This window comes from Aspergillus uvarum (assembly GCF_003184745.1).
Source record: "Aspergillus uvarum CBS 121591 unplaced genomic scaffold BO82scaffold_55, whole genome shotgun sequence".
NCBI lineage: Eukaryota > Fungi > Ascomycota > Eurotiomycetes > Eurotiales > Aspergillaceae > Aspergillus > Aspergillus uvarum.
Genome location: NW_020291352.1, coordinates 1 through 64,294, shown reverse-complemented (window position 1 = coordinate 64,294; position 64,294 = coordinate 1). Strand labels below are relative to the sequence as shown.

At 52.8% G+C, this 64,294-nt stretch overlaps 17 protein-coding genes across 17 annotated transcripts in view; 4 read left to right on the top strand and 13 right to left on the bottom strand.

Annotated features, from left to right (window-relative positions):
* The window catches only part of BO82DRAFT_434917 (cysteine proteinase), a gene marked incomplete at its 5' end in the record, with an annotated part of 3,715 nt that extends 1,086 nt beyond the window's left edge, over positions 1–2,629 (bottom strand). The window contains 5 exons of the mRNA XM_025640988.1: positions 1–860; positions 910–978; positions 1,034–1,414; positions 1,471–2,556; positions 2,610–2,629. The exon at positions 1–860 is cut by the window's left edge and continues 1,086 nt beyond it. Coding sequence (XP_025488692.1) covers positions 1–860; positions 910–978; positions 1,034–1,414; positions 1,471–2,556; positions 2,610–2,629 — 2,416 coding nt within the window. The remainder of the gene's footprint in view (positions 861–909; positions 979–1,033; positions 1,415–1,470; positions 2,557–2,609) is intronic.
* Positions 2,630–4,770: 2,141 nt separating this feature from the next.
* BO82DRAFT_290962 (eukaryotic translation initiation factor 4E) lies at positions 4,771–5,983 on the bottom strand (the record flags this gene model as incomplete). Its single annotated transcript, XM_025631709.1, has 3 exons — positions 4,771–5,053; positions 5,107–5,856; positions 5,949–5,983. The coding sequence occupies 3 exons, from the start codon at positions 5,981–5,983 to the stop codon at positions 4,771–4,773; spliced, it is 1,068 nt and encodes a 355-aa protein (XP_025488691.1).
* A 1,557-nt stretch (positions 5,984–7,540) lies between these two features.
* Positions 7,541–11,411, bottom strand: BO82DRAFT_317101 (putative protein kinase). Its single transcript, XM_025632599.1, has 3 exons — positions 10,034–11,411; positions 8,057–9,973; positions 7,541–8,000 (listed from the first exon to the last, which is right to left on the bottom strand). Exons 1-3 carry the CDS (start codon positions 11,227–11,229, stop codon positions 7,796–7,798), a joined length of 3,318 nt encoding a protein of 1,105 aa, XP_025488690.1. The 5' UTR covers positions 11,230–11,411; the 3' UTR covers positions 7,541–7,795.
* A 3,386-nt stretch (positions 11,412–14,797) lies between these two features.
* On the top strand, positions 14,798–16,411 carry BO82DRAFT_434913 (tannase and feruloyl esterase; the record flags this gene model as incomplete). The annotated part of the gene is made up of 1 exon (XM_025640987.1): positions 14,798–16,411. One exon carries the CDS (start codon positions 14,798–14,800, stop codon positions 16,409–16,411), a length of 1,614 nt encoding a protein of 537 aa, XP_025488689.1.
* A 382-nt stretch (positions 16,412–16,793) lies between these two features.
* On the bottom strand, positions 16,794–19,408 carry BO82DRAFT_434912 (uncharacterized protein; the record flags this gene model as incomplete). Its single annotated transcript, XM_025640986.1, has 1 exon — positions 16,794–19,408. The coding sequence occupies one exon, from the start codon at positions 19,406–19,408 to the stop codon at positions 16,802–16,804; it is 2,607 nt and encodes an 868-aa protein (XP_025488688.1). The 3' UTR covers positions 16,794–16,801.
* A 1,480-nt stretch (positions 19,409–20,888) lies between these two features.
* On the bottom strand, positions 20,889–22,057 carry BO82DRAFT_405140 (GTP cyclohydrolase I; the record flags this gene model as incomplete). The annotated part of the gene is made up of 4 exons (XM_025639469.1): positions 20,889–21,191; positions 21,252–21,556; positions 21,612–21,745; positions 21,798–22,057. The coding sequence occupies 4 exons, from the start codon at positions 22,055–22,057 to the stop codon at positions 20,889–20,891; spliced, it is 1,002 nt and encodes a 333-aa protein (XP_025488687.1).
* A 924-nt stretch (positions 22,058–22,981) lies between these two features.
* Positions 22,982–24,955, bottom strand: BO82DRAFT_342337 (WD repeat RBAP46/RBAP48/MSI1 family protein). The gene is made up of 6 exons (XM_025633579.1): positions 24,784–24,955; positions 24,660–24,722; positions 24,491–24,596; positions 23,979–24,440; positions 23,438–23,923; positions 22,982–23,376 (listed from the first exon to the last, which is right to left on the bottom strand). The coding sequence occupies exons 1-6, from the start codon at positions 24,800–24,802 to the stop codon at positions 23,202–23,204; spliced, it is 1,311 nt and encodes a 436-aa protein (XP_025488686.1). The 5' UTR covers positions 24,803–24,955; the 3' UTR covers positions 22,982–23,201.
* A 5,401-nt stretch (positions 24,956–30,356) lies between these two features.
* Positions 30,357–32,426, bottom strand: BO82DRAFT_434908 (cytochrome P450; the record flags this gene model as incomplete). The annotated part of the gene is made up of 6 exons (XM_025640985.1): positions 30,357–30,880; positions 30,969–31,610; positions 31,719–31,787; positions 31,852–31,936; positions 32,000–32,125; positions 32,190–32,426. 6 exons carry the CDS (start codon positions 32,424–32,426, stop codon positions 30,357–30,359), a joined length of 1,683 nt encoding a protein of 560 aa, XP_025488685.1.
* A 133-nt stretch (positions 32,427–32,559) lies between these two features.
* BO82DRAFT_357205 (snoRNA-binding rRNA-processing protein PWP2) lies at positions 32,560–35,763 on the bottom strand. Its single transcript, XM_025635956.1, has 5 exons — positions 35,704–35,763; positions 35,501–35,613; positions 34,943–35,438; positions 34,646–34,893; positions 32,560–34,596 (listed from the first exon to the last, which is right to left on the bottom strand). The coding sequence occupies exons 1-5, from the start codon at positions 35,719–35,721 to the stop codon at positions 32,763–32,765; spliced, it is 2,709 nt and encodes a 902-aa protein (XP_025488684.1). The 5' UTR covers positions 35,722–35,763; the 3' UTR covers positions 32,560–32,762.
* Positions 35,764–36,198: 435 nt separating this feature from the next.
* On the top strand, positions 36,199–38,116 carry aspC (septin CDC12). The gene is made up of 7 exons (XM_025630193.1): positions 36,199–36,364; positions 36,438–36,451; positions 36,505–36,547; positions 36,607–36,769; positions 36,830–37,140; positions 37,199–37,707; positions 37,760–38,116. Exons 1-7 carry the CDS (start codon positions 36,323–36,325, stop codon positions 37,827–37,829), a joined length of 1,152 nt encoding a protein of 383 aa, XP_025488683.1. The 5' UTR covers positions 36,199–36,322; the 3' UTR covers positions 37,830–38,116.
* Positions 37,940–39,642, top strand: BO82DRAFT_421574 (WD40 repeat domain-containing protein; the record flags this gene model as incomplete). Its single annotated transcript, XM_025640177.1, has 4 exons — positions 37,940–38,392; positions 38,445–38,783; positions 38,839–39,495; positions 39,620–39,642. Exons 1-4 carry the CDS (start codon positions 38,338–38,340, stop codon positions 39,640–39,642), a joined length of 1,074 nt encoding a protein of 357 aa, XP_025488682.1. The 5' UTR covers positions 37,940–38,337.
* A 2,592-nt stretch (positions 39,643–42,234) lies between these two features.
* On the bottom strand, positions 42,235–43,835 carry BO82DRAFT_291175 (ACT domain-containing protein; the record flags this gene model as incomplete). Its single annotated transcript, XM_025631716.1, has 3 exons — positions 42,235–43,213; positions 43,268–43,659; positions 43,791–43,835. The coding sequence occupies 3 exons, from the start codon at positions 43,833–43,835 to the stop codon at positions 42,235–42,237; spliced, it is 1,416 nt and encodes a 471-aa protein (XP_025488681.1).
* Positions 43,836–47,856: 4,021 nt separating this feature from the next.
* Positions 47,857–48,355, top strand: BO82DRAFT_154085 (uncharacterized protein). Its single transcript, XM_025630192.1, has one exon. The coding sequence runs from the start codon at positions 47,895–47,897 to the stop codon at positions 48,150–48,152; it is 258 nt and encodes an 85-aa protein (XP_025488680.1). The 5' UTR covers positions 47,857–47,894; the 3' UTR covers positions 48,153–48,355.
* Positions 48,356–49,144: 789 nt separating this feature from the next.
* On the bottom strand, positions 49,145–51,033 carry BO82DRAFT_357200 (SKIP/SNW domain-containing protein). The gene is made up of 2 exons (XM_025635955.1): positions 50,835–51,033; positions 49,145–50,744 (listed from the first exon to the last, which is right to left on the bottom strand). The coding sequence occupies exons 1-2, from the start codon at positions 50,979–50,981 to the stop codon at positions 49,170–49,172; spliced, it is 1,722 nt and encodes a 573-aa protein (XP_025488679.1). The 5' UTR covers positions 50,982–51,033; the 3' UTR covers positions 49,145–49,169.
* A 522-nt stretch (positions 51,034–51,555) lies between these two features.
* BO82DRAFT_291015 (J domain-containing protein) lies at positions 51,556–54,089 on the bottom strand (the record flags this gene model as incomplete). The annotated part of the gene is made up of 3 exons (XM_025631710.1): positions 51,556–53,028; positions 53,104–53,460; positions 53,568–54,089. 3 exons carry the CDS (start codon positions 54,087–54,089, stop codon positions 51,556–51,558), a joined length of 2,352 nt encoding a protein of 783 aa, XP_025488678.1.
* Positions 54,090–54,976: 887 nt separating this feature from the next.
* BO82DRAFT_434901 (Zn(II)2Cys6 transcription factor) lies at positions 54,977–58,200 on the bottom strand (the record flags this gene model as incomplete). The annotated part of the gene is made up of 4 exons (XM_025640984.1): positions 54,977–56,215; positions 56,281–57,199; positions 57,269–58,121; positions 58,170–58,200. 4 exons carry the CDS (start codon positions 58,198–58,200, stop codon positions 55,178–55,180), a joined length of 2,841 nt encoding a protein of 946 aa, XP_025488677.1. The 3' UTR covers positions 54,977–55,177.
* Positions 58,201–61,075: 2,875 nt separating this feature from the next.
* Positions 61,076–61,515, bottom strand: BO82DRAFT_357198 (uncharacterized protein). The gene has a single exon (XM_025635954.1). The coding sequence runs from the start codon at positions 61,502–61,504 to the stop codon at positions 61,325–61,327; it is 180 nt and encodes a 59-aa protein (XP_025488676.1). The 5' UTR covers positions 61,505–61,515; the 3' UTR covers positions 61,076–61,324.
* Positions 61,516–64,294: the final 2,779 nt, after the last annotated feature.

Genomic DNA, 64,294 nt, shown 5'->3' with positions numbered 1-64,294 from the left:
CGTACAGGTACTCGCGCAGGATCCGGGAGGTAGGACTGCGGGTAATGCCTAGCGAGTCGAAGGTGATGATGGTAGGCTGGGTGACGTCGACTTTGCTCGTCCGCTTCGTCGCCTGTTTTCGCGGTGCCTTGGCAGAATCCGAGGTCTTAACGGCGTCCTGCAAACAAGCTGTCTGCGACGACGGCTGCTCCGCCTGAGCTTGGGAGAAGGCTGGCACAGGAATAGAGGAAACCTCCTCGCGGTCGGGCCACTCCTCCGCCGGCGTCCCCTCCCTGGAAGCATTCTTGAGAGGCTCATCGGCTAAGCTCATTGAAGCCAACGAATGGCGTGTCTGTTCTTCCTTCGCAGGCTCTGCATCGCGAGCTGTCGAAGCCTTTTCTTCAGTGCGAGGAGCCTCAGGCGGAGGGGTTTCCGGTATCTCTTGGACCTGACTGTCCAACCGAGCCGACGACTGCACCTGGCTGGACAGTGGCTCATCGAAAACCTGCGGCTCGGCAAGGTCCTGCAGTTTCGGTAAATTGCATATGATGGCAACATACCAATGTGCATGTTCGTTGATGGGCACGACGACGAAATCGTGGTTGAAGATGTCAACGTTCCTGGTCCATTTCTGCACGCCGTCGTAGTTGATGCCTTTCTTCCCCCGCGGCACATTCATGAGAGTGTCGTAGAAAAAGGAATTGAAGAAATATACTCTCTTGGCCACCTCTTCATTCGTCCGACTGAGGTGTTCCTGCAGAAAGCGGATGTAGAACTCGATGAGATTGTCGTTCAGGAACTCATCGTTTTTGCGGAGTCGGTCACGGTCTTGCATGTTGACCTCGGCCTTTTTCTTCCCGAATCGTGGGTAAACAAGGGGTCTAATGAGGAGTCAGAATCACCTCGTGGCGACAGCAGAAGATCACATACTTATGCCACTTTTTCACAGGCCCATCAGAATGCGACTGGGTTGACTGGTCCGCTTCGTCCTCGTCATCACTACAGCTAGTCAGTGGACCGCTTGCCTAAACAACAGGGACGGAGTAAGGCTCACCTCAGGATAGTGGTCGATGGAAGGTGACGTAACATGGCTCTAGTCTGGCGATTTGACGTTGAAAGTGTAGGAGAAGTATAGGTCGTTATGGGGATCTGCACACTCAAGGCGAAGGATAGCTTGGATGCACGAGGACTGACATCCGGTGAAGACGGGGAGGACTTGGCTGCAGAATTGGAGGGGGCGGGAAGCTCCCGCGGGGCGGTGACTGTGGGGTTTCCTCTTTCGTCTTGCAGGGAGTCTGAGAGTCGCATTCTTTTGACCGGCGACGCAGGCTTCTCAGTGCTTTTCTGCGGACCTGCAGGCAACGGTCTTTTGAGTCCATTAGGGTGTTGTTTTAGTTCCTTATCGTGAGTGCGAAAAAGCTTCTCCATCCACTCCCTTAATGCAGTTAGCATTGTGCGTAGGGCCCAACCGAGGGGTGACAATATACATACTCTTCCTGCAGCAACGGCTCGATATTCCAACCCCTTAGGCCAGCGGAGAATCGTTCTTTCTCTTCGGCTGAAGATAGCTCCAGGTCTAACTTCTGATCGAGCCCTTCCATCTTAGACAATGAGAGTCTGATCTTGCCACTCGGAGGAAGCCCCCCTGTAGCCTTGGTGACTTTACTCAAAGGTAGCTCAAAGCATTCTGCCGGGTCATTTTGGTTATGCAACAAGATAGCCCCTCGCTCCAGGTCCAAGAGAAGCTCAACACCCTTTTTTTGATCAGCATGCTGCTCGATAGGCCCAAAGCGGGCATAAACAACCCCAAAGGACTTTGAGTTGGAGGCTACTTTGTTAGTAGTGCGTTTCTGCTTCTTCCCCTTCAATCCGCGCTTAGTTTTGGAAGGAGTAAAGACGGTGTGTTGGATATCGGCCGGTGACGATTGTCGGTGCTCTTTCCCCAGGGCTACCTGGTTTTCATTCTCGCCCTTTCCCGTAACTTTCTTACCCCGGCGCACCTCGACTGTGACTTGCAACTCGTCGTCACTGCCCTGTGACTCATATTGGCCTCTTGACCTCGTAGGCGAAGCCAGGCCGTTTCGACCGGGTGAACGAGCCAGTGCACTTTTACCAGGATTGCGATTCTGTGATGGTGAAACCTCCAGACCCCGGAACACCTCATGCTTGGGCGCACGCTTCGAGCCGTCGGCCATGGAGAGGCCGCCATCATCCGAGGAAGCTCGACAACGCCTCTCCGCCGCGGCATTCTCCGTAAAGCGTTCCTCGCGGGCATCGTGGGGCCGAGTCAGGGCGGGATGTTTCTTGCCGTGCTTAGCATTCCCTTTCCTGTGCTGCTGCGGGGGTTTGACGTTCTCCTCGACACCGCGAAACTCTTTCAGGGTAAATAAGTTATTCCGCGTCTTCCTCAACTTGGCTGATCGCTGGCTCGAGGTGGGAGACATACGTGACGGGTGTGGGGTAGTGGGAGATGTGTCCAGCGCGGGGTGCGCATCGGTCTCCTTGTCGACGAGGCTGAGAATGCTTCCAGACCGTGACGGCTCCGGGCCGGCGCGATGACGGGGTCGTTTGGTCGGCCTTTCATATGGATGAGCATCGTGGGGACGGGCTTCCTTCTTGCTGGCACGGACTGGTCCACTTTGTCGGGCATTCCCTGAAATCCGATCCACGATCGTGAAAGGGGAACCCTTCACGTCCGAGGGAACACCAAAGTCAGCAGAGTGAAATCAACGATGCGACCCATACCGTCAAGGAGAAGCAAACTCACCCCTATCTTTTTTCTCTTCGTCATAGTTTGTCCGGGGATTATGGGCACTCCATTGGGATCATCTGATCTAGATGGCAAGCATGTATAAGCCCTATACCAATCCACACATTGACCATCGAGCCTGCGCGTACCGTGAGTTGCCGGGGAAGAGTCTTAGTTCGTCTGGTAAAGTTGCTTGGTTGTTGTGGTGGGGACGAATGGGCTTGTCATCGGGTCTGGATGTATCTTGCGACATTAGCCAGTTGTTCCGCATGTGCGGATATACCGAGAACATGTGGGCTGCTGCTTGTACTTACGAACGAACCATCCTCCCCGGAAAAGTAAAAAAAAAAAACAAAAAAAAAAACCGGGTCTTTGGTTGCTATAAATGCAAAACGCACGGTCGAAGCCTTCCCAAGACTCAAGCCCCGCAGAAAAAATCACAATGATGCAACGGACGTCTTAGTCCGTCAATTGGAGCGGAAAGTCGCATCGGATAGCGGAGGGCAGATTGGAGGCAGACCGAAAAGAACAGCACCGGATACGAGGTTCGGCTGTCAGTGGGCAAGGCGGCGGGGGATTAAATAAAACTGAGATTTCAAAGTAGCAAGACACCTTCCCAGCGATGGTCATTGCACGACCGAGAGGTTACAAAGAGCTTTCATAACTCTGTTTTTAAAACTGCAGCAGCAGCAGGACGAAGAGGGGAGTTTGAATTGACTGACAAGAAATGCATCATAATGGGGGAAGGAAAGGCGGTGGGGGGGAGGGAGGGAGTTTCTGCCCACCGACCGCTTTGTGGAACTGCGAAACTGGGGCACCGTTTCTTTTCTTTTTTTTTTTTTTTTTTTTTTTTTTTTTTTTTTTTTTTTTTTTCTTTTGTTCCTTAATTAATCTTCTTTCCTCGCTTTATCTCCCCTACTATCCACTCCCGCCGGAAGGATGCAGCACTGCATTACTGCACCACAGGGCACGGAGCCACTGGCAGTCTGGCACTAATACTATCAACATTAACCCGGTCATCCTGTCGTGCACTAATAACTTAGTTGAATGCATCTTCACTGCGCTAGCCTGAGCTCCCAGTTACTTCCTATCTATCTATACAAAGAATGCATCTCAGCCCTAAGTTTCATGTTTCGGCTTTGGAGGCTATAATAATAATAAATTGTCCAACTATCCCTAAGAATAGTATACAGAACCAACAAACCTACCAAACCCTCAATCTGACAGCTCACATCCACGTACTTAGACTTAGTACTTACTCCGTAGCTCTGCCACTAACCCTAAACCGCTTGGATGCATGCATCCATAGCTTTTTTTTGGGGAGATCTATCTTATCGCAGATCTTGACCGAATTTACTGGACTAAGATCCGCTCCATAAATCGAACCAGTAGCGAGAAGTAGTTAAGGCATCGGATATATGATGAATTGGGGTTTCAATGGACCGGTCCGTATCTTCTTAATTCGTTATGGCTCTGGCTTGAAAGGAGCGCCGAGGAAATTCTCCGCGACGAAGAGTTGGCCGACGCTGCAGAGGAGCAAGCAGGATATAGTACAGGGATTCCCCAAAATGTTGATCTCATAGCGTCATAGCCTGCAGGGCCTAATTAAGTCTGGTGTAAATACTTCAATCTATTCGTACGGGAGACTCAAATCATCAGTAATACCAGTAGTTACTAACGCATATCTTCATCCCATCACATTTGAACAACCATATCCCACAGCCCACAACCCACAAACCCAAATCCCAGATCATAACATCAGATGGCATAGCATAGCGTAGCATCTCGCATGACATTCGAAACTAGTGAGAATAGAAGAGAAACAATGCGACACGAACACCCTCCGGACAATAAAAAGGTAAGATAGAAAATCAGATCAGACGCAATGTTCGCCCCAAATGCCCCCGATCCCAATTCGTCCCAATGAGTTTTGCGTGGAAAGAAAAAAAAGGTTTCCTTTTTTTACTATACAGGACCCATATGACCCAGGCTGGCTGAAAAGAGAGAAAAGAGAAAAGAGAGAGAAGAATAAAGCATGGCGATCAAGACAAAGCCGCCTTGCTCTTGTAGTCGGACTCCTCGCTAGCCGTCGTCGGGGCTCGTCGTCGATCTCCACCCAGCTGCTGGTGCTGCTGCTGATGGTGGTGTTGTTGTTGGGTGTTGTTGTGGTTATTGTGGTGGTGGTGATGGTGGTGCCCGGTGCTACCAGCGGCCTTATCCTGGCGAGCCTGATCGATCGCCGAGCGTTGAGCGATGCTGTCGTCGTGACTCTTCCAGACGATGTTGGTGTCGGTGGGGAAGTTGAGTAGACGCTTGATGGTTTCGCTGCAGTCGATCGAGTCAGTCGAAGAATCTTGGGAATTTCAGAACGAACATACCGAATCTTGATATTCCGTCCCCCATCGATCCGAGTCCACACATTCAGCACATCCTCCCCACTGCGCACACTCAAGACAGCTCCGCACACCTCATCACCCGCTTCCGCAAACTGATCTCCAACCATAGCCAGAAGCAGATCCTCCCAATACCGGTCCGCCACGCCTTTCTTCAACCGGACCACCCACTTGCCACCCTTCTTGTTGGCATCGTCCTCCCAGACGGGACGGATGCCCTTCTTGAAGATGTGGTAATCGGAGACGGTAGGAAGGAGCGACGGTCTCTTGAGGTGCGAGTAGACCGACCAGAAGCTCTCCACCGAGGATATCGCTGCGAGGGGGACGGTGGACTTTTCGTAATCGGAGTACTTAGGTGTCGGCGGGCGGTACCAAATGATCCATGTGGACTTGAGCGGATGTTCTTTGATCGCGAATGCGGCCTTGGCTTTGACGCTTTCCGCCGCCAGTTCCTGGTCGACAGGGTTTTCCCGTTTCTCGAACCCAGGAGTCTTGACGTCGGAAGCTCCGGGAGTCTTGGGGGCTCCGAATGACGCGAAGGCACCAGAGCCCAGGCCGAACGCAGAGGAGGCGTTTGTCGACGGGGAAGAGACGCCGCCAGATAGAGGCGACAGGGCGTTGAAAGGGTTGGATCGACCACCGTGAGAGCTATCTGGGCCAAACCGTTTCGAGGCGCGGGGAAGTTCAACTCTAGCGCCGTCCGACCCTGTCATCGACAGAGACAACTTGGAAGCGCTGCATGAGAACAATGAGTTAGTTCCAATCCAATTTATCTCGACCTCGCCAAGCGGCCGAGGTATATCACTAAGCGCGAAGTCGGGACATACTTAGATCTGCGGGTCCAGAGGTTTGCGTTATCCATGGATGTACTAGCTACTGAGACAGCTCAGAAAAAAACGAGCGGTCACCGGCGGAGGAAGACAGGATCGGGCGGGGTGACGAAATAGTACAGAAGAATAGGAACCCGAGAACACGAAGAGGAGGATCGGACAATGAGGCCAGTATCGACGGAGAAGGGTGTAGGCAGGGTTTAGAAATTAGGTTCAATTAGGTTCAAACTGGGGCGAACGGAGCGGCAAGAGGGGAAGAACTTCGGTCCAAACGAGAGAAGAGGAAGAGAAGTCAAGGAAGAATAATCGTGATCGTGATCGTGATCGTGAACGTGACGAATGGGAGAATGCGGGGGGTGAGGGATGTGATCTGTAGGATTTAGTCTGTTGTATGGGGAGAAGGAAGATCGGAGGCGAGGGGTGGGAGGAATGGTGTGGGAAGATCGGAGAAGTGGAAGTGGAAGTGGAAGTGGTGGTGGTGATGGTGGTGGTAGTGGTGGTGGTGGAAGTTGGAAGTGGAAGTGGAGTGGAAGAAATGCGGAATTGGGAATTAAACCTGCTGGAGAGGAAGAGAGAGAGAGAGAGAGAGAGAGCAAAGGCAGAAAGAGAGTGAACCTGTGAAGAACCAGAACGGAAGAGAACACCGACTGGAACCCAAGTCAGTTTTCTGCCGTCAAGCTTCTTCCTCTTCCTCCTAACCAATCAACTCTCTGCCCCGCTGCTTTTCCGCCTCCGTGGTTTTTCCAGCTCCGTCCCTTCTTTCCGTCCATATAAAATCCTCGACTTCTTCCCGCTCTTCTTCTTTCTTTTTTTTTTTCCATAACAAACCCAAGACCACCAACTCAAATCATCGCTGGTTGCACAATTGTTTGATTCTGTCGAATTTATCTACTGCACTGGCGACTCCGATGAGTGTGTCGAGAACGAGCATCAAGACCCCGCATCTAAAACCATCATCACGAGGGCTCTTCTCAGGGCTCCATGATGCGGTGATGACCTGATTGACGGGACATTCCTTTTACTTTGTTCAAGTCCGGACTGGAACTGTGGTGGATTCGGTAGTATTCGTAGTCCACTCCGCTCTATAATGCAAGAGCATCGTAGTTTTTCGAGGATCCGGTGCGTCAGTCACTTTTCCTTCTGCTCTCAGACCTTAGGGTATCTCCCATGATGAAGCTCTTATATCACATACTCTGGTAATCCGAGGTGCTCAACCGCGCGAACTGGCCTGCCATGGCCATGCGCTGGTAGAGTGTGAGGTGAAAAGGCATTTCTGATTGTCGTAATCATCCGTCCCGAGCAATGGTTGACGCTTGCAGCAAAGTCATGCGGTCGCTTGGTTACTGACGAGCCCGATCATAGTGACCCTCTAAGCATGGGTGGGAGCCGACTGTTTGATGCCTCGCACTCTACAACAATCTACAACGCTTTGATCTATGTATTAACTCGACCAGTACTCTGCCATCGAATTTGGGATACTTGGTTGAATATTTTCTATAAATGAAACAATGAAATTCGCAGGGGGAATCGAGCAGCAACCGGAGATGACTGAACGAACACAAAACTAGAACGCCTCCCCCCCCCCCAATCCCCTGGAAGAATCGATAACAAATGCATGCACGCAGTGTGGTCCAATCGTGTCGCACAAATATGATAAAAGAAATAATAAATGCTACCTTGGGATTATTGGACGAGTCAACTGGCCCAACCTCTGAATCGTGAGTAGGCCTGGAAATTTGAAGGACATTCATAAGTACAAGAATATCGAAGTCATGTCATCAGCAAAGGGTCAAAGTACTTCGTAGCTACCCGGACCCAGCAAATCGTTAACTAGATGCAGCAACCTAGTACTGGGCATGCTGTGCGGAGTCTGACTGACGTTCGGAGCCAGCCTTGATGCGCTTGGCGTCCCTGTCACTTTGAGGTGCCAGAGGAGCCACCTTGCGCTTCTCTTTATCCCTCTGGTACTCTGCACGGCGTTCTTTGTCCTTCTCTCTGCGGAGGGCCTTAGACTCAAACTCGTGCCAATCACCCTCAATGTTCTCGAGCCTAGAGACTATCAGTTAGGTTTCAATATTCAATAAAGCCAAGGCACGAAGACCTACTCGATAGCTTGCTGAGGCCGTGGCTCCTCCGAGGTGAAGTATGGGTGCGCCAATATCTGACCAGTGGTTGGTCGTTTCACAGGATCATATTGGAAGACCTGAGATATAAGATCGAGAGCTGCTGGCGAGAGGACTTCACCGTAGACCTCCTCGAAAATCCTCTTCTTCCGCTCCGTGGGGCGCATTAGCTCGAACCAAGGCATCTCAATCAAATCTGGCCATTCGGCGCGGTTCGGGGTGCCAAGGCAGTTGTAGAGCTTGTCGAGTTGACTTATCTCTCCTCCTTCACCCGGGAAAACAGCCTTCTTCGTGAACATTTCAACATATACGCAAGCCGCACTCCAGACATCAACAGCTGGGCCGTACCGAGTCTCGCCAAGTAGAAGCTCCGGTGGTCGGTACCAGATGGTGATGACACGGTTTGTATAATCTAGCTGGCGACTTTTGGAGAAGAACCGTGCTAGACCGAAATCGGCATACTTCAGCTGCCCTCTGTTGCTGATCAAAATGTTGGCAGCCTTGATATCACGATGCATGACACCTCGGTGGTGGAGGTAATCTAAGCCTTCAAACATCTGCTTTGCCAGGTCTTTCTTGTGGGCTTCAGTTAGAGTGAAGGTCGGGTGGTTAATCAAACCAGTCAAGTCGTGCGAGAGATACTCAAACACCATGAAACACTCATTTCTCTCCACCATGACTTCTAATAAGCTGACGACGTTGTGATTGCGAAGATGTTGAAGCAGCTTGATTTCTCGAACGGCGGTCACCGGGAAGCCATCCTTCTCACCCTCCATTCTGATCTTTTTGAGCGCGACTTTACGCTGGGTATAGACATGAATTGCCTTGAAAACCTTGCCGTAAGTGCCTGCACCAATGACTGATTCATTGCCTGGTTTTCGGTAGTATACAGAATCTGAGTTTGCGAATTCCTCAGAAAGAGCGGGGCGTGGTTTTATGCGGGTCATAATCTTGATTTGCTTTCTCGGCTCCGGAGAGTGCTCGGGACGACGATCAGGACGGAAATCCTGTCTCCGATCTCCTCGAGGTCTTTCCGTGCGAGGAGAGTCGAATCGGCGGTCGTCCCGTCTACCCTCACGCATACTTCGGGGCTCTCGGGGCCCACGAGGTTCTCGCGTGTCGCGATAACTGCGGGAATCCCGGAAGTCTCTTCTGTCATTTCGTGCACGCTCTCGCTCACGCTCACGCCGGTCACGTTCGCGTTCGCGGTCACGCTCGCGGTCGCGGTCGCGGTCGCGGCGATCAAAGCGAGGTTCAGATTTGAACTTCGGCGGTGGGCCAACCGGCATCCTATTGCGTGAAGGTGGCTCGGCGGCACGCTGAGGTGGCTCTCGAGCTAGCATTCTCTGGGCTAGGTCGGGAACCGGCTTGGGGGCTGGGGCAGGAGCAGTTTTGGCCTTGAAGGCGAAACTTATTTTGCCTCCCTTATTTGGAGTAGCAGAAGCAGCAGATGGTTTCATACCAGGGGGCGGATTTCTTTGAGAATCACCATCACCATGGTCAGGATCTGCTCTAGACCTCTCGATATCTGCTCGTGATTCCTGTCGTGAACGTCCATATTGATCACCATCGTCGTTGGCACCTGATCTTGCCCGATCACCTGCTGGCGGGGGTGAGGGACTACGCGACGGCCCATACAGTTCGTTAGGGTTTGACGGGTCCCCTTGACCCCGCGAACCCGGTGTATTCCAGTGGGACTTGTTGAAATTACCTCTTTCCCGAGGAGAAAACCCACTCATGTTGGTTTGATGATTACCCCGATATATCAAGTTCCCATCGCGAAAAGTTGGGCCTGAGGATGGTGATGGACCACGACTGTGTGAAGAATGGTGGGGTTGCTGGTACTGATTCTGCGAATCTCCCGTGGGGTAATTATCTTGTCGTTGCGGTGGAGAGCGGCTGGGTAGATACCGGGGTTAGATTTGCATTGTAGAGGATACGATTCAAAGATCGACTTACCCATGTGGATTCTGGTACGATGACTGTTGTCCGGTCCACTCGCTCCGGTCCTTCGAGTAAGGAGATGTGGACTCAGCATGGGGTTTGGGAGACGCCGCATGATATGATGATCTTGAGGCATGGGATTCACCTGCTGATGGCCGGAAATTTCTCGAATGCTGGTCATTAGAAGCATCAGACACACGTCTTTCCCGAGTTGAACTGTGCGTGGCATCTCCCTTAGACGACCCCCCGGCGGTATGAACATCAAAAATTGACGGCTCTCGGCGAGGAGAGGAAGATTTGTGCGAATCGCCTCCCGAAGGTCGAGTCGGTCTCGTCGAATCCATCATAGGCTCACCTATTGAGTTCCGACGTGAGTCTCTGGAGTATCTCGAAGCCACAGATTGAGCAGAATGACGGGATGCTGAGCGGTAGCGGCGTCCGTCCTGGTGCTCGTCTTCGAAGGACGGGCTATGTGGGCGTCGAGGAGGATGTGAGTATGGCTTTCCTCCGCGGACTGGCGACCTCGAGCGCCTCGAGAGTGGGGACACAGGGCGGCCTCCCCCGGCTTTGCGGCGTTCCCTTCCTCGTCGTGACCCGGGAGAAGGCCTCCGGCCACCTCTACCGCGTCCTGAAAAACGGCCTCGCCTGTTCGGTGGATATCCACGGTCCGGCTCGTCGTTGGGGTTGAAGGAAGGTCGACGATGTCCTGGCCGGTTGGAGTGTGAATGAAACCCCCCAGGAGACGGGCTCCGTGTTCTCTTACGTTTCGAGGGTGGTGGTGCAGATGGAGAGTCGTTTCGTCGAAGGTCTTTGCCGACAGGTCTATCCGTATCTACCGACCGGTGCGCCTGCGAGTCAGGACGATTCGCAGGGTTGGGTGAGCGATGACGATCTGACTTTTGGCAAGGGTAAGCGTCAGGGGGGGGAAGACCGGATGAGCCACGGCGAGAGATAGGAGGTGAAAACTCGCGGTGCGGACGTGAATCGTGGTCGTAAGGAAGATGGGAACGCGGAGGCGGCGACCGTAGCGAATAATCAGGTCTGCCCTCCTTAGGGCGGCGGCGAGGCTCCCGATCGCGAAATTTATCCCTACCCCGATCACGATAGGAACCTCGAGGACGGTGATTCCGTTCCCGATCTCTCAAGTCTCCAGTATCGTTGGAGGCTTTCCACTCGTCTCTCAACACCGGACTCCTGCGGGACCCAGCCATGTAAGCTGCTTCAGCTGCATCTAGTTCCAAGCAGAGGAGAAGGGAAAGAGGCGGCAGGGATCAAGACGACCGACCCGCTAGAGAAAGAGACGGTTCGCATGTAGATGTCAGCGCGAGAGGAAGTCCGGTGGAGCCTAGTTAGTGTACTGTATCTTGTCTAGGCGATTCAAGTTTGGATTGGGTTGGGGGGGGGGGGGGTGGGGGGGGGTGTGCCGGCCGCGTTTCTCAGAAAGGGATTCCTTCAGTGTCGGGGATTGGGTGGTGCGGAAGACTGGTTTTTCCGGGGGGATCGATAGACTCGATGGCGGTGGATGTTGGGGATCAGATGAAAAGCAAAAAGCGAACTGTCAAGGAAAAGAGAAGAAAAGTTAGTAGCCGAGGAAACAATACTTTCAATAGTGAAGAAAGCAATAGAAAGGGTTTCATCAACTCAAAAGAAGGGAAGGGAAGGGAAGGGAAGGGATAGACGTACCTTTCCGTTCCTGTTCTGTATGCTATCCGCTTGAATAGAGTGAATTCACAACGAAAGAATAAGAGGGGGGTGGTGTGGAATTCCTCTCTAAGGCGGGCTACCAATACGAAGAACACCACCCGTTGATGGAAGTGTGGTGTTGGGTGGATGGAGTTCTACTTATCGGCGGGCAGTGACTGGCAAATAACTGGCAAACGACTGGCAAACGACTGGCAAATAACTAGACTTCTCTTCTTTAATTGTGAAGAGTCAGTCAGTCAGTCGACCGAGTCAATGCGGGTGACTTTCTTGGGCGAGCCAGAATCCCATGTTCCGCCAGTCCCAGCATTGCTGCGTGGCTCTTACTACGATAGTGAGTCGCTCTCATGAGAAGAAGGGCACTTCACCCACCACATGATGAGCGGGCAAGCAGAGAATTGCTCCCGGAGCAGTCAAAACTTGATCTCCAGTACCTCGCACCGGGACTGGGACCGACTTGCGATGTCGAAATGCCCCCAAGTCGGATTGCCGAATGGGAAGCGCTATAAGGCAGCCTGGCAGAGCCCCCGACTTCTTCCATGGCGATCTTGCCTGGGTGCTGTGCTTGATGCGATTATGCAATCAAGACTTGTTTTTTCTTTTGCACTTGTCGTGATGCATATAGAGCTGGCCTTGGGTCGCTGATTCGATCCTTCTCCTGTGACTTCAGTTTGAGCTGCGGCTCATTGTCGGTCGTTCTGCTGCCAATCCCTTATGTCTTTCCCCGCCTCTTCACCCGAGCTCGTCGCTTCTCTCTAGCTTTTCCACGCGTCACCTGTTGTGCGGAGCACATTCCCTCGGTGTCAGAAAAAAAGGAACCTATCTACAAGAACCATATATACCCAAACGCAAATGATGTGGAGCAATAGAGTAAGCAATCCGACCGAGATGAGCCATTGCAGCACTGCACAGGGTCGAGTTCCTGCAATACTCAGTCGCTAGATCAACCAGTTCGACTTAGCAAGGCAGCAATCGATGAATGTGAGGGGAGCGGTCCGGTATAACCACCACGGTTTGAGTTAACGAAGATTTTTGGCCGTCTCAATCATCCGCTGTTATACTTGGTCGGTTGGTTGTCCCGGGGAAGCCGCCGGCGTATACAACCGTTCAGCGGCGAATAGAAATAGCGCGATCCCAGCTTGGAAGAGTCCGAGCCATCTTCGAGCAAAAGGGCACGGCTATGATAGATCAAAGGACAAGCTCCCCGATAATTACTCGAAGATTCACCCATGTGCCATATGTGAGACTGAGCTTCGCATGAAGCGAGCATCAGCTAAGGGCGGGAAACAAACGACTGAAATCTACCGAATCACACGTAGAATCCAGGAATCGGACGATAGGCAGGTATTCGTCTAGCCTTGGGATGGCTGGGCCTATCTGAAATCCAAGGCCATACGTACCTAGACACCCATGCTAGGATGGGGTGACATCGGAACAACCCAGTCCCTCAACTTAAGGGATCAACACTTTCCAGTCTTTCACACTGTTGGCTGGCAACGCGCAGGAAGTCTATAGCGCACACAAGTTTAGAGTGAATGTTTGCTATACTAAGCTGGTCGTAGAGATCAACAAAGAATCTTGAATCTGCAGAGAGTCGAGATGTGGTCGGCCATGATGGGCAAGTGGGCGGTCGGGATGCGGAAGAACATTGGGTTCCAGCTCAGGCAGGTTCACTGTCAAGGAGCGGATGAACATGGCGGAGATCGACTCGAGAGATCCCATAGAGCACTTGGGGAATTGCAAAAGACAGGATCAACATCTAAATACCCCGTCTTGACTCCTCCGTAGCTGAATCGTTGACGAGAGGCTGGTCTGTTGGAGGGCAGACTGTTGTGCCTTGTTGACTTGATAACAGGTCAAGGGTTGTCGTAAGCCGGAAACAACGGGGGTCTTTAGAAGTTCAACCCGCTCGACAGTCACGTGCACGGGGCTCGGTAGCCGGATTTAGTGAGGTCCGTGTTTGACATGTTTGTCTGGATGCCCACCAAGTTCACTAGTTAGACTAGTGTCTCTTTCCCTGCAGTGCTTCTTCGAGATATCTACTTCGCTACAACTCTATATGGTTGTTGGAAGTGCAGACCTTACAGTGTGTTTCTGTTCAAATACAAGGTCTTTTGATCAACAATGATACAACATGATCGATTACGGCAAGCTGCTACTACTAATTTACCAATGATCTCGTTCGCCGTAGCTAAACCCACACATTGATACCAAACCCTCCTGCAACAAATATGGATTGGCGAGTGCCATCAAGATTCTCGCAAGACTATTCCCGTGTATAATGCCAACCCCGTTTCTTGCCTGCCTCCCTATGCTGGTTACGCGGCTTTCCCATTCAAGGATATGACAGCACACTATACAGAAGACAATTCCGGCCATAAACAAACGGAGATAAGCCCGCTCCTGAGAGTATATTTTAAACCTCGGAGAGATGTACACATACATAGCACCTATCGGACATCGGAGCAGACTTAAGCTATTCTTTAGCAGCTACTCGGTGACTAACGAGAGATGCCTGACAAGGCCACCTATGTTTCATGTTGAAGAAACAGCAGCGCCCTGCGATGGAAAGTCGTCGTCATCTTACCCACTCCCTGTTTCTAGTCGCGCAGAAGCGGAGGTGGGGCATCCAAACCAAGCAGAACGGTAATTAAGCTTACCTCCAGCTCCAATGATGTCCCTTGGCGAACCAGATAAGATGGAACGGTTCCTGGCTCCCGTTTTGCTGCTGCGGAGACTTTCCTCTTCCCAGCGACTTTTTGCAGATCAGCTTCGAGAAGCCCGGCCCGGCCGTCAGACAATGTGGTGGATAAAGCACTAACATAAGGTTGTTGAATGTTGATACACCATGATGGGTCCTCTTCGAGTGCGTGCAACATCGACACGGACTAATGCGTCGTCGTGATGTGGATCTATTCCAGAAGCACACTTTATTTGGTTCATCCTTCCTTAAGGAGTCATATGGCTTCATCTGAGGTATAAAGTGTGCCATCTTTCTGTTCCTACCAGCATGAACACACACATTCCATTCTTTGTCTCTAGACATTCCTTCGTTCTTCATCAGATCTCATTGCAGCAATGAAGTCTGCTGCTCCTCTCCTTACCGTGGCCACGCTGGCAGCGGCCAAAAGGAACTGCAGTGTCGAGAGCATTGCCCCGTTCTTGCCCAAAAACTCTACTGTTTATTATGCGGATCATTATGCCAAAGGAGCCAATTTCACCCCTCCCATCGAGCTCAACTACGGGTTGACTTCTATTCCCACGGGAAACAACCCCTACGAGGTCTCTGTCGATAGCTGTGTTGCCCAGGCCAATATCACCTTGCCCAACAACACTCAGCACAGCGTCGGTATCGTGCTCCCTGATGACTGGAACGGTCGGTTCATGGCCGTTGGTAACGGTGAATTTTCGGGATCGGTTGGTTGGTCTTCCATTATGAACACCGCCTGGTATGGCTTCGCCAGTATCTCCACCGATACTGGTCACGAAGGCAACAACGGCAGCTTCGGGTACCACAATGAAGCTGCTCTTACCAATTGGGGCTACCGTGCCCTTCACGACGCGGTTGTCAACGGAAAGAAAGTGACGGAGGGATACTACGGTCACAACATCTCCTACAGCTACTACCGTGGATGCTCCGCCGGTGGCAAGCAGGGTATGAAGGAGGTCCAGATGTTCCCCGATGACTTCGATGGTGTCATTGCAGGAGCGCCAGCCTGGTGGACCGACCACCAACAGCTGTGGAACGTGCTCACTGCCATCTGGAATCTTCCCGAGACGGCCGACTACCACGTCACCGATGCACAGATGGAGGCGGTGCAGGCTGAGATGCTGAAGCAGTGTGACCCTCAGGATGGGCTGAAGGACAGCATCCTCCAGAACCCCTTCGGCTGTGTCTTCGATCCTGTCCCGGTGATGTGCAATGCCACCTCCTCCAATGACACCTGTGTGACGCCCGCCCAACTCACCACCGTCAACAAACTGTTCAACCCCTGGGTCGAAGCCAACGACACCTTCATCTTCCCTGGATATACTCTGGGTACCGAGGTTGGCGCCCCTACTCTGGACGACGACTTCGTCACCTACATCCAGTACATGCTCCAGATCGGCGGCGACTGGACCTGGGAAGACTGGAACCCCGATCTCATCGCTCTCTCCGAGAAGCTGAACCCGGGTAATGCCACCGCCGACGACTTCGACATTTCTCCTTTCTACAAGAGGGGTGGCAAGCTCCTTCATTACCACGGCTACTCCGACCCGTCGATCGCTTCCAAGTCCTCCCTGTACCTCTACAATCATTACCAGGAGGCTCTCCGGCCCCAGGGCATTCCCGTCGATGATTTCTACCGTTTCTTCTTCGTGCCCGGCATGGAGCACTGCACCAGCACCCCCACAGACCAAGACGCCCCCTACTACATGAACGGAGACAGCCAGGCTGGCTCCCTGTCCGGCACCATCTTCGGTGTGCCCGGCTTCAACGACAGCAAGCATGATCTTATCCTCGCTATGGTGGACTGGGTGGAGAACGACAACGCTCCCGATTACTTGATCCCCACCAAGTACAAGAACGACGTGGTTGCCGACGGTGTCGACAAGCAGCGCCCGATCTGCCCCTGGCCCAGCCTGGCCAAGTACAAGGGCCAGGGCGATGTCGACAAGGCCGAGAACTGGGAGTGCGGTACTCTGTACTAAGCCTAGGTGTCTGCCTCGTCATGTGCAGTACTCTTTAGTCCATGTATACTAGTGTTTAGACTTGTGTTATGATGTATCAATAGCATACCTGCAGGCCCCCTTTTCAGGACGGTCCTCAGTGAGCGAAAGATATCAAAGTGGATTAGTTTTTTCATTTCAGATTTCTGTTGAAATCTCTTATGAGCAGCTGTATCTTACAGTCCCAGTTTCTTCGAGTATCACCGCATCAATAAATGTCCCATGCATGTCCTCATCCAACATGCCATTCCTTGAATCCATCCCACTATCCATTTCACCAAATCAATTCCACCTCCCATCATAAACCCCACGACCCATCTACACCAGAACCCGTTATCGAAAAAAAATCCCATCATGGAAAATTCCAGGCTTTCACCGATCCAACCTCACAACCTCCATCCAATCCACCTGGCTCCTCAGCGTCGCCATCCGCATCTGCTCATCCCAGGTGACCCTCTGCCCCGCGATGCCGGGGGTCTCGAACTGTTCGCGTCCGCCATCCCCAAACACCAGCTTGTACATTTTCTGCAGATCCAGCCCGCGGTGCAGGAGCTCGCGCATGATCCACTGGTCGGGGCGCAGCAGTTTGATTTTTGTGGGGGTGTTCTTCCTTCCGTAGTATTCGTATTGCAGGGGTTCGAGGTCTTCTTCGGTGGGTGTGGTGCTGGGTGTGGATGAGGATGGGGTGGTTGTAATGGGTACTGGGTTGGTGGGTTCAGTGGGTTCAGGATCTCCAGGGACTGCAGGTCCAGCACGCCCTTCGTTTCCGTCCTTCACCTCGAGCATATCACCATCCTTACCCGCACCCCCATCCGTCCCCTTCACCTCACTATCTTCCTCTTCTTGACCAGTAGCAGCACCACCAGGTCCAAAGGTCCCCCCCCTCTTCCACCTCCCCACTTCCAGATAATCCGCCAAAACAACCAACGACGGCTGCGCAAGACACAACTGCCGCATAACCGTAAACCTCGTCACGCCCTTCACCTCCTCCAGAAACGCATCGACCTGGACCAGGAAAAACACACCCAGAAACAGATCCAGATCCGACCACAGATTGCGGTTGCGGACTGTCCACTCGCGGCGGTGGTTGTCGGGGACGTCCATCAGGAACCAGAGCTTACGGAGGATGAGGGCCGTGCCTGCGGGGAGGAAGATGTTGGCTGCGAGCAAGGTGGTGAGGATGCGGTTGATGGTGGTGGTGCGAGTGGTGAGCATTAGGAGGTAGCCTAGTTTAGCGCGTGGCTGGGGGTGGGGGTTTGAGGGGTTAGTGGTGTAGAGGCTTGGGTAGCAGATCAGGGGGAAGGTGTCGGATATGTTGGTGGGGTGGTTGGTGTTGAGGTGTTGGAGGTGGTGGGTTATGATTGTGGGGAGGTTGTGGTGGAGGGATTGGTGGAGGGGGCGCGAGAGGGAGAGTAGGGTTAGGATGTCCTCGGGGTGGAGGAGGTCGGTGACCATCACGGTGAGTTCGGGGTGGGCGGAGAGGGCGGAGAGGAGGTCGAAATTGTTGTGCGGGATTGTGATGGTAATGGTGGAAGGTTGACGGGGTTCTTCCTCTGGGATCTCTTCTTGGGCCCAGAGTATGTTGATGTTATTGTTGTTGTTGTCTGGGGCTGGTGTGTTGGGCAGGAGACGGGGTGGATGAGCGGCTGGGTCGGTGTCGGGTTCGGATTTGACCACCGCTGATGCTGGTGCTTGGGAGTCAGGCGTAGAGGTGTGCAGGCTGTTCTGGTCCCGGGTGCGCCGTGTGACAGAGCGTGTGAGATAGCGAGAACTTGCTGGACGCTGCGGGGTCTGAGGTTGAGGTTTGTTGTCGGTAGCCGCTGGCTTGTCGTCTTCAGACTTAGGTTCGGGGTCCTGATTCACAGGATGGCTGTGTAGTGCAGTGTCCCTGGTGACTGGCCCGTTGATGAACCCAGGAGCTCCGCATGGCACGATCCGAAGAGGCCGAAGTGGTCCGCTGAACTGCGCAGGTGGGATTCTAGGCACGGCAACAGCGTCGGTTCTGATCTGCAATACAACCGGAGCCGAAGGCCTGTTCACCATCCCCTGAGGACGGATGGGTGCGATCTCCTCTGGCTGTACGCCCGCGATCATCTGCTGCCGGATTAGATACTTCTGCAGCGACATACCAGGATGGGAGTCTGCGGTGCTTTGCTCCCGATGAGAAGAGGATGCAGCTGAGCCGTTGACACCGGTGGTTGAATTGGCGGTTCTACCCGAGGCATCGTAAGCGGCGGTGTTGGTCTGTGGGTTGTGCTGAGTTGATCCAGTGTGTCCCGGATTCTGGTTGCCCGACGATACATGGCGCGGACCAGCGGGTCGGGAGTTTCTCGCAGGCAAGAAGCGTGGAGGCAATCGATTCGTGTGGCCTTGTGCAGCACCTGGGATTCGACCGAGCCGAGATGTCTGCTCGCGATACAGGCGGCCGCCACGCGGTGGGAAGCGCTGCATGATGTTCTGCCGCGCAGCTTCGGCTCTTCCGGGTGGTCTGTTGTTCATCACATGGCGCAGAATCATCAAGCGTGTGATCTGACGCTGCTCCTGGTCTTGAGCATACTGCGGAGAGCCCTCTTCATGGAACGGGGGGATGTTTGCTCGCAACCCAGGGAAGCTGTTCTGTGAGGCAGTACGAGCTGTGATGAGATGAGGGTGTTGCGGAAAGAGGCCCACAGCGATAGGAGGCTGGATCACTCGACTATGAGAGATACTGCCTGGCTCATGTCTATGAGCAGCGCTCAAATGAGGATGAGGCCGAATCTGGGGAGGAGAGGGTGGCAGCATATCCACATCGTGGCCGCGGGAAGTCTGCATATCGTCATGCTGCTGACTGTGCTCGGTATCCTCATGGCTATTTATCTCGTGACTATTGCTCACAGCTCCCTGGACGTCGCGTGGGGTGGCTGTGGCGCTTCGGCTCGCCCACAGAAGAAGCAAGCCTTCGGCGGCTGCCAGCTCGTCGGGTGTATACGACCTTGCCATGATGACAGCGGGGTTCTTTCTCCGGTGCTGTCAGCAGGAAGGCCGTAGAACGCCTTATGTCTACTTGTAAACAAAGTTAGTGTTGTGCCAACGGTTCTTGGAGGAAGGATATAGTTCTTACTCAACGAGACACTTACCTCGCTTCAAATCGAGTCAGGACAGATGGAAGAGTACTATCAAGCAGCTGGCGGATAGAGGCAGATGTGCGTTGAGGCTTTTCACGCTTGCTTGGATGATAATTGTGGAAAGTGTGGATAAAGAGTGGGAAGAGGAAGATGAGTTGTTCATGGGTGGTGAGAGATGGAGGAGAAACGAACACCATAGCGACTGATATACCCCACCCAGGCCAGGCTGTTGACGCAAAATTCACTACAGTCAGTCATTCACTGCGAGACCTAGAATAAAAACCAGAATGTAAGCCAAGGCACACACCAATCCAGCACGTCCATTCACTAATAAAGATGCTCCACAACACGGAGCATTCATGGTAGTTTCCTTGCGTTTCAATTTTCTCAGTTGTTCAGTATCTATATAGTTTGGATCTCGGATCTTGATTAGATATAGAAACTTTGTGTTACTTCTACAGGTTGTCCCGAACAAGGACAAGGATAAGCTGATACCGCAAAGGTATTTGTTGTAATTATCGAAATGTATATATTTACTTGTGCCGATTCCCGAGCACTCAAGAGCGGGCTGGTCAGGGAGCTTGACCATGAGATATTCTCACAGGATCGGACAGCATGTGGTTTTTACAAGGGAGACAACGATAAAAGGCAACTAGCTAGCCAGCAAAAGTTATGTCTACAGAACCCGAGCATGTTCATAGAGAAGACAAACACCCTTGAAGTCAAGCCAAGGGTGCTTGAGGCCCAACAAGAGGTCACTTGAAGCCTGTAAAAATTTCATAAGATGCCCGTTTCATGAAGTAACCAGAAGGCACTATCCAGATCGACCATTTCAAGATGAAAACATGTGATCAGATGCATTCGACTTTCAATGTACATGAAGATCTTCGATCGTTCGTTCGCCGTTCTCCGAAATTGACCACCCCAGCCGTACCGTAATGTCCTGATATCAGGTTGAGAAGATATTAGTAAAATATGTTGAATCATCCAAATTACACCCCAAAGATGTCCTCCGCGCTGCAGAATGTTGAGGGCGCAGCGTGTAATCTTGTTGTTTGTGGATCAAATGTTTTGCACAAATCCCCAGAAGCGATGACGAGAGCGATGGGAGAAATGTGGCTTCTTCCTGGTCAGTCTTCGTGACGATGCCAAGAATCTATGCAAAAGTGAAGGGCAACATGCGACTCTTCCGTGCCACAATTACCAAAAGAAAGAATGCCAACATGGAAACCCAATGAATGACCTGTTGAAAGGTATAAACCGCCGTAACTCCTTAAATCATGAAACCATCCAGTGTTAAAACGAGAGGGGTAACAAGTGCGTCGTAAAGGAAAGCTGAGTGGGCATAAGGGACATTATCTTCGGTTCAAGAGGTTGAGGAACTCCTCGCGAGTCTTGGCGCTGGAACGCATGCAGCCTAACATGCAGCTAGTGGTCGTGGTGCTGCTAGTCTTCTGCACGCCACGCATGACCATGCAAAGATGGGCGGATTCCATGACGACACCAACACCGCGGGGCTTCAGAACCTCGGAGATCGCGAGGGCAACCTGTTTCGTCAGACGTTCTTGCACTTGTAGACGACGGGAGAACATCTCTGCCAGGCGAGCCAGCTTGGAGAGACCAAGCACGCGGCGGTCAGGGATGTAGCCAATGTGCATCTGTTCGGAATCCTAGTCAGCAATTCGACCCTTGTACGCTGTTGTAGTCAGTCATCTTACTTTGCCCATGAAGGGAACCATGTGGTGCTCGCACAGCGAGAACACCTCGATATCCTTGACGATAACCAGCTCATCGTGATCTTCATGGAAAACAGCACCGTTGACGAGGTCCCGAACGTTCTCCTCGTATCCCTTTGTGAAGTAAAGCATAGCCTTGGCGTATCTCTCGGGCGTCTCCCGCAGTCCTTCTCTTTCCGGATCTTCTCCGACGCATTCCAAAATAGTTCTCACAGCACCGGCCAACTTCTTGATGCGCTCTTCGTTCTCCTCGGGAGTTGACTCCAGGCGCGCCCGGGTACCAGGGCCTGCAGGAGAAGTGGATTAGAAAGACTCCTCTCCGATGGATACATCAATACTCACAAGGCCAGCTCAATCCGTCAAAATCAATGGGAGGGAAAAGGGTGTAAGGGCTGGCTGGTCGGCTTTCGTTGGCAGGCGGGGTCAAGGCACCGGCTTCATCTCTGGCATCACGAGCAGGATCCCTCAGGGTAGGTCTGCGGCTTATCAGTATGAGAATAGTTGCAAGCGAGAAAATAGATGACCTACCTGGCGATGAGAGAACCAGAAGGAGCATCGTCCTGGTACTGACTGGAATCTCCGGCAGGACGGATGTTTTCAGGCAGGTCGGCAAATTCCACAGGAACGCGGGGAGTGAAGGACGAACGAATAGAGGAGTTGAGACTTTCGCGCTCACGAGCATCCCGGGTGCCCAGAGACAGATGAAGGGGAGAACCGCCGTTCAGCATGTGGGAGGGGATGGCGGACTTGGGCTTGGGGCCGTGGGGAGGGGAGGTTCCGGAGGCCATGACTCAAACCAGAGGGGAGGGAGAAGTGGTGGGAGTGGGATGGATGTATGTATGAGGGGGTAATGGAGGTATATGTGTGGAGGAGCTTAGCTGTGGGCAACACGTCCCTGGTCGATGGTGATGAAAATCGCAAGCGAAGTTCACCAGTTTCAATACACAGCAAGACAAACTGACACTTAATGAGCTTCTTGTATTTTTTTTTTTCCTCCGATGAAGGATGAGAAAAGGAAAAAATTAAAGCTCGCCGCGCTGAACGGCGTTACCTTTTCGGAGCGAAATGGCCCCTCTCCGATCGCAGGTGTCCGCTCTCACCGCTCGCACTACTGACCAATCACTCAGCTCAATGCACGGGCTGACACGAGGGGGACTCGCCGCTAGGGGCCCGGGTGTTGATTAGCTCATTCCAGACTGATTTCACCATTCACCATTCTCCGATGCCCCGAACTCCGGACTGCGACAGGACTACTACCTACCTAACTTCCTAATATAAAACAGGTGATGTCCGCAGTGAAGAGGACTTTCTACCGACAAGACAAGAGAATAAATAGTCGCAATTCTTGTAGCATATCTCCTCATCAAAAGTGCCTGGATCTCAAGAGGGTGGCCCGCCGACAATTGCTTGGCAGCTGCACGCCCCCTACCCCGCATGATCTGCACCAGCATCTTCGGCGCATTATTAGCACTCGTAAGTTGTAACACTGCTGCGCACGACCTGCCCTGGCTTATCGGTGCTAACGGTCGGAATGCCGCCGGCGTGCTTATCATGAGGACAACACGGCGAGATTACCTGCAATGCCCTTAATAACATAGGTTTAATAGGTTGTTTATAGAAGCCAGCACTGTATCCTTACAACTATCAATGCCAAGTAGGATGCTTCCCTCTACACTCTGGTCATCGGAATCGATTACGGACGGGCCCAAGATGTCCTTTTCATGCAATGGTTTGTCATTTTTACATAAGGCATCAGAGTAAAATGTTTAGGCACACCAGCGACAGGGTCATCTACTACAAGGGCGTTCCCTGGTTTGCAACTCCGCATGGTTGTATCCGTGAGACGCGTGTAGCAATACAAGAAGCAAGACAACCGCTCAAGGTAGGTATCAATAATGTAGACGTCCGGTTTTTGTTTTAAGCGAAGCCGACTCATGGCTCCAGTTCTTCAGTCGGTACGTCCTCCAGGTCCTTGCCCACAATTGCATCGGCCACCTTCCACACCTGCAGAAGATTGTCCTCCGCAGCAGAGCAGAGCACCCAAGGATCGTTGAGGTTCCAGCTGAAATCGGAGATGCGGTTGGTGTGGCCACCGTGCATAAAGAGACTGAAGCGTTTCCGGTTAGCAGGCGTATTTCACCCCATGATTTGGGCGACGTTAAACTTACAGCTCTGGCGGTCCATCCTGTGCATCCTCGGGGGTCTGCTCCTCTCCAGCCCGGCTGAGATCCCAGAACATGATCTTACGGTCATAGCTTGCACTGGCCAGGACAGATTCTTCGAAGGGGTGCCAAGAGAGGGAGGTCACCGAGTCATTGTGGCATTCCAGGGCGTGCAACTTGGTTTTCAAGTTACGCAGATCCCACAGTCCGATGGACTTATCAGCCGATCCAGTCGCCAGGACGGTCTCGGCAGCAGGGTTGAATGCAATAGCGTTGATGGCATCGCGGTGCTGACCCTCGGCGGAAGCGGCCGCGCGGTTCGTCTCGGCTTCACGAATATCGATGATTTGGAGGGTAATATCGTCGGATACCGTTCCGATCAGGGAAGAGTGCAGAGGGTGATATTGCACGTCATTGACGATAGAAGAGTGGTGCGTGTAGGTCCGCACCGGCTTCAGAGCCTTATTGCCCTTTTGGTATGTCGTCAGATCCCTGACACCGCGATTAGTAGCCGAACACTAATAGGGAGTCAGTGTGTCGATCTTACCAAAGACGAACAGTCTTGTCCTCACTACCTGTGACAAGGTGACCGGCAGTGTGGGGGCTCCAGCTAAGCCCGAAACCTTCTCGCGTATGGCCGAGCAGCTCCATCTGAGGGTTAACCGTTCCGGTGGGTAGACTAGGGTGCTTCGAGCGATCCCAGATCATCACCCGTCCGTCCGTACACATTGTTGCAATGATGTTCGGATTCTGCGGTTGGTAGCGAGCTTTGTTGACTTCACCCTTGTGGTCAATCTTTTGCACGATATTGAATTTGATCTCCATGGGCGCTTTCTTGGAGCTGCCGCCGTACCCGCCAATCTCGCCCCGATCCTCATCGTAGTCATCTGGGTTGGGTGCAGTAGGATTAGGGAGTTGTACATGGGCAATTTGCAAGTAGTTTTGCGCATCGCTCGACGTGTGAGTGCCGATGAGTAAACGGTGAGTAGAATATGGCTTATCAGGAACCCTAACATGTGTTAGAATTGGTTGAAGTCCGACACGGGCGTATGCGCATACTCTTGCTTATCAGGTAGCCATTGCGTTGTGAGTGTAGGCCATTCCAGTGCCGTGCTGAGGATCATGTCGTAGAGAAATGGGGCGTTCTTCTTCCATGTCTTGTACTCTGATGTGGCACTTAGTCTTCCGATTGCTTGCCGTTCCAGCCAAAGCTAAATGTGTTTCATACCTTCATTGATGATCTTCTCCTCAGTGCGCTCCTCCTCTTGTTCCTCCTGCTCCTCAACGAAAGCTATAGTGGGTCAAAGTCAGAAACGTTGCTCGCGCAACACATCTCGCGGAGGGCTTCCTACTTTCGTCGTAAGGCTCCATGGCTTTTGTCCACCGGTGATTATATGGATGTATAGGTGCGAATTGCAAAAGCTATATTGCGAGTAGTGTAAGACGAATGCAAGATGGATACCCAGTTGGAGAGTTGGGACTCGGAGAGGGTGAAGTGTCAAGCAGCAGCAGGGCGGAGCAGAGCAGAGCAAAGAGCGAGCTTCCTGTTCGCACTGGACGAAACGCGACTTTGCCGTTGACGGCGCGTTAATGACCGCCCGAGGGAGCTAACCCTAATTGGGACAAGAAGGGGCTTGGCAGGCTCACATGATGCCAAGGATGGCTGCCTGAGGCGAAACACATCCGAGCTGTAGTTCGAGTCATTCATCATCGGCCTTGCCCACCTTGTCTCTTCTCTTCATTCACTACACATCATTCTTCCCCTCTTGCCAATTAGGCGCCTTCGCCGCCCCTCCGTCTCGTTACTTTGCCTCTTTTCCATTTTCTCCCCCTTTCTGTGTCGAAATTCTTCTGTCAATATATTTCTTTGAGGATACCCAGTCGTTTCCGTTTCTCTGCGACCGCCCATTACGCTGTGCGCTGGATGATTCGCCTCCGAGCTTGGAGCTTCATTGATTATTGACGACCACCGCCACTTCCACCACTCCTGCGACGATCTACGACTCAACGGCAATTTTTGTCTCCTTGATAATTCTCGTCTCTAGAGCCTACACCTCCTTTTACGCTAGATTCTATTTACATAATTCACCATGGGTGTGCCCAAGTTCTTCCGTTGGCTGAGCGAGCGGTATCCCGCCATCTCACTGCTGATTGCAGAGAATCGGATTCCCGAGTTCGACAATCTGTACCTGGACATGAACGGTATCATCCACAACTGTACCCACAAGGACAGTGACTCGCCTACATTCCGCATGACCGAAGATAAGATGTTCATCGCTATTTTCAACTACATCGAGCATTTGTACGGCAAGATTAAGCCGAAGAAGCTATTTTTTATGGCCGTTGATGGCGTGGCTCCCCGTGCCAAGATGAACCAACAGCGTGCGCGACGTTTCCGCACAGCCCTGGACGCTGAGGTAGCCAAGGACAAGGCGATTGCTCAAGGCATCGAGATGCCCAAGGAAGATCCTTTTGACAGCAATTGCATTACTCCAGGAACCGAGTTCATGGCGAAACTGACTGAACAATTGAAATACTTTATCAGCAAGAAGATTTCGGAGGACAAGGATTGGCAGGGAGTTGACATTGTGCTTTCCGGCCACGAGACTCCTGGTGAGGGTGAGCACAAAATCATGGAATACATCCGGCATGCGAAAGCACAGCCTGATTACAACCCCAATGTTCGCCACTGTCTCTACGGTCTTGATGCCGATCTGATCATGTTGGGTCTGCTGAGTCACGACCCTCATTTCTGCCTTCTCCGTGAGGAGGTCACTTTTGGCCGCCAGGTCTCGAAGAAGCCTAAGGAACTTGAGCATCAAAACTTCTATCTTTTGCATCTGTCTATGGTCAGAGAATATCTGGAACTGGAGTTTCAGGAGTTAGAGCAGGAGGGCATTCTGGACTTTCCTTTCGATATGGAGAGGGTCATTGACGACTTCATCTTGATGGCATTTTTCGTTGGAAACGATTTCTTGCCCAATTTACCCAATTTGCATATCAACGAGGGCGCTTTAGCGTTGATGTTCAAGACCTACAAGGAGATTTTGCCTAAGATGGGTGGCTACATCAATGAACAAGGCGTCATCCACATGGAGCGGCTAGGCATGCTCTTGGACGCTTTGAGCAGCGTCGAGTATCGCTTCTTTGAAGCCGAGTTCTCCGATGCACGCTGGCTTCAAGCAAAGAAGACTGGCGCCACCGAGGCACCTGAGAAGCCGAAAGGACTCACGATAACTCCTGCCCAGAAGGAGCTCCTCAAAGAAGTGAAGAAATACGTGTTGAACCGACCTGGGAAGGCGTCGGAGACGAAGCCTCTTGACTTCAGTTCTACGCTGCCCGCTCGCGATCGCAAGTTTGTGGAGCAGCTGGCGAGCGATCTTCACCTGCCTTGGACCACCGTCGCTGATGAGCAGGGCGACCGCTTCATTCGTGTTCAGCTACCTGCTAATGAGAATGACGATAGTGAAGAGGAGGATGATGAAGAGGCCACTTTGGCTGTACAGAGGATTATTCGGAAGTACGAGAACGCGAAGGTCCAGGAGCTGTCGGCTGAAGAAGCTCAAGAAGCAGCCGAGAAGAAGTACGAAGAGAAGTTCCAAGAATGGAAGAACCAGTACTACGTTGGCAAATTTAGTTGGGGGCTGGATAGTCACGAGGAGATGAAGGAGTTGACTGAGAACTACGTCCAAGGTCTCCAATGGGTTCTGTACTACTATTACAGAGGCATTGCGTCTTGGCCTTGGTTCTTCAAATATCACTATGCCCCGATGATTTCTGGTAAGTATTACATGTGCCTACTTGATTACCGACCACTAATTTGGTGCAGATGTGAAGAAGGGTTTGAAGGCCGACACGAACTTCCGACTTGGCAAGCCTTTTAGGCCTTATGAGCAGCTGATGGGAGTCTTGCCTGATCGAAGCAAGAAGACCGTGCCTACTGCGTATCATGAATTGATGACTTCACCTGACTCGCCGATCATTGATTTTTATCCCCGCGACTTTGAATTGGACATGAATGGAAAGAAGATGGAGTGGGAGGCAGTTGTGAAGATCCCATTCATCGACGAAAAGCGCTTGTTGGCTGCTTTGGCCACGAAGGAACATCTACTGACCCCAGAAGAAAAAGCAAGAAACGGTTTTGGTGCCAGTTTGAAGTTCACCTACTCGCCGGACGTGCAGTTCACTTACCCCTCATCTCTTCCTGGCATTTTCCCTGACATCCCTAATTGTCACTGTATCGAAAATGTTTTTGATTTGCCTACCATGGACGGACTTGAGCCGTACATCGGCCTGATGGAGGGAGCACACCTTGGAGCGTCAGCTTTGGCTGGTTTCCCTAGTCTAAAGACCCTGCCCCATGTGGGTCAGCTGGGATTCCATGGAGTCTGTGTGTTCCAGCAGGAAAGCCGCAATGAGAGCATGGTCATCACTGTGCTTGATCCTGGAAGCAGGTCGAGTGCGGAGCTAGCCAAACAGAAGCTCGGAAAGCGGGTTCATGTTGGTTATCCATTCCTGCAAGAAGCGCTTGTCATTCGTGTGTCGGATGAGCTTTTTGATTATCTTCTCCCAGATGGCGAGCAGCACGTGGTCGCTATTCCTCACACCCCAGCTCAGATCGAGCAATGGAAGAAGAAGGCCGACAAGATTGAAGGAACGTATAGCAAGAGACTTGGTACTATCATCGGCCCGGTTGAGTCCATGGTACACGTGCAGCTACTGAAGGGCTTGATCAAGACCGATCAAGGTGCTACGGTTAAAGAGTTCGGCGAGATCAGTGGACAGGAAACCGACTACGCCTTGCAATTAATTGTGGACGATGTGATCAACCCCGACGAACGGTTCATCGAGAGAGACGCTCTGCCCATTGAGAAGGAATTCCCTGAGGGTTCTCGGGCATTCTTCCTAGGAGAATTCAACTACGGACGTCCGGTACATGTCACTGGACACGAAGACGGCAAAGTCAGCGGCATGATCGCCGCGGTAAAAGGTCGGGACCCCGAGTTCGGACGCGATCGTGCCAAAAATGCCGAGCGACTCTGCCCTTACATGCCATCTTATGCCATCGCTCGCAGCCTGCGCTTGAACCCCCTCGTTTTGGCTAAGATCACATCTTCGTTCTCCGTCGATATTGAGGGTCAGCGAGTCAACCTGGGTCTGAACCTTAAATTTGAGGCGCGCAAGCAGAAGGTACTTGGTTATTCTCGCCGTGGCGAATCGGGATGGGAGTTCAGCCAGAAAACTGTCGACTTGCTGGTACAGTATATGACCAATTTTCCCGAGTTCATCGCAGGGATCCAAAGGAATCCTCAAAATGATCGGTACACGCCCACCGATTTCTACCCCGAAGAGGTCGCTTTGCTTAAGATGCAAGAGATCCGGGACTGGCTCAAATCGATCGAAGCCAAAAATTTTGAGCGCGTTCCCCTGGAGGCTGAACAGCTGGATTCCGATGTTGTCAAGTTGATCGAGCAGGATGCTGATCAGCTTGTCCGAAGTCAACCGCAGATGCAGCCCAAGAAGATCCGCGGCGTCCCTCGAAGCGCCCTTCTGCGGCCATCCGACGTCGAGCAGCGACTCCAAAATCAAACATTCAAGCTTGGCGATCGGGTAGTCTATGCACAGGATTCGGGCAAGGTGCCTATCGCTACTCGAGGAACCGTTGTGGGTCTCACCCGGACCTCCCGGGCCGTCTTGCTGGATGTTGTCTTCGACGTCTCGTTCATGAGCGGCACGACACTGGGAGACCGCTGCTCCCCTTTCCGCGGCCAGACCGTGCTCGCATCATCCGTCCTTAATGTCTCCTACCGACAGCTCCTCGCCACGACTCGTGCAGGCGACGCACAACAACAACAAACCCAGTCGACTCCATTGACTGTTGGTGCCTACGGTGCCCCTACTGGTCCCGCCGGACAGGGCCAGCTGAGAGAAGCTGCCGCCCCCGCGCCGCTGGGCAACTCGTATCGTGGCGCACTGACGGGGTTGGCTGGTCGCGGCCGGGGCGGCCGGGGCGCATCCAACGGCGTGGGCGCTCAGACGACCCTGCCTTTCCGCCCTCAGCCCAACGGCAATCAGACCGCCGATGGCGCACTTCGCGGTGGTCGGGGCCGAGGGGGAGGCCGTGGCGGTGCCGGTCGCGGAGGAGCGGGCCGCACCCGTGGCGGATATCATACGGTCGACAACAGTGACCCCGAAGCCGGAGTTATGAAGACCAACCCGAACTTCCGGCCCAAGAACTACTCCCAGGTTCCGCCGCCGCAAACGCTGAATCAGCGTGGCCGTGGCCGTGGAGGTGCCCGTGGTGGTAGTGGTGGAGACCGAGGTGGTAATGGATTCCGGGGTCGTGGTCGTGGGCGAGGAGCCCCGACTGTTGTTGAGGGGAATTAGATCCGGTGGGTGGCTTGTAAACTTTTGAGGGGAAGGCAAAGGAGTCTTGTAAGCGATAGGGATATCCCACTCTTGTATATTTGGGACATGTATTCTTAGTACAGATACTATGTTTCGCGGCCAGCAGTTGGGTCTCCCAATGATACATAGCTTCGCATTCCCCGAATGTGCTGTATTTGAATACGTAGTCCTATCTGCTAGGTGTAAATCTTGCTGAAATAGTAAAATGCGTTGTTGTGGCGCCTTCTTGCAAATATTCTCGAGTAGAGTACAACTTGCTTCCAAGCATGAACAACGTAGACATCGACTTGCCCATGCCCAGCCGAATTTCAACACTGACCACATCCCACCCACCCCTCTTGATTCGATGATACAATCTCCCTTCACCTCAACACACCCACTCCATCACAAACCACCACCACGACAATGTGCACCAAGCCTCCCGCCTCCCCAACCCCCCTATTGCCCTCCCTGCTCCTCCTTAAAACCCACGATTGTCTCTAGCACCCCTCAAACGCCGCCTCACAACACAACCCCCTCATCCACCCCTCTCCCTCTCCCTAACCAACACCCTCACCCCCGGATTAGGAAAAACCAACTCCCCCGCCCCCAAATTCCCAGGCCTACGTCTCTTCTCCCCCGGAAACAGCCGCAGATCGTACTGTACAAGCAGCCGGCCCAGCACCACGGCCGCCAGGCGCGCCGCGAGGTGTCGACCGGGACACACCGCTCCGCGACCTCCTCCTCCCCACCCGAAGTGCAAATTGACCGGGCTGGTGTCCGCCAAGCCGGTGTCGAAGGCGACGGCCTTGCGGAGGCGCGGGTCGATCGTGTCGGGTCGTAAGAGCGGGAGGACTTCTAGCGGGTCGCGGGTCCAGCGGAAGGCGTCGAAGCGCTCCGCGTGCGGGATTATGGTGGCGTCTCGGGAGAGCGGGCCCGCTGGGAAGGTTATTTGGGTGGCGGCGGGGAGGGTTAGGGGTAAGGATTGTTGGGTTTTGGTGGTGGTGGTGGTGGTGAAGGTAGTGAAGGTATGGGTTTTTAGGAGGGTGTAGCGGGGGTTCACTGTGTTTGAAGGGGGATGGGAGGTTAGTCGGTTGGTTTGGGGGGTATTGGGGTGAGGTGTGGGTTTGGTGCAGGGGTGTGGACTTACGTTCGCTCAGCGGATTCCATCGCAGGACCTCGCGCAGGAAACTGTCCATGAGGCCTTGGTAGGGACGGGTGATCAGACCGAATTCGTCGTCGTGCTCGATGAGGGATAGGATTTCTTCGGTCTCTATCCGCAGCGGACCGATTGTCTGGCCCTGGCCCTGACCCTGGCCCTGGGTGAGAGCGTCGTAGACGGCGTGCGTGACGAGGTTGGTGATCGGGTGGACGATTGAGAGTGTGATGGTCGACATCAGCGCTTTGGCGATGTTGGCGGGCTCCCGGTCGAAGTTGGTGGTCGCTGTGTCCAGCATCCTCTGCATGAGGTCCTGGGGCTTTTGGTATGCGCCGTCGTGAACTTCCTTGTGTTGGCGCGACTGGATTGTGGGCATGAGCAGCTCGGTCTGGGCCCAGCGGGCTCTTGCGCGGGCCCGGCGTAGGCTGGGGAGAAAGCGTGCGACGAGGGGCCGTAGGACCTGGGGCACGGGACGCAGGAGTATGATGGTTGTCAGGATGTCGCTGGTATAGCTGGGGACTGTTTCGAGCCAGAGCTCGTTCAGGTAGAGCTCCTCGCCGACGGTGAAGCGGGCGGTGGTGCGGCTGATGAGCTTGAGGACTAGTTTGTAGAGGTTGACGGGCGTCCATTTGTCTGGGCTGGTGTGTTAGTTTAGTTTAAGGCTGTGATGGAGGGGAGTGAGGTAGAGGTGTTTGTAATGGAGGTAAGGTGACACTGGATGGGAGGCTCGGGCATACGTACACTGACATCTTGGGACTTCGACGTAGAGCGCCTTGTGAAACTCATCGTTGAATTGCATAGTAATGTGCTCTGTCATGCAAGTAAGATTGCCAGTCAACCTCCGGTGTTGATATAGAAAATCGAGTAGACGTACGAAGATTCTGTTGGCTCATCTCGGCGACTGCACGAGATACATTTGTACTCCCTCTGACTACGTCAGTGTACTCGCTGAGGAGATTCTGAAGACAGAGGGATATGATCAGCAGTCAAATCATCACGAACTCTCGTATGGTTCAGCTCACCTTATGCCGTGCTCTGGCAGCGCTCAGCGTGGTTATGGGCAACTGTTCGATCTCCCATAGATACTGAAGCGGCAAAACAACCAAGTCACCGTCCGTGGTAAGGAGCCGGAATGCACGATCCTTGTACTTGAGGAAATCAAAAGATGTCAGTGTGGATTGTTGAGTTTATGATGACGGCAACGTGGAGTACCTTTCTGTAACCTTGAGCGATTTGATCGCATCCGTAAAAGTAGAACGCGAGCCGGTTGAGGACATCGGGGAGGAACCATCTGTATCGGACCGTGGGCAGTCTTGCGAGTTCATTATACAAAGGAGCGATGACAAACCGATGGAAGAAGAAGCAGACAATGAGCGTGGTTGGCAAGACAGGGAAGGTCTTCAACGCAGCCAGGTAGAGATAGATGTAAAGGTCACCCAGAAAAGACATGGTGGATGAAGTACGGCCTTTGGTGGATGGAAGAATACCAGGAAGTGAAAAGGTGGAGGAAGAAAGAAATGCAAAGAGCAACTAAATGCTCATCTGAAGCACGCCGGATAATTTCACTGCAAACGCCCCAAAATAATTTTGAAAGTTTATTATTCGGTGTATATGTACTACATATCCTATAAACACAGCATCAAGACTCCTGAACTTTTTGCTGCCCCCTTTCTCTTCCCAAGTATACCACAGATTCAACGCCAGGAGCACATGCGAAGCCAAACAGATGACCGGAGGGGAACAAGAACGACAGGAGTATCAAGGTACAAAAACAGTGACATGCAATCATTCAAGGCCCATCCATTCCCCATCAGCCTCCTCCGCTGCTTCTTCCATGGCCTCGTCCTCGCCATTGGTAGCCTCAGCATCACCATTAAGGGCAGCGAGAACAAGACTGGGTTGCTTCTTGCCTGCAAGCACAGGTTTTGCCAGGAGGAAGTTGAGATCATAGATGTTCTTGTCCGTCAGTCTCTTCAGGCTGTTATGAATCTCATCGATGACACGTTGCACAGCACGAAGCTCTGGTGCGAATGTGCCCGCATTCTCCTTGAAGTAGCGGCCATGGGCACTGAAAAGAGACTCAATCCACAGCAGATTGAACTCCAAGTGTGGAGTTTCTTCGGCAGCATGGGCGACAAAGCGAAGGAGGCGAGGGAGATAGACTGTTGGCACAGCACGCACAACATGGGGGATATCGCCTGGAGGGATGGCCTCATGAACTGCCCGGATGAGCTTCTTCTCGTTCAGACGGAATGCCATGATGAACGCCTTAAGGAATGTGTTGTCATCATCCGTTTGGCCGGTTGCTGCGGCCTGCTTGGCGGCCTGAAGGGTCTCCAAAATGCTAGACGGGGTGATCGAGATATCAAGATCATAAGGATCGAACACCACATCGGTATCCAAACTATAGATAAGGAGACCTTCCGTGGAGGCTGCACAGAATGAACGGCCAGCCGGTGAAAAGTCGACTCCTGTGACTCGGACCTCCGGTCTGACTTTCCGAGATCCGGGGTCACCACGCTTCGCACCGGGGAGGCTGCGATCGATGCGGTCCTCAACATCTGAAGCCTCACCTGCCTCATCGATAAGTTCGCGAGGGCCAGCCTCCGTCATATTGCGGCTATTGAGGATTTCCTGAGTGCCCTCGAGCGAGGTGTTGACCGACACAGTATATTTCTTCACCATCGAGCCTGTTGCTACATCATACAAACAGATGTACTTGCTGTTTCCGGCGGCCAGAATACAACTGCCGTCCGCGCTGTACTTGATGCAGCGGAAGGACTTAGTTCCTGCGGCGTTTGCGGCAGTCTGTCGGTCACTGGTCTTCCGTCCTCCTGAGACATCACGACGGCCATCAACACCGCCAATCTGTACAGCATCATTGACAGACCAGAATGTCAACTGGCCATCCAAACTGGACGCAGCAACCTGCTTGCCATCGGGTCTGAAAGCGACATCCAACACATCAGCCTGTAGTTGCAAGGGCTCACTCGTCTGCGTCCGGCCGAAAATGCTCCAGATGCGGACAGTGTGATCCCAACTACCACTCACCAAGTGGTTACCGTCAGCTGCAAATGAGAGGGCCGAAACAGGGCCCTCGTGGCCGGCAAGTTGATCGAGCAGTTGTCCCGTTTGCACGGACCAGACATGAATATCGAATGAGTCCGGAGAGCCAGCGCAAACAACCTCACCACTTGGGTCAACTGCGAGTGAGGAGAAAGACAACCGAGTCGGAGCAGTAAATGTCCGGAAGTTTCGGTAGCGGATAAGATCCCAAGCTCTGATAGAGCCGTCCAATGACGCTGTAAACAGAACATTTCCCTTCTTGGAAAACTCGCATGCCGTAACTCCGCTTGTGTGTTCCGTGAAGGTCACAATGCAGAAACCAGATTTGACATCCCAGACTTTGATCTTTCCGTCATCTGCTGCAGTCACAACTCTTTGACCGTCGGGAGAATATGTCAGAGTGTTCATAGAGTCGAGGTGGCCTTGTTGCTTCAAGATGTACGATTCAGATTGCCATTCCCACACCAACAGTTGTCCATGCTTGGAGGAGCCAAATGCCAACCACTCGCCCGATTTGTTGATTGTCACGCAGTCGATGTTGCTTTGAGAAACACTGCACTGACGTTAGTCTTGTCCGATAGAGTTTAGGCGCATATGCATACCTCAATTGGTGAATTTGATTGAACTCCGGCATGTCATAAAGCCCGAACAACCCGTTAGAGAACCCAACAACCAAGAGATTCGTGGGCGCATGGAAAGCAGCACAGTTGACCTTAGCGTCATTCTGCATGAAGAAATCCTTCTTGACAATCCTCCACCGGGCATCCGCAATATCTTCCATAGTCTCCGGATCCTTCTTTGTAACATATTCCCATCGGAAGACAGCACCGTCGGAACTGATAGTGTAAATCTACCCATGCTTAGTGCACATTCAAGGGCAAGATGATTCCCAGACTTACCGATTCTTGGTCGGCAGAGAAATAGGCGGCTTTCACTCCCTGACGATGGCCAGCCAGCGTTGTGGGCTCAAAGCCCTCTTCCGGATCCAAGCTCCATATCCGCGCGGTCAAATCCTTGGAGGCTGTGATAAGGAAGCGGGAGTCGCTCGACCACTCGAGATGTTGGACCACATCGAAATGCCCGGCGAGATCGCGGTGCAGGACAAAAGGCGCAAACTCAATCTCTCCATTGTTGTCGGTACCAGGCGTAGTCGGGGTGTTCCAGAACTGCAGCCGTCTTCCTACACCCACAGCGAAAAAGCGACCGGATGGGGCGAACTTAAGGGCGGAGACACGGCCTTTGAAAGAGAAGTGGTGGATGACAATTCGGCGCAAGAAGTTGGTCAGGATGGCGCGGCCATTCTCGTCAATAGTCAAGAGGAGTTTTCCATTCGGGGAGAGCGCCAGATGATCGATGTTGGTGCGATGCGCGAAGGGAAGTGTATAAGAAGTGTTGCTTCGCAAGGAAGATAGTATTAGTATAAAATGCCGACATTCTCAACGGGCGGAAGCACATACTGTACTAAGTCGAAGACCGAGACCTGGTTTCCCACCGGAGAGAGCAGAGAGTTGCCATCGGGTGTGAAGAGCAGATTACCTTTGCGATAAACCGTCCCCAGTAGGTTGGAAAACTAGATATAGCTGTCAGTTTCAATGCTCCTGCTTTCTTTGCTGCTTTTTGTCTTCGGAGGAATAAGAGTCGCAAAGAGCAGTGAGCTCACCTTAAAATCCGTCTTCATTGTCGCCGACCGGATCCGTTCGCACCGCAGCAAGCCTTCCTCTAGTCTTTAATTCATCGGTCGATCTTCAAAAAAATCGGCCTGCCCAAAACGGACGATAAGGAACGGATCGACTGTTCTTCCGACCCCGACCGCATTAGTCTTCAATAGTGCTAGCGCCATCCGGGGCCTTAGTCTGACCGGCTAGTCCCAATGAGGTATTTTGCAGCCTGAGGCTTGCACCTTTCCCCTTCTTCCCCCTCAATCACTGCAGTCACGCTCGCTTGTTTGCATTCTGTTTGCTCGGGGGGCGGATTCAGGGGCAGCAACCAGTCGAAGAAGGCACGACTTCCCGATCTATCATCCCATTCCATCCCCAAAGTCTCCCTCGCTCTCTCTTTCTTCCTCTAACTCATTCCCCCCCCCCCGACGGTCATTGTCTCATCCTATTTCTACTCCGCTTCTCGTCGTCTGTCCTCTCGTTTAATTCTTCTCTCTCTTCTACCCCGTTGGCCCCATCGCCCCATTCGTCCTAGGCCAGCGCTGTCCTTCTCCCGCCATCCTCTATTTACTTCGTCTCGTACCGCTTCTTCAATAAGTTCCAGCTCAACCCCTTACCATCATGTCTTCTACCGAAACCGCCTCCCCCATTGGCATTGCCAACGTATGTATTACGATAAGCAAACATTGTCTCTTGATCTGAAAAGAACATGAAACTGACAATTCGATATGAATAGCTTCCCAACCAGCGGTATGCCATGCGAAACAATGCCAGCCACGACCGGTACTAACGAAGATGTCCAGACACAAGATCGTTGCTAAGCGTGGTGCTGCTTTCACGATTATGGTTGGTTAACCATGAACCCAAAATCCCATAGCAGGACCAAGCTCATTAGATGAATATAGGTTGCTGGAGAATCTGGCTTGGGAAAGACCACCTTTATCAACACTTTGTTCTCCACAACTATCAAGAACTACGCCGATCACAAGCGCCGTCATCAGAAGCAGGTCGACCGAACTGTTGAGATTGAGATCACCAAGGCGGAGCTTGAGGAGAAGTTCTTTAAAGGTTATTAGCGAATATTCCTGGCACTCCGAACAATGGCTAATGCTCCGGTTGTCGCTGTAGTTCGCCTGACTGTTATCGATACCCCCGGCTTTGGAGACTATGTCAACAACCGCGACTCCTGGCAACCAATCATTGAATTCCTCGACGACCAGCATGAATCCTACATGCTGCAAGAGCAGCAGCCCCGCCGCTCCGATAAGATCGATATGCGTGTGCACGCTTGCTTGTACTTCATCCGCCCTACTGGACACACCCTGAAGCCTTTGGACATTGAGGTCATGAAGCGCCTCAGCTCCCGTGTCAACCTCATCCCCGTCATCGCCAAGGCCGATACCCTGAGCCCTACCGACTTGGCCCGTTATAAGCAGAGAGTGAGCAATCCGCATGAAGTCCACTAAGTACAAGCATTGACGTTTGTGACTTTCATAGATCCGTGCCGTCATCGAGGCCCAGGGCATCAAGATTTACACTCCCCCAATCGAGGAAGACGACGAGCACGCCGCTACCCATGCGCGCAGCCTCATGGCCGCCATGCCCTTCGCAGTTATCGGATCGGAGAAGGACGTCAAGACCAGCGACAACCGGGTTGTGAAGGGTCGCCAATACGCTTGGGGTGTTGCCGAAGTTGAGAATGAGGATCACTGCGATTTCAAGAAGCTGCGCTCGATCCTAATCCGCACTCACATGCTGGACCTTATCCACACCACCGAAGAACAACACTACGAAGCGTACCGTGCGCAACAGATGGAAACTCGCAAGTTCGGCGAGGCTCGCCCCAGGAAGCTCGACAACCCCAAGTTCAAGGAAGAGGAAGAGAACCTGCGCAAGCGTTTCACCGAGCAGGTCAAGGTTGAGGAACAGCGATTCCGCCAGTGGGAGCAGAAGCTTATTTCGGAGAGAGACCGTCTCAACAAGGACCTGGAGGCTACACACGCTGCGTATGTCTTGCACACCTCACATTCAGAGTCTCATTATGCTGACCGATCGCAGTATCAAATCTCTCGAGCAGGAGATCGAGTCACTGCAGGGCTCTTCCACTCGGAGCCACGGACGTCGTTGAGATACTTCAGGACTGGCTTCGACTGTGTATCGGGCGGAAGGAAAAGCAGACGAACTGTGATTTCTACGCGACTAATATCTTTACATCTGACTACCCCTTCAACTTTCTTCTTTTCATGTTGATTTTCGGATTTTTTTTGTGCTCAGGGGGACTATACGTCTCGAGCCGTGACGCCCAACACGGACCGGTTTGTTCGTTCTTCTGATTTTCCTTCTGGCAACTAGCGATGGTTCTGACTACATCTTCGATAATAACCCACTTGTACTTCGTAGCATGTCAATACAGATTTAATTAGTGCATGGGAGTTTTGGTGGACCGAATAGAATGTTGCAGCGGCCGGAAATGCGGAGTAAGGCCGTGGTCCGCCGGCGGTGAGCCGCAGCTCCATCTTTCCCCAATCTTTATGCCGCCCGGTTTCTTTTCCCTGCATCCCCGCACATAGCGCGATCTCTTGAGCAATTAGACTAGGTTGAAAGTCGTCTGGTAATTCTTCAATCTCGTTTCTCCAATGTCGAGCAAACGGTTTCCCACGCAGTTAGTCCACACACTCAAGACGCACAATGGTGAGGCTTGTCCTGCATCGCGACAGCCTCGAACCGCCTCTGACGTATACAGGACCCGTCAACGCGGTGACATTTTCTAGCTATCCCGGAACTTACGTGCTCACCGGGTCGAGCGATCGTGCTGTGCACCTCTCGCGGGCGGTCCCTACTAGCAACAATGGCACCGTGATCGAAACGACCTCTCCGATCCAGCGATACGAAGCGCACGGATACTCGGTGCTCGACGTTGCCGTCGCCGCCGATAATGCGCGGTTCGCAAGCGTCGGCGGAGACAGACAAGTGTTCTTGTGGGATGTCGAGCAAGGAGGGACCATCCGACGCTGGGGTGGACACAATGCGCGAGTGGAAGCGGTTCAGTTCGCTGGCGACGGCGATTCGGTCGTGGTGTCTGGTATGTTTTTTTCTTTCTTTTAGGAGCCGCGATCGACTAAGACAGCCCACCATAGGTAGCGCGGACACGACGATCAACCTGTGGGATTGCAAGTCCAACTCGCACAAGCCGATCCAGACGCTGCCGGAAGCGCGTGATACCGTTTCCTCGCTGCACGTGCACATGCCGACCTACTCCATTGCCAGCGGCAGCTACGACGGCCGCATGCGCGTCTACGATATCCGCATGGGGCGGACCACGGTCGATGTCCTGGCGCATCCGGTCACGAGCGTGCGCTGCTCGGCGGACGGGCACGCCGTGCTGGCGTCGACGCTGGACGGGCGGATCCGCATGCTCGATCGCAGTGACGGGAAACTCCTGCAGGCATTCGGTGGCGGGGGCGAGAAGGAGAATGCTAGAAGGGAAGGGGAGGAGAGGAGTAGTTTCACGCTGGGGCAGCCGGGTTCCCTCGTTTACCGGAACCGCGAGCTGCGGATTCGATCCGTCTTCGCCAAGGCGGATGCTGTTGTTCTGAGCGGTGGGGAAGCTGAGACGGTGAGCGGTAATAGCGCCGCGGCCGCGGGGGCGGCTGGTGGTCAGGCAGCCGTGTTCGCTTGGGATGTGCTCAGCGGAGAGGTTCTTGCTGCTGTTCCTGCTGGTCAGGGGGTGAAGGCTGTTAGTGCCGTGGCGTGGAATGAGAAGGGTGGTTGTTGGGCCGGGGGGTGCTCGGATGGTATGTTTTTCTGTTCTCCCTCAATTCTTCTTCTGTCGGCTACTTTGAGCCGCCTATCTCGTGCCTTTCGACCAACACCCGGGCAAATTCTTTGGGATCTCTTCCTCACTAATCCGGGTCACAGGCACCGTCAAAGTCTATCGCTAGCCCCGGAAAAAATAAAACGGCGGTGGGTGAGATTCGAGCTGAGCTGAGAGGTCATGGCATAAAACCCAGCCATCGGGACCAATCAATCTTTCCAGTCCATCTCCAACTGCTTCTGCGCTTTGACAACTTGGCTGCTTACGCTTGTTCGTATTTCACTCTAACCACGAGAACCGACTGGCTACCGTGCCTTGGGATTTGGCTCAACGCCACCAGACGCCCACGTGTGCGTTTTTTTTTTTTTTTTTCGAGGGTCTTATCGAGATTTGAGAACGACACTAAAGTGTCAGCCTCATATACCCTTGCCTAGCCTGATTCAATGCCGCGGACAGCCGACAGTGACGTGACGAGAACAAAAGCACACAGCCACCTGCTGCTTCAGCTGAAAACTCTGGGGTCATACTCGAAAGAATCACACCTCAATCACGCAACATACTTGCCTACCTACTATATCACCTTCTCTAATCACAGCAACCCGAAGCTCGCCGCCGGGTGGCCTTACTTATCCGCTCGAGGCCGAGGGGGGCTATTGCCCAGTTGGGTACTTGGTCATGGTCACTGCACCTCCTTACCACCTAAGTACCTTAGGACAGGACCACTTACCACCAACACCCACAGCATCCTCATGATTTCCCAAATTTGAGAGCAGCACAACCTTCACCGAAGATATCCGAACCAACCCACCTCTACATTTCGTCCCCCCTCCAACCGCCGTCCAATCGGCCACCCCTAGAGGCCATTATCCGCCATCCCACGCCTCTGCCGATCCACTTGCTCAGAAGGAGGAAGATGGGCCCTTAATCGTTGCTCTTATATAGAAAGCGTTAGAAGCGAAGCCGCATCATCCAGTGGATGGAACCGTGAACTTACCGATCCCGCGGGCTCAGACCTAGCAGACCTAGGCAATGGGTCTGGTTTGGCACGGACTTAGCATATTTCCTCCTGTAACTTACACTACACTAGTTATTATGGCTTACTCTACACGACGGAGAATACTACAGCACAGCACAGTACAATAGAGTTCATATCAAACTATCTTATGATACACTACACTACACTATCTATCTACAGAGTCTAGGAGTTCTGGGCTTTCAATAATCGCCCCCACCCACCATTGATACCGAACCTGGAATCAATATTCCATTCCGCGCACGGGGGTGTACTGTACAGTATACGGTACTGTAGACACCGTGTAGTAACGAATGTACTGTATGAGGGTATTGTGATATCACATCTCGACTTACTAACTTACTCACCCTCGTCCAGTTCCCGGGTCCGGGTCCAGTCCTGCCAGGCGGTTGGATATCATATCCGCATATGATCGGTCCAATACCTCCAGAGTTCATCTGGGGGAGGGAAAAAGGGGGAGGGGGGGCAGAAAGTGGAACATCGTCTCGAGATGGTTATGCAGGGGCGCTGCGTTGCTTGCAATTTGACTTACCGGTATGTGATGAAGTTACCAGTAGGCAACTCAGCTGCGAACCTACTGTACTTTCTGTCTGGGTAGACTATCAAATATGTTCAGTGTTGGTGGCCTACAGTACAGGATGTAGTAGTCTACGGTCGAGTATGGAGTACAGGATGTTATACATTACCGTGAACACGTACGAAGTGAAACGGGCATAGAATGGTGAAGCAGGTTTGCTCCGTAGTGGGTTCTGAGCTTGTTACGATGAAGGTAGGTAGGTAGGTAGGTAGGTTGGTAATGAGGCGTCCGGTCGACGGTGGGCAAGCCACCACCATTACACTGCTAGGAGGAGGCAGACGGGCAAGGAGGCAACGTCTCAGGTGGCGAGCGGGCTTGTTGCCTCTTCTTGCCCCTGAGACTTGATTGTACACTTGGGATATACAATACACGGGATGTGGCAACGGACATTGTCCCGCGGGCATGGCAGTGTTGCCTAGATACCAGTCACCTATTGAGTACACCCCGGCAAGAGAAGGAAAGGTTCTGGACAGAAATTCAGTTCAATCTGAAACAAATGGTATTTCGCCATAGTTATCGGCTACTCCGTGATCTCACGGCCAGTCAATCCTTCCTATGCATGCACGGATCACGGTATCAACATGAATCACCTCAGCGATGCCACCGACTAGCCACATGCTTGCTTAGTCTGCTATATCGCCGTCAAGTACTGTCACAATAACAATAAAAAAAGATTATGGACAATCCGAATCCTCTACCAGCCCAAAAAGATCCCACGAAAATGTCCCACAATGACAGTAAACTAAATTCAAATGGCCGACGTAAATGCAATAATCCTGGAAGATTTTGTTTTCAAGCACAAGAAACAATCAAACAACTTTTCGGGAGAGGTCATGCAGCGTAAACAACGTTTCCTAAACACCCAATTTCGCTTTGCCTGGCGTGGAGTAATTTTGTGAAAGAAGAAGAAGAAAGGGGAGAAAAAATGATATGGGAGTATGCAAATAGCGCCAGGAACACACAATGCAAGAAACGGCGAGGTCAATGCAACAATTTGGTATCTGGACGCAAAGCAACAAAAACTTTGTAGTAGAAACACAACAACAGAATTTTTAGGGGGGGGGGAGAGAATGTGTGAGCCTTTTCGTGTAAGGCAGCGAACGGCAAAGCTAAATCTCGAGAGCCTCAATTGCGGCTTCGGGCTCGTGACTTTCCGCTTCCAAGGCATCCACGGCACGGTGCAACTCATGCTCACCAACCAGAATGGTGCCCGCGCGGGCGGTGCTGAGGAAACTAATCTCCACGGCATCCATCGACAGGTCCATGTCGGGTTGCAAACGATGGGTTGCCACGTTGGCGTCGAGGCCAAGAGGTCGCACTGGTCCACCGGATCCCCAGCTGGAGGAGAGGAAAGGTTTGAAGGCGCTGTCCAGAGAGGTGCCCGAACCATTGTAGGAACGAGACAAGAAAGTGGATACATCGGGGTCCTCATCGTCGCGGGCATGAGTAGCATCGGCGAGTCGACTGGCAACGCCACAAACGATACCTGTCGCCTCAAGGGGCAGTTTGCGCAGATCCAGCATGATGGGAACTAATATCTCCTCCTTCGACCCGAGTAGAAGACTGGACTCCTCATCTTCGTCCGCAGTTGTGGAGTTTCCATGGGAGAACCGCGGAAGAAGCCGTTTTTCCAGAAGAAGAGATGCCGCGGGATCAGCAGCGGTCAAGGTAAGTGACAGAAACCGTGGTTTATCGACAATCAATGTAGTGGTGAGTGCCTCCCGGAGAATCTCAATGGAGCTGGTGTTGCTGCTGAATTGATGGTGGGCCGCGCAATGCACTAGACGAAGCGAGCGATCGACAGATGGGATAATGTGGTTCTTGCGTAGTGACGAGAAGGTGCGCACTTGTAGCTCATCTAAAGATGAAGGAGGAGGAGTAGCCGGAGGGGAACTCAAACTACTTGCCGAACGAGAGGAAACAGGGCTGAAGCAGCTACCGTACTGGGCCTGATTGTTGTTGATGAACGCCTCCGTTGACAGTTCAAACTGGAAGCCACGCTTCTCCAGCGTTTCGATCACTTGAGTCTTGCTGCGCAGGGGGACAATGATGTAATCCGAGAAGTAGGTCGAGATGAAGAAGATGGAACTACATCATTCCAGTCAGTGGGCTGCTCAAAATCTCGAACCGATCGGTACGTACATTCCTGCCATAGCCAGTGGCCGGGTGAGTTCCAGGACCCGCTGGCCAGCTTCCAGACCCTCGCCGTACACCTGCATGGCAATGAAATCATCGTGGCTGATCGATAGGCGACTCTGGCTGGACGAATTGCTGCGAAGGAACTTATCGACCAATGGCGCGAAGTACTGATTGGCAAGCTGTCTTGGACACATGATTGAGCATTCCACCGGGGTGATAGAGAGGTTCAAGAATGCGGGCTGCGTATGTTTGAGCATTTCGGCACGGCCGAAATCCTGGCCTTCCGTTCGAGCCTCAGTGATCGGAGACACCTCATGAAAGAGCACCTGCAGGATCGGGTTGAGGAAGAACGGGTAGAGATCCAGTGGAATATGCACCAGGGCCAGTCGATCTTCCTGTATTATTTCCACGGTGGTGGTTAGTGAGACGAGCTTGAGCGGAGTAGATGCCATGATGTGTTGTCTGGATGGAAAAGGACATGGCAAGCAGGGTGTTCGATTGATGTGGAGGATAAGTCAAGGCTCACCATGAACTGGACCTGGGCAGAGATTAGAGACAGTGATTGCTCCATCTTGCTAGAATCTGTGGGCAGAGAAGGGCCGCAAAAGGCGTTAATTCACTGTAGTGACAGCCGATGACCCGGCAAAGTAGACAGTTAAATCAGGTCAAGGTAGTGTCGGCACGATCTAATACCAGTTAGAGGTAAGAAGCGCAAATAAATAGTGTGGAGACTCACAGTATAGATCAAGATCGATCAGTAGAGAAAAGGAAAGAGATAGGAGTAGAAAGGAGCAAAAGGATCGATGAGATTTCAGTGATAAAAGAGTAGACGGCCCAGTAATAAAGTATGTATGGAGCCACCAGGCTGCGGCTGTACAGTGCAGTGCAGTGCAGTGCAGTGCAGTGTAGTGTAGTGCAGGCAAGGCAGATCAATCGCCCGGGCGATCACTTTAATCTGGGGGATTATGACGCCAGACGGAAGGTTGAGTCAGGATCCTTGGTTTGCTTTTTCTTTCTGTGCTTGAAAGACCTGAATAGTTCGTAGCCTCGATTGCTCATTGTTCTCCCACCCCTGGTTACGCCATTGTTTGAGCAGATGATATCAATTCAAGTGTAGCACGGAAGACGGGATTCAGTAGATCATCGATGCAGAAGGCAATTGAGGAGATTACGGCATGTAGGAGGAATTTGCGTCACCGTCGATTGGGTGGAGAGGGAGGGTGATTGTGGTCTTGTGAGAGGATAGAGGAGATTGAAGGTTAATTGAGGGTGAAGAAAAGAGGCAGAAGTCGAAGAAGAGGCAGATGAGGGGAAGCACCAAAAGAGGATTTGAGTTAATAGTTCAGTTGTTGCAGGAGGCAGAAGAGGAGAAGAGCTTAGTTGAGAGGTGGAAAGCAGGTGACTCGACCACCACCACGACCACCACCTCGTGGCTGATGATGCGATGCAATTCGTCTGTTCCCTCCAACCACACTCACTTACTCACTCACTCTCTTTTCTCTTTTCTCTCTTCTACTACGACACTGACTCAACTGACTCAATGTAATGGATGGATGGGTGGAGTCTGGACCAGTTCCTGTCCGGCTTCGAAAATGTGACCCTGCGACCTGACCGTTTCAGCGACAGTTCCACAGCGGATATTCGGCTGGTTGTGACCAGAGTATGAAGTAGTAATCCAGATTCTGTCAGTTACTGTTTGAGACAGCCAGAAAAGAAAACGAAAAAGAAAAAAAGAAAAGGAAGAAAAGTTTAGTTCACTGCTGATTATGACTGGCTGCAGGACAAGATAGAAACCCGACAAGAGACACACAGACACACTCGCGTTTCTTCTACCAGTCCTGTACTGTATCAGTGTACCTCGTGCGATTCCTTCCCAAGCCAAGAACGAATCGAAAAAGAGATCTGAGAATGAGTGCAGACTGACCGAACGATCTCTAGTTCTTATCCTTCTTTTTTTTTTTTTTTTTTTTCTCTTGCGCTCACACAACCTCGACAACCACAAACCTTTTTACCTAATACTTCGAATCGAGTCATTCCAACGCCCTTTTTCCGGCCTTTATCTCTGTCTCCAGCTGCCAGGCTCCACCGGGACCCAGACTGCTTATCAGTAGAACCAGCAAATCCCTTTGGATGGCGCCCCCGCGCTAGGCGCTGGTCCCGACCGAAGTGTTGCCCTGTGCTCAACTGCTCGGATGGATGATCGCTGGTTTTAGAGGGTTAAGTTTGCTGCTCTCTTTTTTTTCTCTCTGGTTGATGCCCATCAATCAGAGCGCGCGCGCGCACGGATCGATAAGCGGACGCCTCTGGTTTGGCCGCCAACGCCAGCCCTCTTCTCACGGCGCAATCACTCTCTCTCCCTCCCATCCTGCGCAAACCTTAGACAGCACCACCTCCTTACCTTCTCGGCTCCCCCGCACTTTCCAGGGGCAAGGATGTTCTTGTGTGATGAACGTGTGGGAGGAAAAAAAACAAGAAGCTGCTGGCTTACTAGTCAGGCACCACGGTCGCGCAAATCAGCCATTGATCCAGTCACACAGGGTCATCCTGCAGTGGAAATGTGGAGGAGTGGCGATTGCCAGGACAGTAGATTAGGACGCAGAGATTTTTTTTTTCTCGTCGCCTTCAAGCCTCAGGTAATTTGTCGGCTTGTGGATTGCAGCTAGAAGTGAGGGGGTGGCACTGTAGAGACTACAGAAAGGGCCGCTGAGGGAGCAAATCGAAGGAATTGTGGCACACACTGGCGTGTTAGTCTCGAGACAAGAGGAGCAAAGCGGACAATTAGTATCTGGACTGTTGAGCGGATTGTGGAGCAGTAGCGTAGCTGTCGACGGAGTACTTCTCTGGACTTTGGACTTTGGACATTGACTTGCCTCTGAGCGATATACGCCAGCCAGTCAGAGATCCAATCAGACAGCATTCAACTGTGAAATGTTTGACCTGACCACTGCATCGCAAGTTGAACACAGTCAGTCCCAAACATCGTCGCGTTTGCCTTCCGCTCCCGCTTAGAACACTTGCACATGTCATGCAAGAAACTACATACATCCTCAAACTCAGTGATTTTCACAATCCCGGACCCGAGCGACAGGCCGTATGTTCTACTCCGTACTGTGCCCAATTATATCCCAGATAGCCGTCAAAGTTTCATGTCAGGACGGAGTACAGTCGAGCGGACCAACTTTGATCCAATTTACCCGACCAATTCTCTCCATGCCCTTAACAGTCCTGGTATGCCTCCGCTTTCCGATATCCATCCTTAACCCTGCGCTTGAAGCGCAGAGTCTAAATACTCTCTCTACCTTCCGCAACCCGGATAGAGATCAAGGCAAATGCCACCCCCATGACCAGAGCAGGAGACAAACGACAACGATCTCCGCCGGCACAGCAGTATCTGGCTCCGGTTGTGGTTGGTCGTCTGAACCTTCCATCACCCACCCACCAGTCATTTTTCCTCCTCGACTACGTATGGAATAATACTAGCCTGAGGGAGATAAGTAGCGAACCCTATCTCTCCCTCCCCCCCTTCCCTAGGTAAGATATACCGGCCCATCCGGTAAGTTGTACTACAGTATGTAAGTGATACCCAATGATCACCGAGTGATCGACCCGAGCAGAAAACAGAACAATGGCCTGATATCTATCTGCCCCTCGTGCATGGATGCATGCAGATTTGTGTACTGCAGTCGCTGGACTTTGGTTCCTTAAGTTACAGATCCAGTACCGTAGTTACTAATGCACTGACTAGCTCAGCTAAGCAGGAAGTAAATAACCCCGCCACAAGCCACAAGCCACACTCCCACTTCCTTCCGCTCAGCTACCCCGTATCCTCACATCACCTCGCATCGCACCGCATCACATCCACCACAACAGCCGAATACGAGACCACCACGCAAAGAAATCAAAGTAAGTAAGCCAAAGCTGGGGAGACAGGGAAAAGGAAAAAAAAAAAAAGAAAGAAAAGGCAACCTGCCCGCAGCACAGCAGTTCATGCGATCCTTCCACGCCACGCCTTTGTTCCCACCAACCAGATCAACCAGATATCAAGCCACGATGAGGGAGGGAGAGGGGGTGGGGGAGGGATGTAAGGGTGGTGTGGTGTAGTGTGGTGTGGTGTGGCTTAGCTATAGCTGGAGCTGTAGCGTAGCTGTAGCACAGTCTGTAGCTTACAAGTTAGCAGAGCACATATCCCAAGTAGGAAGTAAGTATAACATCCCGGGGGATAATAGTACTTCGCGACGGACGTCCTGTCTGCCTGTTTCCGTTTGTCCCCTCTGGACAAGGGAGGGGAAGGTAAGAAGTACCGTGCAGATAGCTCTGCACTAGGCATCTAAATACATCCACCTACCTACATACAGCATGATTACTGGATTATCGCCACTGACTACCTCTGAGTACTGAGTACTGAGTACTGTACCTAGACACCGGCGTGGGTCCCTTGTAACTGACAGATAAGAATAGCAAGATCATCGGCTTCATTACTCAATCCCACAGATACAGTAGCTAGCCCGGGATGTCACTCGTCACCGACATAAGAATAGCAAGATCATCACTGCCACTACCACCACCCAGAACCAGTAAATAGCCTCCAGCAAGCATCATACAGCTGAACCATTCAAAGCACAAGTATCTCATGATACCTCCCGAGAGATCGTGTGCACAACAAACCCAGTTTTTAGTACCCAACCCACAGTACAATACATTGCTGGCAAGCCATCTAGCTCCCTCCAAAAAAGTCACAAGTACAAGTACAAACCCCCCCCTCCCCACTCACACTCATCCTACAATATCAACATGGGCAACCCACCATAGAACCAAAGCAAATAACAAGACACCAAAAATCACTTGCCCACACACAACCAACCACACCCTTCCTTATACAAAGCTCTAAAATCACGAATAATCATGCAAGTATAAAGAAAACGAACCTACCATTACAGCTACCGGCTAGTAGTCGCAGTATCACCACAAACCCAACCCGCCCTTATCAGCTCTCCCGAACCGGAACACATAGAACTATAACCATACGCAAAACCAACGAATCCTGTTTTCTAGCCATGATAGAGATCGGGTGACGTTTTCTGCTTCTTGCGGGTTGCTAAAGCAGAATGGGCATTGCGTTTACACCATATTATCATACATACCAAGGCAGAAAGAAAAGTATCGATGAGGCGGGCGGGCTTGAGGCCGGTCTACTGGATCGACGGATGGATAGTATGCGGATGTCTAGATTCAGGGTGTTGAGGGAGGGATGAGGAAGGCCCATGTCAACTTGAAACAGCTATCGCAGCAGTACAATGTATAAGCGGAGTCGGGATGGCATGGATATGGGTGTATCAGGGATACTACTCGATGCTAGGATATGCTATACCCTGGTTCATGACTGCAGCACGGATCCTAGGGTGAAGAGTGAAGAGGGGAAGGGGGAGGGGGAGGGGGCAAGGCAGGTTTCCGATTGAATGCATGCATGGCGTAGCCTACTTCCAGTGTCCACGGTACGTACATGCGTTGACCAACCACAGAAAAGTCAGACAGAGTACGTAGGCAGAGAGGAATCACCAGGGTGGTGCAGTGTACAGTACTGTATGTATTCTTTTGGTCTCAATCTTTTAAAAATAGCACCCGCAATACTGGCATACCTACCTAGCACGCAAACCTTTCCTACCTGGAACAAAAACAGCTCAACGCCCGCAATGCATAGCACAAATTCCGAAAGCCATAAGGTACGGTACAGTCACAACCACCACCAAAAAAAAAAAAGAGAAAAAAAAGCAAGGTATCGTATTCCCACTGCACCATTAATCGTCATCCACCCGGGGACGTTTCGAGCCACGCTCGGAACGATCGACTTCCTCGAGTCCGTAGCGCTTCTGGCCCGATGATCCCGCGCCTCCCGTGACGTCGGCGATCATGCTGTCGATACCGAAGGGGTCCGTCGTGTCCTTTTCGAACTGCACGGGACCATCGCGAGCCTAGTAGAGACAATTAGTACTTGGAGCTTGGTTACGACTAACGGGGGTAAACTCACCTCCGCCAATTCAGCGCCCTTGAAACCCTCCTTAGCGCGGCCCAGAACCTCGAACCGGCTCGACTTTTGGATCTTGCTCATCTCCTCGCCCGCGCCCTCCCCCTCGTCGTCGTCATCGAGCTGCGCACGGGGCCGGTAGATGCTGTTGATGGCGTCCTGCGCGGCGAACAGCGGCTTGTCGTAGGGGTTGTCCTCGTTGAACCCGGAGCTCATGCCACTCGTCTGGTTGAACAGCCGCGAGTCGTACATGGCCTCGGACGACTGCGTCGGCTTGGCCAGGCCCAGCGCTACCTTCTCCGAGATGTCCCGGTTCTGCTCGCGCGCCATCATCTGGATCCGACGCTCCGTGCCCATGCGCGACTGCCGCAGCTGCCGCTCCGCCTCCTGCCGCCGCTCGCGCCGCATCTGCTCCCGCTGCCGGGCCGCCCGCTCGTCCTCGTCCTCCCCGCCACTCGGCGTGCCGGACCGATCCGAATACCTCGACGGGCTGCGGCTGACACTGCGGGCGGACGGCGACCGCGAGTAGTCCCGCGGACGTCGACTGCTGCCCGCTCTCTCGTCGCGGGCCTTCTGCGCCAACGCGCGCAGATGCTCCTCCTTCTGGGCCTTCTCCTTCTCCGCCAGCTTCTGCTGCATCTGGGCGCGCAGCCGCACCTCCTCACGCGCGTGCCGGTCCGCCGTGAACAGCGCCTCAGCGAACTGGGCGAACTTATCATTGATCGTGACATCCTGCAACCCGCGACCATCGGCCGCCAACCGCTTATCCAATGGCACGGTATAACCCTTGGGATTCTTCCAATTCGACACGGGCGGGGGGATCTTCCAGGCCTCCTGATCCTCGGCGGTCAACTTGCGGGGCGGGGAATGCATGATAGGCGGCGGGGGCGAGGGCGGGCCCCGAGGAATTTTCTTGTGCTTGAACTTGGGCGGCTCCATGGGATCCTGCTGGCGCTCGACGATTTTCATGATGCGGTCATTCTTGCGCGAGGTATCCCCCATCTGGTTGTTGGCGGGCGTGTAGCGCACGAAGGTGGGCTCGGCGCGGCGGCCCCCGCGCACGTTCTTGGGCTTCTGCGCCGACACCGCCCCCTCCACCAAACTGGCCAGCGCGGTCTTGGTCTTCTCCATCTGCGCCGCCACCTCCTCCTCCGAGGGCCGGTCCAGCGACACCTCGCCCATGTCGACCCGCTGCCGCAGCGGGATCAGATCCTTGAATGAGGCGTGCACGATCCGCTGGTCGCCGTGGCCCCGCCGCGCGATCGCGTCGTACTTCACCTTCCCCTCCGCGTCCACCTGCACGGCCAGCGCGTTCGACGTCGACGCCGTCCCCTTGCGGCCCATGTCCAGCGGGTACTGCGCCACCAGGATCTCCGGGAACGCGCCGCCGTCGCCGAAGTCCTCGGGGGCCCGTGGGCGCCATCCGGCTCGGTTCTGATAGGGGGGAGGTCCGGTTCTCTAAACACAGATTAAAAAGATTTAGTATTATATCCGCGTAGTAAAGTGTAGGCAGGGCGGGTCGAGCAGATGGGTGTGGTGGAAACTCACCCGGAGCACAATCTGGGATTCATCGAGTTGGCCGGGGCCGACGACCCGGGGGCCACGGGGCTGCGCGTGTTGTGGGAGCTCCTCCTCCTCGCCGGTGTATTTCGGCTTCGGAAGAGCCTTGAAAAGCCCCTCCGCTATGGACGCCATCGTGGTAGGGGTTCGAGATGATGATGACTGAGGGATGGATGGGGGAAACGAGGTTCAGAGGTTGACTGCGTTTCGAGCTCGTCGGGATGGGAAGTTTGGCGGGCGGCGGAATTGCGTCGACGGTCACGTGGTCGCAGGGCGGTGGCCACCGGGGATTTTACTCGATACAGTATTACTTTTAACTACTCCATACTTCACTCTCCTCTTGGCAATTGAAGTTGTAGACTATGAGTATGCCGTTTGTTACCTTTGGCTACATCCTCTAGGTCAGCGGCTCGGTGTCAAGAAAATGTCTCTGTAGGGATTGATAGTAAAATTGTTCAAGACAGAGCATTATCCGGATCTTCACGTATATGCTTTATAGTACAGTACATCAAAATCTTAGATCATCGCCAGTAAAAAAGTTTTCGATGAGAGGGGAATCACTTCGCAGGTCTATCATACACAGACAGCCATCTTGGAACAAACCCATATGTATCATGGATGACCTGATGTCGGTGGGTCACGTTTACATTACAGAGTTAGAAAGTATGAAATGAACACAACAAACAACAAAAAGGCCTAATGGCCTCGCTTACAGCATATGCGATCGCATGGGGCAGGCAACACCTTCCTTATCACCCGCTTCCACATAATGTTCCTTGCCGTGGTACGTGTACCAGATCTTCAGGGTCTTGGGCAGGAGAGGTGCAGGGTCGTAGAACCCGAGGATGTGGAACTTGGCCGTGTTCTTGGAGATCACCAACTGACCGTTGTCGACCAGCGCCATGACCGGAACAGTGACATCGGCCACGTCAGGTTCCCTCTCGCTGCCATCGCTCCGCTTCTTCTTGGGGTAGTGGCCGTATTCGGCCCGGGTGATCACCAAGCCATCGTGCGCGGCCTCCCGGTCACGACGCCGCTGCACCTGATCCATCATCAGCTGGATCGCCTGCTGGCTCTCTTCCCTCTTCGTGGGGACCAGCTTCTTCAGCTGCTTCTGTCGTCGGGCGATCACCCGACGGTGCTTCCTCCGCTCCCTCGGACGGATAAACCCGAATTCCAGCGCGCAGTATGCGACCCAGGGAAGCAGGACCGCCACAGCAGCGGCATCAGCGTTGGCCGCTTCGAAGGAGCACACCGTAATGGGCAGTCTGATGTTTTGCCCCAGTCTGCTCCAGGAAATGGTCATAACCAGGCCATTCGCCGATTGGACACCAACGCCCAGCCCCATGCGGGCCAGGTCACCAACCCGACGGGTTCCCTCGATATGCCACCCAAGTGACAGGTCGAAACCGACCGTGCTCTGGATGCCAACCCTCACAGACCGTGGTTCATTCTCTTGAGGTAGGCGATAATGTCCCTCCGAGCTCCATTGGGAAAGTGATGCATCGGTGGACGGCTTGCCAGAGAAGATGTTGCGGGAGTAGTTGAAGGACAGACCACCCATCTGCGGGCTGACTGCGACTCCTACCTGCCACGCTTCAGCAGCACGGTTGTTTTTGCGGTGTTGAGAGCGGACATCCTCAAACTCGGCGTCTTCGTCCAACTCGCCGTCATCCTCATCATCGTCAATACCAGCCATATACTTGGTCGTCGGCTGAGACAAGAGGCCGAATTGGAATTGGCTCAGTTGTCCTGGGATAGAGAGGAGATGCTTGAAGTCATCTTGAATCTCGTAACTTGGGCTGAGGAGCTGGCGGAACCAAACAGGCCAGACGAGCGTTCCACTGTCCAAGTTGGCAAACACATGTTTCTGCTCGCCAATCTGCTTCGACAGCCGAGCGCCCACCATCGGCGGAGCAGCCCAAACCGGCCGTTGGAACACCGTGTTCAGCTCCAGCCGGAAAGGCCTCGTCCCGCGGACGAGAGTGAAGGGTTTCGCCCATGTGACATCGAGCTCTGGGATTGGGAGCACCGAAGCATTCACCGACAGGCCCGAGTACTGAAGGAACGACAGGGCAGGCTTGCCCAGGATGCCCTTGGAGCCGGACAGGTCTCCGAAGGCGTGATGTACGCCCACACCCAGTTGCAATTCTTTGGTCGAGATGACCAAGGGGACAGGAACCTAAACCATCAATCAGTGAGTACTTCTCGTCACACCTCTCGTCTTGAACGCTCGAACGGGAACAGGAGAGATTACCTCCACGACCTCCGGCTCCTGATCTTCGATCTGAACCTGCAACTTCTGCGTCAGATGACGAATCTTGCCCGAGATCCCGGCATTGATAACCATCTCCGGTCCATCCTCCAGCGAGCCCAGGTCATTCCGCGGTGCCGCCTGGTCCCCATCCGCCCCATTGTCTTTCTCGTTGTCATCACAATCATCCTCCGTCTCATCCTCCCCCACAATGTTCCTCCACGTCGGTAACGGCGCCTTAAAGGCAAACGCCACGCCAAACTTGGACAATCTCGGATCCGGGACATTAAGATAGACCTCCCCGGCATCTTTGTCAATGGTGATGGTATTCGAAGCGTCCACGCCGAGTGTAAACGTCCCCTAGCCACAGCCACAACACAACACAAGTCAGCCAAGACCAGTTTCCCCATAAGCCCCCTCTTCCCTTCCCCCAAAACCTCCACAATAGAAAGAAAAGAAGAACATACCTTCCCTTCAACCAGAGAATTCACCGCCCTCCGCTCCCTAGCCTTCATCCTCTCCAAAAACCACCGCCGAAACTCCTCGGGACTCTTCGCCTTCAACCCCACCCGCCACTCCGCCGCCGCCCTTCTCCCACCCCCAGGGGCAGCAGCAGAAGCAGCAGCAACCCGCTCTGCCTCGCCAAACTCCTCCCGCACCCCCTCCGCCCCCAGCAGATCGTACACCACGCGCTTCCGCGAGTCGATCAGCGTCTCGTAGGCCTCGCGGATCCGCTCGAAGTGCCGCTTGGCCGCCTCGGCCAGGTGCGCCGGCTGCTTGTCCGGGTGGAACGAGAGGGTGAGCGTGCGGTAGGCGGAGCGGATCTGCGCGTCGGTCGGGGGCGGCTGCCGGCGCAGGTTGAGGAGGGTGTAGTAGTCGGGTTCGTGGGCGTCATCGTCGTCGTCGTCCCAAGCGGCCAGGGGGGTGGAGGATGGGTCGAGGAGGTCGTAGTCTTCTTCATCGTCGTCGTCAGCGTTGCGGTTGTTCATAGCCGGTCGTGATCGGGAGTCTTGGTGCTGGTGTTGCGGTAAGAAGGCGTCACTGGAGTCCTCCGGGTCGATGCCCCTGGTTGTGGACATCTTTTTTTTCTGTTCCTTTCCCTCTCCCGTTGCTGCTGTATGAGACGGTAGGTAGGTATGCAGGCAGGCAGGCAGGTAGGTAGACAGTTAAGTGTTTCGGGAATTCGGTGCGGCCAGGCTACCAGGATTCACTCGTGAGTGTCCTTCTGGGGAGTTTTTCTTCCGCGCGCTTCTTTTCTATTCCCTCTGAAGCTACCCTTAGGTAAATTCCGTCCCGATCCCTTGCATAGGGGGGTCCAAAATATGTCAGAAAAGAAGACCCAAGTACTGCAGTGGTCAAGGGTATGATTTGGGGTATGAAGTGTGGCCGTTGACGATTCTGCGCAAAGGGCGACTGGTCGAACGGCAAGACGCGCGCCGGAATGGGCAAGAAGCTGGCGGCGGCGGCGGCGGGCTGGCTGGACCGGACCGACCGAACGGAGGGGCGGAAAGAGCGGGGAAATCTAAGGTAAAGAACGTCCGTCGGCGGAACTGGAGGACAGGCTTGCTTAATTACATCCCTCCTTTTTGGAAAGACAGTCTCATTCTATCACTTCGCTGAGCAGCAAGTGGTTCGACTGTGACGCTGGTTTGTCTGTGGAAATTGACCAGGAAATTGACCACTGACTGCATTTACAACGGATGTGCTGGCTTGCTGCAGGTCACAGGTGGTCGTTAGTCAACCGTTTCAATGACGTCGGAAGAAACAGCCTCGGCGGTGAGGGCATGCACAATAAAGATGATTGCGCACGATTTAAACTGAATTGACTCCAGGAATCCAGAGGTCAATCACTCATATGTATATCTATTAACTCACCCAATTCTGTCATATGCTTCATGAAGACTCAAATGTATATACAGTACAATCATCCACTGGCGGGTCGAGGAAACCACTCCAGAACAAAGTCAAAACAAGCCTCCCGGGTATATGATGTGTCAAATCAAAAACAACAAAATGACTGTGCTTTTGTTATTACATGCCTTAAGATGCAAAGTCAATCAACCTCCCGAAAACAGTATCAGCTTTTGGTGTCTCCAACCCAGAGAATGGTATCGGCCGCAAAAGGGCCATTGTCAGCACCGAGAGCACTGAGCAATCCCTCATATGGCAATGCTCCATACATAAGATCCTCGTTCGTCGATAGCTCTGCATGCTTTTGCAGCACATTGCAGGCCTTGCTATCCAGAGACGCACTCCTGCTCAGGAAGGCGACTTTACCCGCGGTGTGCGTCGGGTTCTCTAGGCATGCGCTCAAGGTATCAAGCCGCTCTTGGATCAAGGTAGCTAGCGCCAGGGTACTGCCCCAGAACCGTGCCAGCTCTTTGACTGCCTCAAGACCACCGTGGATGAGAGCAATACATTCGCGCAGCTCGACCAACCGGCCTGCTGCACTGATAACATCAATCGCAGACAAAATTACATAGCCCAGAAACGGATTCAAGATTGCTCCCTTCGCCGAAGTTGGTTCCATGAGAATCCGGGTCGGTTCGTACTCGGTTGCGTATTGAACCAGTGCTTTGGCCATGCGAAGAATATCAGCCGCATGGGTTCTGGCGGCGTGAATATGCTGGTTCACCACCTCCGCGCGAATGCTCTGGTGACGGGCATGTCGGTTCAGCTTCATCAATGTAGCATGATAGACCAGATGGATTGACATAAACGCGTCTGCTTTCTTGGTACGGATGCTCCGTTCCAAATTCACGGCCGTGAATGTAAGATGGTCCGGAAGCCTTGCAATCCATTCCTCAGCGCGCCGGGCCACTGTCGAGTAGAATTGCTCGAAGTGTTCGCCATATACTTCCGTCGGAATTAATGACAGCCGAAAGACATGGTCCGATACCTCTCCCCACAGCGACATGATCTCGATCAGGAGTGCCATGGCGCTCATCCCGGAGATGTCGTTGTTTGAAGAGGGATTCTGGTTCAAGAAACTCTGAAAGTAAGGTACGGTGGTATATTCTTGTGCTTCGAACACTTCTTCGCGGCAAGGAAGTCGAAGGTAGGCGGACTGGGAGGAGATGGTGACGGGTGACGGGGCATAAACGCAGGTGGTACGCTGAATCACACCAACACAATTAGCCGCGAAATAGACAGATGCAACGGGCTGGCTTGGATACTCACGTCCTTGATGAAGGCAACCCAGAACGTCCGCCTGCGACACTCGATCAAAGCCTGTGGATGCAGTCCATACTCACAGGCCTGGTTCTGATCCACAATGACTCCCCCTGCTTCGACATTATAATGAAGCCCACATACTGTACGGACGGCCGCCCCAGCAGCGTCCCACGATTTCACCAGGGCTCCGATGGCGTAGTACCACATGCTCAGGATGAGATGGCTCTGGGCAAGCTGCAAAGACAGACTGTGTCTGCCATGCTCCACAGCGTATCGAGCTGTGCGTGCGTACTTCCTCATCGCCATCATCCTGTCAGGACGATCGGAGAAGACCGATCCTAATGCCATCATCGCGTAGAGAAGCATGTTGTCTTCCAACGATTTGGTATGGCTCGCCCTTAGCCACAGCAGAAATCGTTTTCGTGGAAAGATGTAGTACAGTCGGTCGTTCACGTAGGTGAAATAGCTTTCGATGTAGTGCACCGTAAGTTCCGGATCGGCCTCGTAAGGATCTGTATTCCAGTCGCTCGCAAGTGGATCTTGAGGGTCCATATCCTTCATCTCTCTCAACACATCCGCATAGTCCGGAGACACAAACGAAGACAGGCTGACTGTGTCCTTGGATATATCTTCCGCCCCCAAGGATGCTCGGCCGAAGCTGTACGCTTTCGGTTGAAACTGTGGCTCGTAGTCCATCACGTCTTGGGTTGTGTCAACGGCCGAGGGGGTGATTATGGATGCTTCGGACTTGGGAGATAGCGAATTCGTGCCAGGGAGGGATACGGAGCTCTCGGATGCCCGCATCGTCGAGTATGAGGGCTGAGGTGAGGCGCCATGGGTGTAAATGCCCCCAGAGTAGCCCTCTTGTGAATCGTATTTGCCCAAGAGGTGTGCCGTTTTGAGTGCTGCTCGATGGCCACGGGGTCTAGCAAGATGTCCGGTCAGCAGCTGCAGATTTGGGCGGTACTCAGAAGCGATGTCAACACCGACTTACGCGCTCTCGAATCTGCAGACTCTCCCAGACTTCTGGCATTGGTCGCATTTTGGGAGATTTGGCTGGCATTTGATCTTCTTCTCCCTGCAAGTCAGACAAGCCTGTGCCAGCCTCTTCCTCGGTTTGCCGGCTTTTGTGATTCCCCAGTTTGCATTCACTGGAACGCCGTCAATAAGCTTTGGGCAGTGCGACCCATCCGCATAGATATAACACAATCCTTCTCCGTCGATGTATTTCTCGTCCACCACGTGTGGCCGTACATTGCTTCCTGAGGATCGATTAGCCGAGGCCATGTCGGATGTGGTTTCTGATGGGGAATAATCCCCGCCATATTCCTTATCCTGGGGTTTGAAGCCAGAATATGAGAAAGGAGTTGCGTGAGTGGGTTGTCCGGACGAACTAGTAGACGCTGTGTGTATAGACCCTTCGCGTCCGAATCCAGTGTTAGTCGAGATGTGAGACAACGGCGGCAGGCTTCGACTCTGCGATGCGACCGCCTCAGGATAAGCCCGAGGGCTCTTGTGAATGCTAGGTCGCGGTAGATGTTCATTATGATGGCGAGGGATTGGTGAGCCTGTACTACCAGTGGGAGGGGTATAAACCCCGAATCTGTGGGCGTGATACGGAGACGATGGCCGGCTCGAATGAGCACTGGGCGTCAGTAACTGACTCACAGGCGGCAGTTGCTCCTTCGGCCCCAGCTGTGGCCCCGAAAGACTTGGCCGCCCCGAGGCTATCTCGCCAGGTTCGCGGTTCTCTGTTTGATTGCGCTGGCGCAGGAAGGGGTCCGTCCCGAGCTGTAAGGGTGCGGACGTACGTGGAGGTGGGAGCTGGTATGGATGGGCTCCAGAGCCTGGCACATTAGCTGAATGCACGAATCCAATATTCATCGGTGACCTACTCCCAAAAGGACCAGTCGAGTGATCCGACATGATGTTGACTCTCTGGTTCTGGACGCAGAGAGACCTGGCTATGGAGAAAGCGAATGCCACGAGGCAGAAGAACTCTCCAAAGCGATGGCTCTCAGCTTATAGACACTAATTGCTAGACAGGATTTGATCTGTCCAGAAAGGGAAAACTGTTGATCGGTGTGGTCGAACTTGCCCAGAAGGGCGATCAAGGCAATCTGCCAAGCACTGGAGACCATTTAGCCATCTCCATCTTCAAGATTGCTGAAGCGGAGCTTCATTGACTCACACTGGTACCGTGACTGTTGACGTCCGCAACTGACAGAACAAGTGGGGTAACCGAATAGTAGTCGGATGCTTATGGGGCGTAGGATGGAAACTGCGAGCACGTTGAATGCGACTCAGGTATGGAACATTGGCAGTGAGATTGTAAGGAGCTCGTTCGTTTGTCCGGTAGCAGGATGCCACGCTATCGGATGGAACAGCAGGAGTTTCGCAACAAGAGAGCCAATTCCGCACCACGTGCGCTCACTTGGATAATTCCATTCACTGCGGGATGATGGAATCTGAGAAATTCGCAGCTAAAGACCAATAGTCATGTTGTAGATGACCATGAAGCACTGTCAGTTTGTGAGAACTCTCCATACCAAGAACGCAGCGGGGAGATCTAGATTGTTGTCGTTGAGAGATTGATGATGGTGAAAGTACCACTTGTTATGGCAGATCTTATGCGTCGGATTATAGGTGAAAGTGAGCAGGGGACCGAGATGGAGCTTTTTTTTTTTGAGTGAGGTTGTTTTTCAGCCCAAGAATAGCCAAGTCAAGTAGATCGTTGGGAGATGTTGACAGGAGGAAAGAGGTTGGGGGCGAAACAGTGTTGTGCGGTTGCAGATAGACGGCGAAACACACCCAGACACACACATCAACTCAACACCCACGGCGGACCGAAGAAGGAAGGCAGGGCCGTCTGCTGGCAGTCAAAGACCAGTTGGTCTCCGTGCCTCAGTGGGACAATCCTTCTTATTGATTAACAACCACCTACTAGGTAAGTAGGTAGTAGGCAGGGCAGGCAGGGCACCACTCCACAAGATCCAGCAATCGTGAGAGGGAAAAGAAGGCTTAGTTGTGCTCTTCTCGAATTACCAGGCTGCTCCAACGCGGACCGTCGACCCGTGCAAGACGTCAAAAGGCAGGCAAGTGTCAACTTGGCTCCAAGTTGGCCGGGAGGTTACTGCCACTAACGAATCAGATCGGGCCCGAAGTAGAGGGGCTGAGGTGCTGCTACTCTATATTGCGGCAGTGCCTCTTGAAATAGACCCAGTGATGAAACAAGATCCCCTTTGTTAGATCGGTCTTCCCAAAAAAAAAAAAAAAAAAAAAAGGAGCAGAGATCGTGGGGAGGTAGGTAGTGATGCACAATTATGCACTGTGAACGATGATGCAATGGAAGGGAGAAGGAAAGGAAATAAGAGGAAATGAACTAGCACCAGCAGCACTAGCACCAGCAGCAGTGACAGCAGTGACAGCAGCCTTCAAGTTTGATGTTCACAAGGCATATGATAATGAAGATGCCATGCACACACACAAACCACCACCAGGGGACCCAGATGAGGTGTGAGCAAAGGGGAAAGGGAGAGAGGAAAAAGAAGAGGGTACGGTAGGAATAATAATGGTTATGACCGAAGCTCCTTCTTCCTGGTAGTCAATAGTATTGGAAGTCTTGGATCCTCGTCTCCTCACCTTCCTAAACCCATCTGGCAATTGCACTGAGAAGAACTACCATGCACATACATACAGTAAGTACTGTACTCTGTACACTGGAGGCAATTTGTGACTGATCCAGATTGAATTTCACACCGGCAACTACGGCTTCGACAGGGGAGGAGAAGGGAAGTAGGGCATATACTATTATGACAGTGAGTACCGAAAGGCACGGGGTAACCCGTACCGGTCAACTCAGTTTGGTATCCATCATGCTTCGGGTTCCTTCCTACATACACCACACACTGTCTCTCGCTCTCTCTGGCTATTTAGAACTGTCTCACCTCAATGGTCTTTTGTTTGACTTTTCGGCACTTAGTGAATTTCTGTCTTCGGGTGAACTTCGCTCCCACTCCACATGACGCCTAAATCATTGGCGTTCCGCGGATACACATACGCTGATGGGACAATCGATATAGCCAACGGGGAGAGGGGGGAGGGGGGAGGGGGGCAAGGGGGAAAGCCTGGACCGGAGATGGAGGAGATACAGAGTCAGACAGAGAGCAGAGCCTGAGAGGGACCAGGAGAACAGGCACGAGCATCGACCCTTCATCATCGCCCCCCCCGGCACGAGCATCGACCCTTCATCATCGCCCCCCCCCCTCCGATCGTATCATGCCACGGAACCATCATGGATGGGGAGAATTAGGATTTAGACTTTTATCCAACTGGGTATCAGATATCGTCAGCGCGCCCCTCTTAGGCTCTTACAGAGTTACTACGATCCCTCTCTCCCCGGGGTCCCTTCTTGTTCTGTGCATTGGCTTAGGGCTTGTTGCCAGCGCGCTCTCTTGTTTTTACCCTGTCGGGCTGGCTCTGGTGATAATTAGGTTTCCCTACCGGCGCCCCGCAAGAGGATCCTCTCGGAAGAGATCCAGCTCTCTGCAACCTTTCGATTCCCGTTAGTCATGATTGCGGCGCTCGAGACCCCGAGACCCAAGCAAGAAATAATCTTTCCTTTTTGGCTTCTTGTTCTCCTCTTATTTATTTTTTTTTTCGGGACGGCAGTTGGCGATAACCTTAGTTTGGCTTGGTCTGGACAATGCGTCCCTTTTCATGACCTAGTAGTTTAGTGGTAGAATTCTGCAAACTGACTTGACTACTGGGAAAGATCTGCCAGTGGATGCCGTCCAAGCGATGACCATGTTTTGTCTTGTTATTAGTTGTTGTGAGCCGCCTCTCAAAAAGCACACTGGCTCAAACCGAGGTATACTCTCAGTGGCTGTCGCCTCATGAATAAGGAACTGATTTCCTACGGGCCTGCGATCTTCCTCTCGCGACGAATTAACTCGAAAGAGAATAAATTGCGAACCGGAGCAACACGGAGCCAACACGAGGAAAATCTTCGCGAGCGGCTAATCAAAGTAGCATTGATTTGCATAGAGTATCACTCGTTGTCTTGACCTTTGGTAAGGACACAGCAGAAGACCGAGATGAGCAGCGAAAATAGAGTAATCGGGGGGAAAAGGAGAGCAAACTCACTGAGCCAACCAGTGATCCAGCCAGCCAGCCAGCCAGCAAGGATCAAAATGGGCAAATCCCGGGACGAAAAGACCGTTCTTACCATGTCGACACAGTTTCGGCCGGGCTGTTCAAACTCGGACGAAGTCTCCAAGGGCTAACTAACGTTTAGGGGAGGGAACCACCGCGGTTCCACCAGCTTATCGTCTGTTTAGCAGCAGGGCCGGGATGCGGTCGGATTTTCCGTGAAGTGGAGCAGGGCCAGTTTCCCAGCATTGAGCGGACCCATGCAGATGGCATGGCCCTTGTCCGTTACGGCCGGTTAAAACGGAGACCAAGAGCCCAGAAGCAACAAGGATTGGCATCAAGTCCCCTCCCCCCAAATGGTAATCTAGAAGAAGACGAGAAGGAATCCAACGAAACAGAGCCAAGGATTCCCCAGGCAGAGGCACAGAGCACTTGTCTCTGATCACTCCTTGTAGCTATCGAGGATCGTTGAGCTGTTATTCGTGGGGGTCTCGACACTAAGTGGACTCTGGCGCGCACCCGGAAAACCGTCGCAAAAAAGAGGGTCTCCCAGAAGACTGCCCGGGCTGTTGGTGGAATTGTGGCGGCTCTAATTGATTTGAATTCCGGTTTTCTTTTTGGTTTTATGTTATTATCATTCATACGAAAACGAAAAGAACTCAGTTTAGTTGTGCAGTGATTTGTTCATACCTAGAATTCCAAGTGGTCGGAGTGACTAACGATTCTCAGCATAGGGGCGATTCAAGCTTGCGGTTAAGAATACGCCTCACCTCACGATGGGCAGCTCCTTTAACGGTTTGGGGGAGGGGAGGAGCCCCCCTCTCCGGAAGCGGATTGTCTCAAGTTTGACGATCAGATAGATCTGCACCGTCACTTCGGCGTTAGAACAATAATGACGGAGGGAAAGGTAAAAGGTGGGAGGCAGAATTGATAGTAACGGAGATGTTGCCGGATTGAACCTTGTGCCAAAAAAGAAGTCCGTCCAGGCACCGTGGACAAAGTTTGGTCAGAGAAAACTTGGAAGATCGGGAATGATTCCCAGTAGAAGAGTTTTCCCCTGGAGAAAACCCTCCCATTTCAAGGTTAAACCTGTCGAATGCCTGAGCATCCAGGCGGAAATGTTCAATGGAGAGTCGACTTACCCTCTAGAGAAAACCATGAATCATTGTAACTGCCGCCGGAGAGAATATCTGGCAACTACAATCGACTATTGAAACATTGCAACTGTTGTCCGAGCCCCCGAGGTCCGATTGTCCCTTTCTTCTCTCACCCCCACCTTTCTATAGCTAGTCCAATTGTCCAGCACAAGCTCGGAAATGACCCATTGAAAGGCTTCCTTTCTAGATGAGCCCAATAGAGTGCTCGTGTCTCAGCAATGGAATCATCACATCAATGTTAACAACTTCTCGATTTTCTTCACAAGTAAAATTCCTGCACGGGAGTAGGACGAGGATGAGGACGAGGACGAGGTAAACACTGATCAGCAATTATTGTCGACGTGACCTGTCCGACTCCAAGCGACAGGGAACTGCCTCTCGGGAACTTATCAAACGGTTAACTTACCGGTTCGATCCCTCGGGATTTGGACGAGCACAAACCCACTTTCTGGAGTTGTCTCTGCCCTGATGGTGGATTTGGACGGGGGGGGAGTGGCCCCTGGGTTTCTGCGCTCACTCCTGACTCGTGCGGGTAAAGGTCGGGGGAACTGCCGCTACGACGACTTTGTACAGTCTGGTCGACCATATCAAGCTTCATGCACATGCATAACCCTCTCTCTCCGTCCTTGTGATGCAAAACTTAAACTGCTTTTTCACGACTGTCGGTTCGAGGGAGCAGTTCATCGCAACGTAACCCAGGCACATTAGAAAGGACCATCACTTCCAATTCACATATGCAAGACTCGCCGTTAATCAGGCTCGTTGGTCACGTGAAATAGGATGCTTGGCTTGACCGTACTGCGTGCATTATGGGCAGTACAAGAAACGCGGAATTGCATCTCAGGATTATTACCTTTTTGGGTAATTTTGATCAAGTTGAGGAGTTTTATGTGAGGAAACCAATTGATTCGCTGTGATTCTCCTTACCAACGGGGCTGTAGCGATTCTGGTCGCATTGATATTCAACCCAATATTTTCTCCGGGCAGCCCGAACCGGTAATTGGGGTTATTGTCCCGTGCTCAAGATTCCGTAAGTGGTCAATGGCCGGTTTGCTAAGGGGATAGTGAAAAAAAAGGGAAGGTTTGAGGACCGGCCCGGTTCGAGGCGAAGTACACACACACTCGCAGTAGTTCATAAGTTGTGCATATTGGGGTCATAAAACCCATACTAAGTAATTTTGAGGGAAACTTATGATTCAACAAAAGCTTCTGGCCAAGTCTTCTCCCTTCGCTATGAAGACTTGCACTGCACTGGTTTGCTTTCATCCCTCAGCCCTTTTCTCATTCAATCCGGCGCTAGGAAGATCCTATCGGAGTCGCACCAGTCTCGGAGATGGACTCCGTCAACCGTAGTAACCGTTCGGGTTACTCTCCCGGGAGGTTCAAACTAGTCGGCCAAGATGTTCCTGACTCCCTCCATACTCATCTCCCTATATTGGATCATCAACTGGTGGTGCAACTGGTGGTGGTGCGCGCACCATGTCCCTATAGTACGACCCCAACAGCCGCAGCGGGCAACAGCAACAGGGATGATCTAGTTTTAGCAAGTAAGACGGAGGGTGGCGAAGGTCACTGGCGTCTGTGACTAGATCGACGTCCGGTCGACTCGGTCGGAGCATACCGGTGCGGTGCTAGGCTGTTCTGAGTGTAGGGCTTCGTGGCGTCTATACCAAGCGGTCCAAGATAGATTTGGTGCGCAGCCGCGGAAATGA

Excerpts from the sequence above, each read along its gene's own strand:
- BO82DRAFT_317101 (XM_025632599.1), bottom strand. The coding sequence starts at position 11,229 with ATGGCTGGGTCCCGCAGGAGTCCGGTGTTGAGAGACGAGTGGAAAGCC. Across the intron at positions 9,974-10,033 it reads TCGTACCAGAATCCACATGG|CCGCTCTCCACCGCAACGAC; the intron begins GTAAGTCGATCT and ends GTATCTACCCAG. Across the intron at positions 8,001-8,056 it reads CGGCCTCAGCAAGCTATCGA|GCTCGAGAACATTGAGGGTG; the intron begins GTAGGTCTTCGT and ends GATAGTCTCTAG.
- BO82DRAFT_342337 (XM_025633579.1), bottom strand. Across the intron at positions 24,597-24,659 it reads GGAGAAGATCATCAATGAAG|AGTACAAGACATGGAAGAAG; the intron begins GTATGAAACACA and ends GTGCCACATCAG. Across the intron at positions 23,924-23,978 it reads GACAAGACTGTTCGTCTTTG|GGATCTGACGACATACCAAA; the intron begins GTAAGATCGACA and ends TCGCGGTGTCAG.
- BO82DRAFT_357205 (XM_025635956.1), bottom strand. Across the intron at positions 34,894-34,942 it reads TCTCTGCCGACCAAGAATCG|ATTTACACTATCAGTTCCGA; the intron begins GTAAGTCTGGGA and ends AAGCATGGGTAG. Across the intron at positions 34,597-34,645 it reads AATCAAATTCACCAATTGAG|TGTTTCTCAAAGCAACATCG; the intron begins GTATGCATATGC and ends ACGTCAGTGCAG.
- aspC (XM_025630193.1), top strand. The coding sequence starts at position 36,323 with ATGTCTTCTACCGAAACCGCCTCCCCCATTGGCATTGCCAAC. Across the intron at positions 36,548-36,606 it reads GTGCTGCTTTCACGATTATG|GTTGCTGGAGAATCTGGCTT; the intron begins GTTGGTTAACCA and ends AGATGAATATAG. Across the intron at positions 36,770-36,829 it reads TGAGGAGAAGTTCTTTAAAG|TTCGCCTGACTGTTATCGAT; the intron begins GTTATTAGCGAA and ends TTGTCGCTGTAG.
- BO82DRAFT_154085 (XM_025630192.1), top strand. The coding sequence starts at position 47,895 with ATGATACCTCCCGAGAGATCGTGTGCACAACAAACCCAGTTTTTAGTA.
- BO82DRAFT_357200 (XM_025635955.1), bottom strand. The coding sequence starts at position 50,981 with ATGGCGTCCATAGCGGAGGGGCTTTTCAAGGCTCTTCCGAAGCCGAAA. Across the intron at positions 50,745-50,834 it reads AATCCCAGATTGTGCTCCGG|AGAACCGGACCTCCCCCCTA; the intron begins GTGAGTTTCCAC and ends ATCTGTGTTTAG.
- BO82DRAFT_357198 (XM_025635954.1), bottom strand. The coding sequence starts at position 61,504 with ATGGTAAGAACGGTCTTTTCGTCCCGGGATTTGCCCATTTTGATCCTT.